This window comes from Podarcis cretensis (genome assembly GCF_951804945.1).
Source record: "Podarcis cretensis genome assembly, chromosome: 1".
Taxonomy (NCBI): domain Eukaryota; kingdom Metazoa; phylum Chordata; class Lepidosauria; order Squamata; family Lacertidae; genus Podarcis; species Podarcis cretensis.
The window spans coordinates 22,130,424-22,201,595 of NC_137170.1; the positions used below are offsets into that span (position 1 = coordinate 22,130,424).

Sequence of the window (71,172 nt, forward strand, 5' to 3'; positions counted from 1 at the left end):
CGGTAGAGCGCAACCAAGCGTAAGGCTAGGAATTAGCTTTTCCCCCGGAAAGGCACACAAACCAAACAGTTTCTTCTTTAAAATTTATTTTAAAAGAACATAAGAAAACATGCTAAAATAGCAGGCACTTCTTTAGTAAGTTACAAGCAAGAAACTAAGAACATTGTGAAATCTAACTGACTTACATACTCACGACTAAGACACAGATAGTATAGTTAAAGTCCTTTCAATGTTCCGCATTCAGAGGCTTTCACAATTCTCCATCACAAAGGACGAAAGGACGGCTACTTAGTTGGAACATCAGCAGCTGGGCGATTTGCAGATTGCAGAGCGCGCCTTCTCAGTCATTCCCAAGATCTTTTATCCCCAATTTGCACGTAGCGTCGGAACCCCTGACCCAATCATAACTCCTGATTATTTTTAAATTCTCCAATGACCGACTTGTGGGCTAATCAATCTAACTTCTGGCAGCTGGACCCATTAAGAACCCAGAGCCTAAATCAAAGGAGTTTCCTCCCTTCCGTGGAGCTTATGCAGATGCACATTCCCAGGCAATCAAGGCAGATAACATCACTGAGGGGATGTACATAACTTCAAACCCAGGTGTCAAAGCTTTCATTAAATCAGGGATTTCCTTTCCCATAGTAAACCTCTCACACCCGGGAAACCTATTAGTCTGAGGTTAAAGGGACAAGACTTATTTCCCATGGTCCTTGTGGCTTGTTGGTTACCCACAAAGCCTCACTCTCGTTGCTTGACCAAGGAACAGCTTCTAAACAAACACTAACTTTACTACAGTGTCCAATTCAATACCCAAAATAGGTTATGGTTGAAACTGGACCCTCGGTTTTGTCTGCCACCAAAGGTACCCCAAGCTCCTCAGCCAAAGAGGGGGAAGCCTCTAAAAGAGAAGCGCAATCAGGGTTATTACTAGTGATGAGTGAAACGTTATTGAGGTAATGGTTCACCCCTTCAGAACCAGTTCTAAAGCAAAGGGCCCAGTCCAAAATTGTACTAAATGATTCAAAAGCTGCACAAGCTACTGAGCACCCTATCGGCATAGATTTGCCTATGAAATAGGCCCCCTCAACCTAAAACCTAGCCACAGAAAGTCCTCTGGGTGAATTGGCAGGAGGCGGGAGGCCGAATCAATGTTGCACTTAGCCAAGAGCGCACCCCTGCTGAACCTGCGAATAAGCTCATAGCCTGTTCAAAGGAGGCATATTTCACAGAACATGGTTCCTGTGGTATCATTGACTGAGGATAGGTTATGGATCATATGATACTCTCCTGGAGTCTTTTTAGGGACGATGCCTAAAGGTGAAATGTGTAAAGCCGCTATAGGTGGCTCCCTGAAGGGGCCGGCCACCCTCCCAGCCAGAATTTATTTCTTTATTTTCTTTTTTGCAATAGCTGGCATTTCCCTAACTGTTTTTGTTTTGTTTTGTTTTGGGGGTCCCCTGAGTTAGGAGGGAATGAAACAGGGATCTTGAAGCCATATGAAAAACCCTTCCCAAGGGTACTTTGCTGCCTCTTTATTAGGGTATTTATTGAGAAGGGTTCTAAGAGGTGAGAGCTTAACAGAAGAGAACACCAAAACCAAGGGCCAAATTAATACCAGTTTGTGGCTGAATTAATACAGGTTTGCAACAGCTCTTTGGGCGGGTTTGTGAGCATTTCAAGACCCCGGGTGGAAATGCCCCCTACCACCCTGAAAGGGCTGTTTACCTTTAAAACATGAGGACGGACTTCCGGAGGCGGCGCGTCCGGCAACGGCTGCTCTCTCCTAACCGGGAAGAGGGAGCTCAGCAGGAACGGGTCGTCCGCTACGGCGCAGCGGAGACCCACACCGGGAAACCACAGGTAGCGTAAGCCTGTGGCCGTGGGACTCGGCGGGCACCAGGAGCGCCCCCCGAAACGCAGAAGGGACCCCGTAAGGGGTCTCGGAACGTGGAAGGGTTAGCGCGGTGCTGTGAGTCAATCGCTCTTTCTGCGGAGTGAAGCCGCGTAGCTGCTGTCGGCGAGCGCTGTCCTCTTTTCCTGGAATCATTCGGCTTGAAACCAACAACTCGTAAGATAAGAAAAGACAAGGTTTGGGACCAAAATTTTTGCTAATTCGGCTAAAAACGAGAGACGTAACCAGGAAGTCCGTCTCTTGCCACTGCCTAAGATCTAAAGCAAAGGCTTTGATGTCTGGAGCCTTTGAAGAGGTGTCAAAAGACAATCAACTCTTACATCTATTTAAGCTACTTTAGGACTTAACTTTTGAAAGCTTTATTTTAATTCATGAACTGTGTGATACCTCCACTGTTGGATTTACAAATTGACAAAGAATCCCAGGCAGTCGGACAGGCAGCCTAGACACCAGAACTGTCAGATTGCAAGACTTTGATATTTTGTTGCTGGAGCCAGTATTAGCTGAGCCTAAATGGAACTGTTGCTTTGAACTGTTACATTCTGCACTTATTGAGACATTGTTATATATTGAGACCAACTCTGCTAAATACAACTGCTGAAGGGTTTTCAAGAAATTAAAGGCTGTTTGGACATTCTTTTTAAAGTATTGAAGTTTGGAAAATTTTAATAACTGATATTAATTAATTTGACTTCTTCCCTACAATACAAGTGGACTCCCCCTAGAGGATTTTTGGATTTACAACTATACGTGACTTTCCTTTTGGTTTCCTTTCCTCCTATTTGGTTGTTTATCTTATGGGCTTGTGGATTCCCATGAGAACATACTCAGTTTGACCTTGACTCGTAGACAGAAGTGGAATGAGCGGCACTGGGAGACAAACAAGAGTGGGTAAAGGAAAAAAGCAAACAACTTTGAATTTACTTTCCCAGCCGCGCAGATCATCGGTCCCTGATGTTTTGGAACTAGAAGAAAGTGAGCAGCTGTTGGGTGAAGATATGGCAGCAGGTGGAACTGCTTCAGTATTAGACAAAATACTTGAAAAATTGGAAGGCCTAGATAAAAAGGTGGATGAACAAACGGCAAAAATTGATCAGACCAGAGACTCTGTTAACAAGTTAACTGAACAAGTTATTTCGAATGCTCAAGCAATTAGCAATTTATCTGAATCCACTGTAGAAAATCGGAAACTGGCAGAGGAAGCCATTCAGAAAACTGCAGTACTGGAGCAAAAGGTGAGACCACTCCATAAGCAGGTTGGGGAACAACAGGCCTACCTGTCTATGATTGAACTTCGGGCCAGGGAAAATAACCTAAAATTGAGGTTTATACCAGAACTTGAACATGAACAAGGGAACTTAACTGAGTTTTTAACAAAAGAATTTTCCAAGTGGTGGCCTTTGGAGGAGGAAAAGGACTTTAAAATTGTGACTGCTTTCAGGCTTGGGAAACTTACAAGGAAGGACAAGCCCAGAGACTGTTTGATTACCCTGAGATCCAAGGAGGAAAGGAATAAAATACTAGGACTACATTACGGAAAGTCACTTGAAATTTTGGACAAAAGAGCAGAGATTTACAAGGACATTCCTAAACAACTTTTGGTTCTTAGATCTACCTACCTTGAATTAGTCAAGCTGTTGAGGAGCAACTTGATTATCTTTAGGTGGGAATTTCCACGAGGACTATCTTTTACGTTCAGGGGGAAGAAGGTCAAAATTAAAACAGCTGAAGACAGAGATAAATTTTTGAATACTTACGGAGAGGACCTTCAGAAAGGGATTGAAAGACCCTCAGGGGCTGGACCACAGCCTGTACCCACACCTACACCTCTGGGGTCTGTAGACCAGGATAAAAACATACCACCACCAGAACAATAACAGATTTGACCAGGATGTCTCTGCAACTTCTGAGTTGGAACATAAATGGCGCCAACATTCCGGAGAAAAGGAGAAGGATATTTCATATTTTGAAAAAAGAACAATTGGACGTTATTTGCTTGCAAGAAACACATGTGACTAGGCTACATAGAAAAGTGTTAATAAATAAAAGATTAGGCCAAGAATTTATCTCATCGGATCGAGTAAAGAAAAGAGGTGTGGTGATATATGCAAAAGAGAGCCTGTCACCAAAATTTTTATTTAAAGATGAACAAGGACGAATTTTGGCAATTGAGATCCAGACCCAAGGAGAAAAGTTTTTGTTATTAGGAATTTATGCGCCAAACGAGGGAAATTCGGAATTCTACAAGAAGCTGCACGAGATTATGCTGGACTATCTGGACTATGATAACATCATCATGATGGGAGATATGAATGGAGTGGTATCAACCAATATGGACAAGTCACATAGCCAAAACGTGACAAAAGACGGCAGACTACCGAAAACATTCTTTGAAATGACTGACAACATGGACTTGATTGACATTTGGAGAACAAAGAACCCTCTAGGAAGAGAAGGAACATTCTTTTCTGAAGCCCAACTGACATGGACAAGAATCGACCAAATTTGGATAACCAGAGGCCTGGCACCCAAGATAAAAAAAGGGGAAATCTGCCTAAAGACTTGCTCCGACCATAATGCGGTGAAGATGGATATGAGATTAATTCCAACCAGCTCCTTTAGATGGAGAATGAATGACAATTTGTTTAGAGATCAGGACATTATTAAAAAGGCCCAAAAAGCTTTGAAGGACTATTTTGAGATAAACCTGAACACTACGGTGGAAAAAAGAACTGTCTGGGACGCAAGTAAGGCGGTCATGAGGGGGTTTCTGATACAACAGAATACTATTAAGAAAAAAGTACAGAACGATAAGAAAGATAAGATCTTGGAGAAAATTAAAGAAGGCGAGAAGAAGTTAAGATCGAGACCGAAATCAAAGGAGATATTAAGAGAAATCAAACATTATCAAGCACAATATTCAAAACTGATAAACCAGGAAGTGGAATGGAAAGTTAAGTTAATGAAACAAAGATCCTTTGAATCGGCAAATAAATGTGGAAAGCTGCTAGCATGGCAGCTGAAAAAGAGACAAAAGCTGAACACAGTAACAAATTTAGAAATTGAGGGAAGAAATATTCAGAACCCAGTGGAAATCAGAAAGTGCTTCCAGAGATATTTCAAACAACTATATACTCAAGGGCCGCAAAATGAATCAGAGATAGAACAGTTTCTAAAGAAGAATGGTTTACCAAAGTTGTCTCTGCGGAATAGAACAATCCTGAATTATAAAATAACACAATTAGAGATTGAGGAGGCCATTCAGAACATGCAACTGGGCAAGTCTCCAGGGCCAGATGGGCTTACCTCCAAATATTATAAGACATTGAAAGACTATTTGATACATCCATTAATGGAGGTTTGCAATGAAATTATGGAGGGGAAGAAGGCACCGGAGTCGTGGAAAGAAGCTTTCATCACATTGATACCCAAACTAGAAACTGAAAAGACACAACTTAAGAATTACCGCCCCATCTCCCTCCTAAATGTGGATTACAAAATATTTGCAGACATTTTAGCAAGTAGATTTTAAAAAGTTTTAAATGAAGTAATTCACAAGGACCAGGCAGGCTTTCTCCCAGGTAGACATTTGTTTGCAAACACAAGGAACATTATTGATATTTTGGAACTCTTGCAAACAAACATTAATACAAAAGCAGTCTTGATATTTATAGACGCGGAGAAGGCCTTTGACAATATCTCCTGGAAGTTTATGAAGAAAAATTTGGAAGGAATGGGAGTGGGGCGGGGGTTTTACAATGGGATAGAGGCAATTTATTCAGAGCAAAAGGCAAAACTGATAGTTAACAATGTGGTGACAGAAGAGTTTAGAATTGAAAAAGGAACACGACAAGGTTGCCCTATATCCCCTTTGTTATTTATATCGGTCCTAGAAGTGCTCTTGAATATGATCAGAGGAGACCGGTTGGTGGAAGGTATCCAGGTCGGAGCGAAACAATATAAACTGAAAGCATTTGCAGATGACCTAGTTTTAACCCTATAGGAGCCAGAGCCTAGTACTAAAAGGGTGTTGCAACTGATTTATGAGTTTGGTCGAGTGCCGGGATTTAAACTTAATAAGCAAAAAACCAAGGTCTTAGAAAAAAATTTGACTTCTTCAGAATCAGAAAGGTTTCAGAAAGAGACAGAATTAAATGTGGTTAAAAAAGTAAGATACCTAGGGGTAAACATAACAGCGAAGAACAGGAATTTATTTAAAGACAATTATGAAAAATGTTGGTCTGAAATTAAAAGGGATCTAGATGTTTGGTCAAGATTGAAACTTTCCTTGACAGGACGTATTGCTGCTATTAAGATGAATGTATTGCCAAAAATGTTGTTTTTGTTTCAAACTTTGCAGATTGTGGACAAAATGGAGTGTTTTGGGAGGTGGCAGAGAGATATTTCAAAATTTGTCTGGCAGGGCAAAAAGCCCAGAATTAAGTTTAAGATATTAACTGATGCTAAAGAAAGAGGGGGCTTTGCCCTGCCAGACCTAAAGTTATATTATGAATCAGCAGCTTTCTGCTGGTTGAAAGACTGGCTACTTCTTGAGAACACTGATGTTTTAGATTTGGAAGGATTCAACAATGCGTTTGGTTGGCATGCATATCTGTGGTATGACAAGGCTAAAATACATAAGACTTTCAAGAACCATGTTGTCAGAAAAGCAGTATTTAATGTCTGGTTGAAATATAAAGACTTATTGGAAAACAAGACCCCAAGGTGGTTATCACCAATGGAGGCTAAGGCCCTGAAAAAACTCAATATGGAGGCCAAATGGCTGAAATATTGGGAAATAATAGAAAAAGATGGAGATAACTGGAGGTTGCAGAGTATGGAGAAAATAAAAGACAAAGTGCGAGATTGGCTACATTATGCTCAGATTAAAGAAGTTTTTAAGTTGGACAAAAAGATAGGATTCCAGGTGGAAAAATCAAAGTTAGAAACAGAACTGTTAGAACCCAGCTCTAAGATACTTTCAAGAATGTATAACTTGCTGTTAAAATGGAATACACAGGATGAAACGGTTAAATCAGCCATGATAAAATGGGCACAGGACATAGGGTATAACATCATGTTTGCTGACTGGGAAAAGTTATGGACCACAGGTTTGAGATTTACGGCATGTAATGCCTTGAAAGAAAACATTATGAAAATGATATATAGGTGGTACATGACTCCAGTCAAGCTTGCAAAGATATACCATGTGTTTGATAATAAATGTTGGAAGTGTAAAGAAGCTGAAGGAACATTCTTTCACCTCTGGTGGACTTGCCCTAGAGTGAAGGTTTTCTGGGAAATGATTTATAATGAACTGAAAAAGGTATTTAAGTATACCTTCCTTAAGAAACCAGAGGCCTTTCTCTTAGGCATTGTTGCTCAGAGCGTGCAAAAGAAGGATCGAATCTTTTTTATGTATGCTACAACAGCAGCAAGGATACTCATCGCTAAAAGCTGGAAAACTCAAGAATTACCCACACTGGAAGAATGGCAGATGCAACTGATAGACTATATGGAATTGGCGGAGATGACTGGCAGAATCCGAGACCTGGGAGAAGAACTGGTGGAGGAAGACTGGAAGAAATTTAAGGACTATCTACAAAAATATTGTAAATTGTATGAATGTTAAGAAAGATGTAAGATTAGCAAAAACATGGCTTCAACAAACTAGTTATAAAGAATATAAATTTAAATTTAATTGGAAGACGAAAAGATAAATTTTGGATAAGTAACATTTTATGATTAAGTTTCAATAAGAGTATGTTAAATCCCAAAATTTGAGATATTAATATTGGAAGATTATATTATATGAATTAAACCAAGTTAATAATTTGCTGGTAAAATTTATGAGTTTAGAAAGCAGGAACAAGGGTTGTGAGGAAGTCCAAAGATGAATATGAAATGCGGAATTGGAAAAGATTGTGAGAGGCAGAAAGGTTATAACTGGAAGCATGAGCCCTACCACCTGAGGATCTGGCGCTGGCAGCCCAGGGACGTGTAGACTGTGATCGCGTGTGAGGACGCATAGATGGATTGCTACCTGATTGTGGAACACTAAATAAAGAGGCCGAAGTGCAAGGGAGCTCCTCCTTGCTTGGTGCAGTAATGGGTATGCAATCAGGAGTACTCACTATTTGGGAAGAGGACGCAGTGACCATGGGCCTGAATTGTTGGTAAAAGGTTTCAAAAGCAGAGAAAAAACTGCAACAAAGCCTGTGGGTTGCAGGGCACAGGAGGCTTTCCTGACCCATCTTGAACACAGGACCGACTTATATTGGGGAGTTCTTGGGGAGAAACAGAAGATTGTGCTGTTGGGTTCTCTTGGAAGCCATTATATCACCCGCAACAGTAACCCTTGTACTCCCAGCTTTAATTCTGCAAATTGGTCAAGCAGACCGAGCACTGTTTAGAACCGCAAGCCTGTGCCTTTTCCTTTTTAAATTAAGACTTTGTTACAAGAGGAAACTGTTGCCCAGCCGGCCTAGATTCAAAAACCAGTAATCCCCAATGGCCAATGAAACTAGGTTAAGACCAGGTGCACAGGTTAAAGACCACAGGCCTTTTTGTTTCAATTTAATCAATTTGTTTATTATTTACGTTTTTTAAAAGGGTCATCTAGTCCAGCCCCCTGCAAGGCAGGAATCTTTTGCAAAATATGGGGCTCAAACTCACAACTCTTAGATTAAGAGCCTCATGCTCTACTGACTGAGCTAACCCAGCTGCTTCAAGTTTATAACAACTCAATACTGAACAGAGTTGTATTACCTCCCCCCCCCCCAAAGGGGACGTGAAAGATACTAAAACAAACACCGGCCTTTATGAACAAATAACTCCAAATCACTTATAATAAATTAATGTATTCAAGTAAACTGTGCCAGGCGTAAAGGCAATAAAACTGCAATGATATAATTAAATTTTATTATTACTATTCTTGTTAAAATTATTTTATTTTATTTTTATGCTGTGTAGTCAGCTGCGTTCGTTTCTCCCTATTAACTTTAATGAAAAGCACTGTAGTTTATTTTATAAACTACAGAACAACCCCTTTTTCCCGCTTGCCTCACCCCCCCCAAACAAGAATAATGTACACAAAAGCAATCCCAGTGCTCCCTGACCGTGTTTTACAGTCACCAATTTAAAAGCTCCACATGCCGCGCTGCCCTTTGCAACAGCAAACAGGCTTTTGCCGGCACAACCCCGAGCCCTCGGGCGGCCCTGCCACCAATAGCTTAAGCTGCTGCAACAAATTGCTCCCCAACTCCTTCTGCAGTCCCTCCTGGTCAGCCCCACACCGACTCCAAACCTTAGGAAGCGTTGGCTCCAAAGCACACAGGGTCGAGGTGAAGGCTCCTGAAACGAGGGGAAGGCTCCAAAGCCGGGAAAAGAGACTTGCAGCAGAGGGCTGCAGGACAAAGCACTACTTACAGGAAAAGAAACGACTCCTGCTGGCAAACTGCAGCTCTTAAGGGGGAAAGCAGCAGCCGGAAAAGGCAGGCAGCAGCAGGCACAGCAACTAAAAGCAAAGGGGGAAAGAATAAGCAGACACAAAGGGGGAAAGAATAAGCAGATACCCTCAATCGCGCGGAGGCTGAGAGCCAGCCCCCGCGCCCATGGTGAGAAGGTGAAGCCCGCAACCCCACCTCCTTTCTACGTCGGAAGTGGCTTTGTGGTTCAAGTACCCCAAATTATGTTCATTTGAACATAATTCAGACAAGAGGGTACCTCTGGAGAAAAATGGAGGATACAAGAAAATATAGATCAACCTGTAGCATTTTGAGAAGCCTACCTTGGAAATCTTCAGCTCAGGCTTCCCAGTAATTCCAGAGAGGTCTGCTTCATCTGTGAGTAACAGATCTATTCTCCTGTTGAAAGAGGAACCAGAGGCTAGTGAGGTATTGCTTTGAAAAAAAAATGTGCCAGGAGGATTTTTGGTGTCATATGGCAGGAGGAGGAAGGAAAAGGATGGAACTCATGTTTGTAGTAAAAAAAAAACTTCCAGGGCTTAAGGGAAGGTCTTGGTTTTGGGGAGAAGTGTCTCCCTCTGTGTGTGAGTGACAGCTTTAGTTCTCTGATGACAGAAAGAAGCAAGAGATGGAACTGGCTGATGGGTGGATGTGGGTCAGAAAAATGCCGGTCACACAACTAAAGTTGAATCCTGAAAAGAAAGAGGTGCTTTGTATTCTGGGCAGTGTTGCACATCCTTGGAAGGAGCAGCTCTGTAGTTTGGCGGTACTCCTGGAAACAAAATTGTCACTATCCAAATACTCCCTTGAATATCAACTGAATTGCATGAAGACCATGGCAGTTATCTGCCCTCTTTGAAGATAGTCCCAGGAAATACTGGGTTTGCCTCTAGATTACACCACCAACTTGCTTCCAGGCTTGCTTATAAGAAGATTTTCTTTTAATGTGAAGAGTGTCTGGTTCACACACACACACAAAAACCATCCAATCTCAGGGGCTGGTCTGAATTGGATGCCAGAGACTGGTCTGACCCTGAAGATGGGGGAAACCAGTCGCAGACAGTTCAGCCTGTATCAGGGAAAGAAGGGGAGGATTCATCCCCCATCTTCCTTCAACATTCCCAGAAGCAGTTATAGAGGTCACACAGTCGGGGGAAGAGTTAGACAGCTTTGAGATTGCAGCTAGGCAACCAGGAGGGAGAGAGTGTTTGGGAGATTCTTCAATCGAAAGTGGTGAGGAATTCCCTCCCTCCCCTCGAACTCAGAGGACTGAAAAGGCCACACAGTCGGGGCCGCTAGGGGCGCCTTGGAAGATGGCGGATAATACCATCCATCCAGCCCGCACGAGGTAATTTGAGGCTGATTATGGGGAGTAAATCAGTCTCCCTTGTCTCTCCAGGGAATGGAAAGACACAGTTTTCACCTGCGGTTGCCATAAATCACCCCCGAGTTCGGAAGAAGGAGGGGGTGCGAGGCACTGGGTGCATAACCCTCGGCGGGTTTCGGCACTCCTCCGAAGCTGCTTCCAGGAGCGAAACTAGTTGCATTACTTAAAAGGAAAAAATTGGAGAGCTAACGCACATGCTTCAAAAGAGGCAGGAGGTTTTATCTGCTAATAATTTTGCCACTGAGAGGAAGAAGATTGAGACGGAAGATTACATCAAAGTACTACAGACATGCTGGTATGTGGAAGGCAACAAAATGGAAAAGAGGGGGGAAACGACTTTTTTTTTTGTTTCATGTGATTACCTAATAACCCTCCCCCTCAGAAGATCTGTCACAATAACTAATTGGCAAATGGGGTTAAAAATGAGCTGTGTGGGGGAAAATAATATGAATTTAAAGGTTTTATTCTGTGAAGGATTTGGAAAAACAAAGGCTCTCTTTGTGACACAGCAAGAACTGAGATTTAATAGAGAAGGACAGACATCTGTTGCAGGGAATTTGGTCTTAGGGAGGGTGAGCCGAAGATTTGTTATCTGGATGGGATTGTGAACTGGAAGGGGCAGCCCTCCTGGAAGACTAATTTACGATGCAACAGGTCTGGAAAGTTAATGAGCGGGCTTTTAGACTGTATTTCATCGGAATGCCAAGATGGCGATTGCCCGCTCGAGTGGAAACGCCTGGACTATTGGATGAGAATGATTCACGAGAGAGCAATACAGAATTCACACAGAAATATAAATAATTTATTTTTTTAACGCACTTGCGGAGATAATTCATAGGTGAATGAAAAGGAAAATGAGTAACAACAAGGACTAAGAAGAGGGACTGAAAATATCATTGTAAATATGAAAGCAGCAGAAATATTCAAGGATTGGACTCCTGCCGATCAAGAAGCATGGGTACCCCCCACACAAAAAAATTACAATTGGGAAATAATTGGAATATATGATATGTATTGTTACAATTTGGATTAATTGGTTTGATATGTTTAATTTGGTAAATGGAAACTTAATAAAAATTATTTTAAAAGAAAAGAAAAGAAAAGAAAAGAAAAGAAAAGAAAAGAAAAGAAAAGAAAAGAAAAGAAAAGGCCACACAACTGGGGTAAGAGTTAGACAGCTTTGAGATTGCAGCTAGGCATGAGAGAGAATAATAAAATAATGTTAACCTAATCTTTCAAATGGCACAGGTGTCTACACCGCCCCCCCCAAATGATCCTGGAGTGAATGCTAAAGAGCACACTTAAAATAAACAACATATTTTTTAAGATTGTGAGAAAAGAAAGAAAAACGCCAAGTGATTTTGCAGACAATTCAATCAGTGTTTTATTTGTTCAGTTTGGGAACATGGGACAGTAATCACTCTGTTACCTAAAAGCATCTTATCAATCATGCTTCATATTGGAAATCCCGTTTTCTGTGCTGCAACACAAGTTGAGCAATCATGCCTCAGTAGGATTCATGACTTTTATCATAAAGATGGCTGAATCAGTTTTCTCGTCAACACCCACCAACATATAGGGGGCATTGAATACCAGTACAAGAGGAGGGGAGGTAGGACCAATTTCAATAGCAGTAGTAGCTGCAGCTTCAGTGTCATTCTCGTCAACATTTAAATAAGCTTTGTGAATAGCCTGCAAAGACATACAACAAAAATTAGTGCAAGATTGTGTCTGACTCAGGATTTTATCATGAGAAAATCTAGGCCTTCAAAACAAACAAATCCACTGAATGTCTTAAGAAACATCATGTGGTTGTTTCTCACACTGATTACCTATTGATCTGGTTCCTCTAACCAGTTCTAAGCATCATATTTGTGTATCAGTCAGCCTCAAGGAACTGATGGAATTTTCTGAAAATCTTGATGTCAATCTTCTCCATAATTATTTTTTCCTAGTTCTTGTCTCTCTCCCTTACTGTTGATGAGAAGCAAGATCCCAATCCCAGGCTCATTATGCTAAAAATACGAACACTTCTTTCATATATACATCATATATAATATTACCCTATTACTCCTATAATATTATAAACACTAGGTTTCCAAAAGTAGCCAGCACATAAACAGATAAATACAAAAGTTTATATAACTGGATAAAAGACATATTTAGTAATACACTTTAAAATTATGCTGCGTAATACATGCAGCATATAGTATATTGTATTTTAAAATGGGGTTTTAGAATTTTTTGGGGTTTTTTGAATGTTTTATGTAGATTATCAATTTCATTATTCTGTGTGGCACAATGACAATAAAGATATTGTATATATCGTAAAAAAAATTACAGTGCCTGAGCAGGTCAGTCTAAAGCAGGTATGTGATAAATGATACTGTCTGCACAAAGCTTGCAAATATATCAGATTTCTCCTCCTTCTCCAATGCTAACTGCAGTGTTTGCAAATCAATTGATACCGAATCATCTGCTCTTGAAAATTCTGTATCAGAGGTGGGGAAACTGTGGCCCTCCTGATGTTTTTGGATCCCATCAGCCCCAGATAGCATGACCAAGGGAAGAGGGAGAGCTGGGGCTTAAGAGTTTCTCCATCAGTTCTGTTGGGAGACCAGCTCCATTGGGGCTCCCCCCTCAACTGTCATCAAGCCCAACTCATGCAGAGGGAGAGATGGGGTTTTGGTGCCTCTTATCCTAGCTGGAGGGATGCAGGTGGCGCTGTGGGTTAAAGCCTCAGCGCCTAGGGCTTGCCGATCGAAAGGTCGGCGGTTCGAATCCCTGCGGCGGGGTGCGCTCCCGCTGCTCGGTCCCAGCGCCTGCCAACCTAGCAGTTCGAAAGCACCTCCGGGTGCAAGTAGATAAATAGGGACCGCTTACCAGCGGGAAGGTAAACGGCGTTTCCGTGTGCGGCTCTGGCTCGCCAGAGCAGCGATGTCACGCTGGCCACGTGACCCGGAAGTGTCTCCGGACAGCGCTGGCCCCTGGCCTCTTAAGTGAGATGGGCGCACAACCCCAGAGTCTGTCAAGACTGGCCCGTACGGGCAGGGGTACCTTTACCTTTACCTTTTATCCTAGCTGGAATAGCAAATATTTTTGGCTCCTCCTCTCTATGAGAGATGCTATTGTGGTTCAAGTTCCCCAAATTATGTTCATTTGAACATAATTCAGACAAGAGGCTGAATTATGGGGGAATGGTGGGAAATGGAGGATGCAAGAAAATATAGATCAACCTGTAGAATTTTGAGAAGCCTACCTTGGAAATCTTCAGCTCAGGCTTCCCAGTAATTCCAGAGAGGTCTGCTTGATCTGTGAATACCTCCGTAATATTCATTCTGCTTAAGATCCCTTCGATAACATAGTTGCCAGAAATTGTAAACTTTGGAAGGAATAGATCTATTCTCCTGTTGAAAGAGGAACCAGAGGCTAGTGAGGTATTGCTTTGAAAAAAAATGTGCCAGGAGGATTTTGGGTGTCATATGGAGGACAGAATTCTAATCAAAGATGTGCTCTCCCAAGCCCACATTCCTAGCATGTTTGCACTCCTGTCTCAGCGATGTCTGTGCTCAATTGATCCTGTTCTGGAATTACAAGGGACTTGGTCGTTACACACCTATCACTACCCCTCAAACTCACAACAATATATTTACACCTACAAATATGTACTACACCCTTTCCACTACAGCATGCACACTTACTGTGATTTTGTTGAATTCCTCCATTTTAACAAAACGTCTTTGCTAAGAGCATTTTCCAACTGCTTCATTTTCCCTTGGTCAGGAAGAATAAATAATGCTGAAACGTTGCTCTTGTAAGGGAGCTTCACAACCTTGCAGGACAGGATCTTATCATGGTAAGTCTCAAACCAGCTGACTTTGTTCATCATAGGGACTTTCACCGTTGTTTCCTCATCCACATAGAAGTCTCCTTCTCTTGTATTCAGAGAATCGAAAGGTTTTTCCCAATTGGCTTATGGAAAGAACAATAACAGCATACATGGCATTTAATTCTTCAATATATTGTCATACTCAGAGCTTTTAATAAAAGCTCCTGTTTTAGTGGCATCTTACTGTGCTGAGATATCTGCCTTTGCAGCTCTGTGCTTAATCTAGTTCCCAATTACTTAATCTCATTTCCAGGAAAAGGTACTGACAATATATTTGATTTGTTTCAATAATGGTGGAGGTCAATATTCTGATTGATTAAAGGTACTTCTTTGTGATGAGAAGTCTGAGAAGATTCTTCTCACACAATGGGCAGATAATGACTCTAGACTAAAGGACCAACAAATCTCAACCACAGCTTAAAGTTTAAACCTTAAACTGAGAAGATCCAAGAAGCAAAACCTGTATAAAACAAGTCCATCTGACTTACCTCTCATGTAAATATAGTTCACAATAACCATTAGATCCTCTGGGTCAAGACCTTTGACAGCATCAACTATTTTCCCATTTGTTTTTTTCCCTATATAGCTATTGATTTGACTTTCAGCTACTGCAGGATTCTTGAAGTTAGTCGGAAGAACATCCGTCTCATAAAAATGTTTGGCATCATTCAGGAACTTCTTCAGGGGTTTCACTTGGTCATCTGTGAATAGGGCGTTCCCAATGCTCAGGTGGAGTTCAGCATTGGGGCGGTTCAGTATACGTAAGAGATGATGGAAACCCTCATGTATTTCCTGTTCAGTGATATCTGACCGGTTAAAGCCAAGTCCTGACAAAAGCTGACGCAACGTGGTTGTTCTAGCTCCCAGTGACACCATGGCCAAGGCAGTGGAAATGCTCAGAGGGGAAAAGAAAATGTTCTTCTCAGTGCTCTCTGAAGCAACGTGGTGGTAGAATCGAAAGGCGAAGTCAGCATTTCCTGGGGCTATCTTCAAAGAGGGCAGATCTCTTTCACCTTCAGCAGGAGCAGAACGGCCATGGTCTTGATTCTCTTTTTGGTCAGGGGTATAGTGACATTGGGCAAAAGCACAGAGACCAGCAAGAAGCAAACACAGGCAGAGGTGAGACATTGTCTTCCCTTGGAAGTCGTCTGTGAAGACAAATCACATTCAAAATTAATCGTTGCAATGGCTTGCCTTTGAGTCATTCAACTCTTATATGCTTTTCTGGCAGGATTTTTAAAAAAACTCACTTTCTTTTCTTTTGGCAGAATATTAGAAGCATAGTGATCTTTGTTAAAGCCTTTAATAAGGTTGGAGTGAGGTAAAATAAAGCAAGATTGTTTGTGTGCGCACATTTGTGTTTCTTTGTGATAAGAAAGCAGTATACCAAACCTCTTTCACCTAACAAGCAGCTCTTTCCCTGTCTCTTGGAGCAAAAAGAGTTTTGTGGCAGCCTAAGAACTCAGAGCACAATTCTATCCATGTATAATTGAATGAAGTGGGGCTCACTCCCAGCTAGGCCCCAGGCTATCTAGGCGACAAGCAACATCTGCAATCCTCACACCAGGCAGGCAATTCCTCCTGCAGTCTGTATGCCCATTGCATACATATATTCCTAACTACCACAATTCCCCACCCACCCACTGGAGAGGTACCCTTGGCATGAGAGGCTACATTAACACCCCCAAGGAATAGGTCCCTTCTATGCGAATGCCTTCCTCTTCCTCAAAGTGAAGTTCTCCTTCCTTGAGAACTTAATTCTCCCTGACAGACAGCAGTGGGGTTGTTGTTGTGGGAGCGGGACCTAGCTACCGCCTCCCCGAAGGTCTTCTCCACCACTGTCTTGGCTTCTCGTACACTTTCCAATTCTGCCACCTTGGCCTCAAAGGAATGAACTTGATCCCAGGGGACCAGGAACTCATTGCACCTCTGACATAACCCATGACTTCTGCCCCATGGGGAGATAATCATACATACGGCCGAGGGTGCAAAACCCTGGAAATCCCCCCAAGTCCCTACTGACTTTCTACATGCATGGTTGGTTATGTTGACGTTGACGCTGTTGTTGTTTTTCTGCTGCTCCAAAGCCAATGTGTTCAAATGACAAAAAAAAAAAGGAGATTCAGACTAAACGTTAGGAATAACGGTCTGACGTAAGAGCTGTCCAACAGTGGAATGGACTCCCTCATAGGTTTTTACCACAGCTGCAACGGGTGAGCTCCGATCGCAGTAAGCAAGTACACTGGTACCGTGAGGGGCAACGTTTGGCAAAACGACCCCTGAAAAGGCTTGGAAGGAAGCTCAAGCCAAAGGAACTTCGGCACTGTCTTTTTGGTGTCCCTCGCCGAAAGAAAAATGGCAGAGTTGGGGGGGGGGGGTAATCCAGGCACAGAGAAGAAGATCAAACAGACCAGTGAAAAGCCTCACATCACTGAAGCAGCGACAAGAGGGTAAAAATCTCTATTTCTATATTAAAATAAATGTAAAGTGGTAGCAGCAGCAACAAAACCTAAAAGGAAATAAGACAAGAAGAAGAAAAGGGGAACTCGGGGTGGGGGGGAGCCCTCGCTGAGTGAGTAAACCCAAAACAAAATAAAGAGTAAAAATAGAAGAGGGGATACAATGCTACCACAAAAGTAAAAGGAAGACAGAAGAACAGAAAAAATAGAGAGAGAGTGGAAAGAAATCACTCAGATTGCAATGCAACTATTTGAAAAGCACACCATCTGAAACAGACTTACTTACTAGAAAACGCAGAGTGGTGCAGGCTGCCTGTTATTGGAGCTGGGTAGAGTAGAGCAGCCACTTTGAAGTTGAAGGAAGGGAATTTAACAAATAAGATGATGACGAGGGTTTGAAGACGCTGAGTAATCACTGAGAAGGAGGAAGTGACAAAGACAAAATTGTGAAAGTGAGGTTTAAATGAGGATAGAAGCTGGCGAGTTGAATAAATAAGAACACAGTGACACCCAACGGACAAAGGAGGAAAAGCAGTGGTAAAGGAAAATTGGATGAAAGATAAGATCCTCTCCAAACAAAGAGTAAGAACAAGTTAACCATAGATGGAAAAGAAATAATAATTTTACGAGAAGTCCTACCCAGGTTGATAAAAAAGAGACAGCAATTCCAATTTCTAACAAAAACATTAAAGGCCAAATCATCTGCTCTTGAAAATCCTGTGTCAGTATATCTTTTGCCCGATAATAAATGTTGGAAATTGTCAGGGAACTGACAAAAGAGAGAGAAGCGGAGGCAGGGCTCCAGAGTGATGCCGGAGAGGGGACCAGCAGGGGGGAAGGAATGCAGCGTAACACCAATAGAGAAGAGAGGGAGATGGAGGAATTGGAGACAGGGCTCCAAGACCCTTCACCCGAAACTAGTGGAGAGAGCGCTGGCACGCCCCTGCCTTCCCCTTACTTGCGCAGACGCGTTCCACGCAGGGAACATAGGAGGAGACTTGGCGTCAAACAGCTTTTATGCTGGAAGAGGTTCAAGAAACGCCCACTGACGGATTCTGCAAATGACTAACAGGTCACGGAGGGCGAGCTGTGAGCCTAAGCATGGTTGGGCAAGCAATCTAACTAGACCGAAGGCAATTTACACACAAGTAACCCCCTCACAACCATTACAGCAATCCGTCAGTCACTGCTGTTACTTGTGCGTAAGCAGGGGAAACATGAGCCAGACTGGAGGCGCCGTGGCAGCGGAGCAAGCTGCGGGGGTGCAGGACCTGGTGAAGAGGAACCAGGAGCTGGAACGGCATGTAGCACTGCTGACGGCGTGGCTGGATGAGAGGCGCACCTGGGACGCGCAGGTTAGACCCACCCCAGTGGCAAAGAAGGTACCCGGACTGGTACACAAATTTGGGGGGAAGCCCCAGGAATATAATGGATTCCGAACAGAAATAGATAATAATAATAATAATAATTTATTATTTGTACCCCGCCCATCTGGCTGGGTTTCCCCAGCCACTCTGGGCGGCTTCCAACCGAGATGAAAAATACACTAAAATGTCACATATTAAAAACTTCCCTGAACAGGGCTGCCTTCAGATGTTTTCTGAATGTCAGGTAGTTGTCCATCGCCTTGACATCCGATGGGAGGGCATTCCACAGGGCGGGCGCCACCACCGAGAAGGCCCTCTGCCTGGTTCCCTGCAACTTGGCCTCTCGCAGTGAGGGAACCGCCAGAAGGCCCTCGGAGCTGGACCTCAGTGTCCGGGCAGACCGATGGGGGAGGAGACGCTCCTTCAGATATACTGGACCGAGGCCATTTAGGGCTTTAAAGGTCAGCACCAACACTTTGAATTGTGCTCGGAAACGTACTGGGAGCCAATGTAGGTCTTTCAAGACCGGTGTTATATGGTCTCGGCGGCCGCTCCCAGTCACCAGTCTAGCTGCCGCATTCTGGATTAGTTGTAGTTTCCGGGTCACCTTCAAAGGTAGCCCCACGTAGAGCGCATTGCAGTAGTCCAAGCGGGAGATAACCAGAGCATGTACCACTCTGGCGAGACAGTCTGCAGGCAGATAGGGTCTCAGCCTACGTACCAGATGGAGCTGGTAAACAGCTGCCCTGGATACAGATTTGACCTGTGCCTCCATGGACAGCTGTGAGTCCAAAATGACTCCCAGGCTGCGCACCTGGTCCTTCAGGGGCACAGTTACCCCATTCAGGACCAGGGAATCCTCCACACCTGCCCGCCTCCTGTCCCCCAAAAACAGTACTTCTGTCTTGTCAGGATTCAACCTCAATCTGTTAGCCGCCATCCATCCTCCAACCGCTTCCAGACACTCACACAGGACCTTTACCGCCTTCACTGGTTCTGATTTAAAAGAGAGGTAGAGCTGGGTATCATCTGCATACTGATGAACACCCAGCCCAAACCTCCTGATGATCCCTCCCAGCGGCTGCATGTAGATGTTGAAAAGCATGGGGGAGAGGACAGAACCCTGAGGCACCCCACAAGTGAGAGCCCAGGGGTCTGAACACTCATCCCCCACCACCACTTTCTGAACACGGCCCAGGAGGAAGGAGCGGAACCACTGTATGACAGTGCCCCCAGCTCCCAGCCCCTCAAGACGGTCCAGAAGGATGTCATGGTCGATGGTATCAAACGCCGCTGAGAGATCCAGCAGAACTAGGAAAGAGCTCTCACCTTTGTCCCTAGCCCGCCGGAGATCATCAACCAGTGCGACCAAGGCAGTTTCAGTCCCATGATGAGGCCTGAATCCCGACTGGAAGGGATCCAAATGGTCCGCTTCTTCCAGGCGTGCCTGGAGTTGTTCAGCAACCACTCGCTCAATCACCTTGCCCAAGAATGGAAGGTTTGAGACTGGGCGATAATTGGCCATCGTGGCCGCATCTAGAGATGGTTTTTTAAGAAGCGGTTTAATAACCGCCTCTTACAGCGGGTCTGGGAAGGCTCCCTCACGGAGGGAAGCATTCACCACCCCACGAAGCCCATCGCCCAGTCCTTCCCGGCTAGCTTTTATAAGCCAGGATGGGCAAGGATCCAGGAGACAGGTGGTTGGCTTCACTCGTCCAAGCAGCCTGTCCACATCCTCGGAGGTAACAGATTGGAATTGATCCCACACAACTTGACCAGACAGGACTCTAGCACTCTCCCGCCCCGGCCCTGCTCCCACGGTGGAGTCTACTTCTTCCCGAATCTGAGCGATTTTATCTGCAAAAAAATTTGCAAAATCATTGCAGGAGAACATGTGGCCCGTACTGGGCCCCGATGTTACAGGTGGTTCCGCTAAATTGTGAACCACCTGAAAGAGTCTCCTGCTGCTGTTTTCTGCAGATGCAATAGAGGCGGTGAAGAAAGTCTTCTTCGCCGTCGCTATCGCCACTTGGTAGGCTCGACGTTGAGCTCTAACCTGTGTCCGGTCAGATTCAGAATGGGTTATCCGCCACCGGCGCTCTAGCCGTCTCAACAATTGTTTCATTGCCCTCAGATCCGTGGAAAACCACGGGGCTCTCCGGGCTCCATGCAATCGGAGAGGGCGCTTCGGAGCCAAACAGTCAATAGCCCTGGTTAACTCCACATTCCAGCGGGCCACCAGGGAATCGACTGAAAGGCCATCAACATGGGATAAAGCATCCCCTACCACTCTCTGGAAACCATTTGGATCCATTAAGTGGCGGGGGCGGACCATCCGAATCGGTCCCACCTCCCTGCAGAGGGGATGGGTCGCAGAGAAGTCCAGTTGCACCAGGAAGTGATCTGACCATGGCACTTCTTTCGTTTCACTTTTACTTAGTGTCAGATCACCAACATCCGTAGAGGTAAACACCAGGTCCAAGGCATGTCCGCGGCTATGGGTTGGGCCAGACTTATTCAGGGACAGCCCCATGGAGGCCATGCTTTCCACGAAGTCCCGAGCGGCCCCTTGTAAGGTCGTGTCGGCATGGATGTTAAAATCCCCTAGGACGACCAAGCTAGGTGTCTCCAGGAGAACATCCGCCACAACCTGAAGCAGCTCGGGCAGGGAATCCTTGGTGCAGCGGGGAGGTCGGTACACCAAAAGGAATCCTGTACTGCCCCTATTGTCCAACTTCCAGAACATGCACTCAGAAAACTGGGTCTTCCCAATAGGACGCCTGGTGCAAACTAATGACTTCCTAAAAATCACTGCAACCCCCCCTCCCCGCCCACATGACCTGGGTTGCTGTGCGTAAGAGAAACCTGGTGGACAAGCAGCGGCAAGGACAGGCCCATCTGCTTCATCCAACCAAGTCTCTGTTACACATGCCAGGTCAAGTCCTCCATCCATGATCAAGTCATGGATGGCAGTGGTCTTATGAATCATTGACCTGGCATTGCACAGCAACACTTTCAGGTCAGGTGGGTATCCCTTGCTGATTCTAGTATTCATCCGGTCAGGGCCAGACCCGGAGGCAGGAATAGTCCTCAGACAACGACTAAACCTGCCTCCTCTGTAATGACATGGTCTGGTCTTAGCGTAACTCCTCCTCCTACCCGTGATCACTGAGATCGGTTGTCCCAGTGCATTCCCCCCCGTGAAACATATCCCAGCCATTTTGTGGGCTGGGGCCCATTCCCCGGCAGCCCTGACCCCTCCCCTTAAGAACAAAATAACCCCTTTAAAAAACAAACAAAAAAAAAACACAAATAAAACAATACAAACAAAAAACAATAAAAATTATAAAAATTACAAAAACATAAAATCAAACAAATTCCCAGGCCCAATAAACATCCACCCCACCCCACCCCACCCCACATACAAAAAATTCAAAATAAAAATTTTAAAACATTTTCAAAGCACTCTGCACCCCTCCAGCAGTAACAGCAACTGTCCTAGTGAGGCCCGTCAGGCCCTGCCCTGGGCCAGGTGGTAAGTGGCAGGAAGGAGCAGGGCCCCCAGACACTCACACAGGAGAGTCCTCCTGGGCAACAGAGTGCAGCAGTCCTTTATGAGGCTTCAGGCCCCGCCCCAGGCCAGGTGGTAAGTGGCAGGAAGGAGCAGGGCCCTCAGACACTCACATACAGGAGAGTCCTCCTGGGCAGCAGAGTCCAGCAGTCCTTTATGAGGCTTCAGGCCCCGCCCCAGGCCAGATGGTGAGTGGCAGGAAGGAGCAGGGCCCTCAGACACTCACATACAGGAGAGTCCTCCTGGGCAGCAGAGTCCAGCAGTCCTTTATGAGGCTTCAGGCCCCGCCCCAGGCCAGATGGTGAGTGGCAAGAAGGAGCAGGGCCCTCAGACACTCACATACAGGAGAGTCCTCCTGGGCAGCAGAGTCCAGCAGTCCTTTATGAGGCTTCAGGCCCCGCCCCAGGCCAGATGGTGAGTGGCAAGAAGGAGCAGGGCCCTCAGACACTCACATACAGGAGAGTCCTCCTGGGCAGCAGAGTCCAGCAGTCCCTGTGAGGCTTCAGGCCCCACCCCAGGCCAGATGGTGAGTGGCAGGAAGGAGCAGGGCCCTCAGACACTCACATACAGGAGAGTCCTCCTGTAGAGTACACTTTGGAGCTGCAGCATGATGACTTTGCTGACGAGGCAGCAAGGGTGGCGTATATCGTGGGGCACCTTGAGGGCAGCGTGAGGGAATGGGTCAGACCCCTAATGGCCGCGCAGAATCCCGCCATGAGGGACGTCCGGAAGTTTTTTCAGGCAATGGACGCAATGTATACAAGCCAATTGGGGGAGACTTTAACCCAGAGGGAGCTGATGAGATGCAAGCAGGGGCATCTTTCCGTTAGAGACTACTGGTCCCGCTTTGCGTTGCTAATACACCGGCTCGAATGGGATCTAGATAGCCCGCCCATATGGATGCTGTTTGAGGAGGGGTTGTCCCCAACCATTAAAGACGAGCTCTCCCACGCGCCCCGCCCGCAGTCTATGGATGAACTGACCAAAGCTGCGCTTGCGATAGGCGCTCGGCAGGAAGCGCGCGCTTTGGAAAGGAGGGAAGGGAGAGGAGAGCGTTGCCCTGACTACCACATTCCTGAGATGCCAAAGAAGCCTTCCGATGACGTGGTGCCAATGAAAATCGATGGAGCGTGCGTGCGCGAGGTTTCGAGCGCCAACCAAGGAGTCAAAAGGGAGGGAAAGGCTGGGAAAAGCACCAAGAAGTGTTTCCTCTGCCAAAGGGCCAGGACACTTTGCCAGGGTCTGTCCACAAAGAAAGGCTCGGCAAGGGATGGTGGGAGCCGCTGGAAGCGAGGAGGAGGGGGCAGAGGAAAAGGTGCAGGGAAACACCAGCGCTTGACTGCCCACAGGGGGGCACAGCAGCCAAGCGAACAGCTAACAGAAGTGCCCCAACCAGACCCACCCAAGGCTTCTATAGCAATAGAGGTGGTGCTAGAACTCCCAAATGGACACCCAGTCAAGGTGAAGGCAATTCTGGACTCAGGCAGCTCCTGTAATTTTTTTAGCAAGGAGTTTGCACTAGAGCACCAACTCCACCTGCTGCCACTTGATTTCCCACTCCAAGTGACCACAATAGATGGCAGGGAGCTGCTGGGAGGGGAAGTGACACATCAAACCCCACCAATGAGAATGAGGGTGTCCAGACACACAGAAACCATTGCCTTTCATGTGGCCACACTGGCGGGACCCCCGATAATACTGGGCCTGAGCTGGCTAGTGCTACATGATCCAGTGGTGGCTTGGCATCAACGGACAGTCACCTTCGGGTCAGCGCACTGTTTGGAACACTGTCTGGGGGGGGGAGAAGCCTAGGGTGAGGTTGGCCAGAGTGGCAGCAACGACACTGAAGCAGAGAGTAGAGGTGCCGCCACAGTACGCGGACTTACAGGAGGTCTTCAGCGAGAGGGAGGCGGACAGGCTGCCACCACATAGGCCCTTTGACTGCCAAATCAACCTACTCCCTGGGGCGCAGCTGCCAGTGGGTAAGCTGTATGCCATGTCGGACCGGGAGATGCAGGAGTTGCAGAACTTTATTGACAAGAACCTGAAAAGGGGGTTCATAAGAGAATCTAAGGCAGTGGGGGGCAGCCCTGTGTTCTTTGTGGACAAGAAAAACACGGATCAGCCCAGGCTGGTCGTAGACTATCGGAGGTTAAACCTCGTATCAGAACCCGTGACCTTCCCCATGCCCAGAATTGATGACATGAGGGAGGGGGACGAATGGAAAACCACCATGTTCACCCCCTAGGGGTCTTTGAGTACCTAGTGATGCCATTTGGATTACAGTCGGGCTCAGCCTGTTTTCAAGGCTTCATGCACCATGTGCTGGGCCTCCTGATGTACAAAAACTGCGTAGCATTTCTGGACGACGTCCTGATCTACTCGGACAATGAAAAACAGCATGTCCAGGACATCAGGGAAGTGCTGAAGAGGCTACAAGAGCATCAGTTGTGGGTCAAGCTGGATAAGTGCCAATTTCACGCCAGAGAAGTGGAATTTCTGGGATACAGGTTGTCGGACAGAGGCCTAGCCATGGACCCCAGCAAGGTGCAGGTGGTGCTGGAATGGAAGGCCCCCAAAACCCGGAAGGATGTGCAGAGGTTCCTCGGGTTCAGCAACTTCTATTGGAAGTTCATCAAGAACTTCGCCCACTTGACCACACCCATCACGGATTGTCTCAGTAGCAAAAAGAAGTTCGTCTGGACGGAAAGTGCTCAACGATCCTTCGAAAGGCTAAAGAAGGTGTTCGCCTCGGAGGAACAGCTCCTGCACGTGGATCTGCAGAAACCAATGAGGCTAGAGACCGACGCATCAGACCGCGCGGTAGGAGCGGTGTTGCTGCAGCTGGGGCGGAGCCAACACACCTGGAGGCCGTGCGCCTTCTTCTCACGCAAACTGAACAAATCGGAACAGAACTACACGGTGTATGATCGCGAACTGCTAGCTATTCACGAAGCATTTCGGCAGTGGAGACATCTCCTAATAGGGGCTCAGCACAAGATTCAGGTGTGTACTGATCACAAGAACTTGGAATATTGGAGAACAGCTCGAGTCCTCAACCAGAGACAGATTCGATGGGCACAGGAGTTCTCCAAGTTCTTCTTTGAGATCAAGTACGTGCCGGGAGAAGAGAACGTGAGGGCAGACGCGCTTTCCCGGAAGCCGGAGTACACGGAAGGAGAAGGACCGCCGGAAGCTCGACACCTTTTCCCTGAGGAACGATGGGTGTGTGGGGGAGCGTTGGTTGGGAAACGAGAACTAACCAAGCTGATTCGCCATGACGAATTCGCCCAAACCAGAATCAGGGAACTCAGGGGAACTGGGGGAGACCGGGGAGGCTTTGAGGAAAGGGAAGGACTGCTGTATTACAAGGGAGCAATGTATGTGCCCGGGGAGGCCTTGCGGGAAAGGGTGCTCAAACAGCTTCATGACAACCCAACAGCGGGGCACTTTGGGCAACACAAAACTATGTTACTGGTCACTAGGGAGTTTTGGTGGCCAAGGGTGAGGGAAGATGTACGAGAGTATGTACGGGGGTGTGACCGCTGCCAAAGGGCCAAGGGGGAGAGGGCGGCCCTGGCAGGGCTACTAGAACCCTTGCCCATGCCGGGAAGACCCTGGGAGGTGGTGTCTATCGATTTCATGACAGATCTACCCAAATCCAGAGGGAAGACAGCAGTCATGGTAGTAGTAGATCTGCTAACCAAAATGTGCCATTTTATAGCGTGCTCACATGCAGTGACAGCAGAGGAAACCGCCCAGTTGTTCGTGAATCACATCTTCAGGTTGCATGGAGCTCCTTCAAAGGTTATCTCTGACCGAGGGAAACAATTTACCTCGAGGTTTTGGAGGAGGCTTATGAACTTATTGCAGGTGGAGGTGGGATTCTCGACGGCGAGACACCCGGAGACTAACGGGTAAGCAGAGAGGGCGAACAGCATTTTACAGCAATATCTACGCTGTTACGTCAACGAGAGACAGAACGATTGGGTAGAAAAGCTAGCACTGGCAGAGTTTGCGTATAACAATGCGGAGCATGTGTCCATGGGGATGAGCCCGTTCATGGCTAATTATGAGTGTCACCCCAGGGCCTTTCCCGGGAGGGGGGAGGAAGGGGGAGCGTGCCCGCCGCAGAGCAGTTCGTGGAAGAAATGGAAGCCCTGCACCAGCAGCTTAAGATGAATCTGGAAAGGGCCAAGGAGGCGTACAAGAGACAAGCAGACAAACGTTGCCGGGAAGGGGAGACCATAAGGGTGGGGGACCGGGTGTGGTTATCCACACAAGGCTTACCCTTCAAGGGCGGGTGTAAGAAACTGAGGCCAAAACGGCTGGGACCATTTGAGGTGACACACCAAGTCAACCCGGTGGCATTCCGGCTCAAGTTGCCAGACAGCATGAAAATCCACCCGGTATTTCATAATCCCTGCTCTCACCGTACAGAGGGGAGCGGAGGGTCCGGGGGGCAGGAGGGGAAGGGCTCACACACCCACAACTGGAAGAGATGAAACACCACCACCAGGTAATGGAGATCCTGGATTCGCGCTGACGGGTGCGGCAGGTGGAGTATCTAGTAGCTTGGGAGGGGGAACCCGAGTCAGAAAACACGTGGGTGCCCGCGGGGGAAATAGATGATGGATATCTGGTGGAAGAGTTCCACAACAGGTATCCGAGGAAGCCCAAACCCCTGGAGAGATTCTGGGAGGAGCAATTTGCCACCACCGATGAGGAGGAGGAGGATTTTGGGGGTTTTCCAGCTTCCGAAGAGGAAGGAGGAGAATCGTCAGGAGAGGAGGAATCAGTTTTGGAAGCCCATCCTGTGCGAAGAAATCGGAGCGGATGGGAAGCGGGGTTTGAGTCCTTGGACGACGACAGCAGCTCCTTTCGGGGGTTCCCTGCATCGTTGGCTGAAGAAGGGGACAAGGTCACGTCACCGGGTCGGGCCGGGGGTGGAGGGGGTCCTGGGAGGGAGGTGGATGTCAGGGAACTGACATCAGAGAGAGAAGCGGAGGCAGGGCTCCAGAGCGATGCCGGAGAGGGGACCAGCAGGGGGGAAGGAATGCAGCATAACACCAATAGAGAAGAGAGGGAGATGGAGGAATTGTAGACAGGGCTCCAAGACCCTTCACCCGAAACTAGTGGAGAGAGCGCTGGCACTCCCCTGCCTTCCCCTTACTTGCGCAGACGCGTTCCACACAGGGAACATAGGAGGAGACTTGGCGTCAAACAGCTTTTATGCTGGAAGAGGTTCAAGAAACGCCCACTGACGGATTCTGCAAGTGACTAACAGGTCACGGAGGGCGAGCTGTGAGCCTAAGCATGGTTGGGCAAGCAATCTAACTAGACCGAAGGCAATTTACGCACAAGTAACCCCCTCACAACCATTACAGAAATGTAAAGAGAATGAAGGTACATTCTTTCACCTTTGGTGGACGTGCCCAAAGATTAAGGCTTTCTGGGAGATGATCTATAATGAAATGAAAAAGGCATTTAAATATACCTTTCTGAAGAAACCAGAGGCCTTTCTCCTGGGCATAGTCAGCCAATTGGTGCCAAAGAAAGATAGAACTTTTTTTATGTCACTCTAAGGTAAAGGTAAAGGTACCCCTGCCCGTACGGGCCAGTCTTGACAGACTCTGGGGTTGTGCGCCCATCTCACTTAAGAGGCCAGAGGCCAGCGCTGTCCGGAGACACTTCCGGGTCACGTGGCCAGCGTGACATCGCTGCTCTGGCGAGCCAGAGTCGCACACGGAAACGCCGTTTACCTTCCCGCTGGTAAGCGGTCCCTATTTATCTACTTGCACCCGGAGGTGCTTTCGAACTGCTAGGTTGGCAGGCGCTGGGACCGAGCAGCGGGAGCGCACCCCGCCGCAGGGATTCGAACCGCCGACCTTTCGATCGGCAAGTCCTAGGCGCTGAGGCTTTAACCCACAGCGCCACCTGCGTCCCAGTTTATGTCACTCTATGCGCCACCAAATGTTCCAAAAGCTCCCTGGCTTTGTTTATCGCAATAGGGCACCCATAGTCCCTCCATACACGCCTCTCCAGCAGTGGTGACCAAATTTTGGTTTTTTTATCATGTAATTTTTTATTAATTTTCCAGTAAAGATAAGTACACAGCAAAACACCAAATTCTCTTCACATATCTAATTTTCTTTTAGACTTCCATCAACCTGTCTGATAATTTTCCATATTTATTATTTGTCCTCACATTTCTTACTTTTATGTTGCATTATATATATATTATCTTACCTTATTGTTTAAACAATATTTCTACCATCCCTTCTTACAGAGCTTCCTGAAAACTTACAAACGTTATGTCGTTATCACAAAAGTTCTTAATGTATCCTAAGAATTTATTCCAGTCCTCAGTGAATCTTTGGTCTCGTCGGTTCTGAATCTTCCCTGTTAATCTGTCCATTTCTGCGTATTCCATTAATTTCGCTCTCCATTCTTCTAATGTAGGCATTTCTTCTTGCTTCCACTTTGGGGCCATCAAGATTCTCACTGCTGTTATTGCGTATAAAAATAATTTCTCATCCCTCTTATTGATTTCACCACCTACTATTCCTAATAGAAATGTTTCTGGTTTTTTAACAAATGTATATTTCAACATTTTCTTCAACTCATTATATATCATTTCCCAGAAACACTTCACTTTTTTACACTCCCACCACATATGGTAAAAGGTCCTTTCATTATCTTTACATTTCCAACATTTATTACATCCTTTATACATCTTACTTAATTTCACTGGTGTTAAATACCATCTATATATCATTTTCATGACATTTTCTTTTATTGTGGTACATGCCGTAAATCTCATCCCATCCTTCCACAATTTAATCCACTTATCAAATTGAGTATTATATCCAAAATCTTGGGCCCATTGCCTCATAACCGATTTAACCTCTTCATCTTTTGTATGCCACTCTAGTAACAGTTTATACATCATTGATAGGTTTTTAATTTCATTGTTCAATATTTCTCTTTGAAACCTAGATTCTTTTTCATAATAACCTCTTTCCGCAACTTCTTTCCTAAACATTTTGTTAATCTGAAAGTAGTGCAACCAATCATTTACATATTCTTTCACTTCTTCATATGGTTTCATTTTCCACTTACCTCCCTCTTTCTCTATTAAACTCCCATATGTTATCCACCTCCCAGTCATATTGATCGTTTTAATACTCATCACTTCCAATGGTGACAACCAATGTGGTATTTTTGGTTCTAACAGGTTTTTATACCTGTCCCATACCTCAATTAGAGATCTTCAGATAATGTGGTTTTCAAAACCTTTATGCACTCGTTTTTTCCCATGCCATAAATATGCATGCCAACCGAATCTATTATCATATCCTTCCAAATCTAACAAACCCGTGTTTTCTAATTTTATCCACTCCTTCAACCAACAAAGACATGATGCTTCATAATATAATTTCGAATCTGGCCGGGCAAAGCCTCCTCTTTCTTTTGCATCTGTTAACAACTTAAATTTTATTCTCGGCTTTTTGCCCTGCCAGATATATCTTGAAACCACTCTTTGCCATTCCCAAAATATTGTAGTTCCTTTAATTATTGGAATTTCTTGAAACAAAAACAACATTTTCGGTAGTACAGTCATCTTTATCATTGCAATCCTTATCCAAAATGATAATTTCATCCTCCCCCACACCTCCAGATCTCCTTTAACTTTATTCCATAATGGTACATAATTATTTTGAAATAGATCAATACTTCTGGGAGTCAATATAATCTCTAAATATTTCAGTTTCTTAACCGCTTCTATCTCAATCTGTTGCTGTATTCTTTCAATAGTTTCTTGCTCAATGTTTTTCATCATTATTTTAAAACAAAATAAAAAAATTCCTTCCAGTAGCACCTTAAAGACCAACTAAGTTAGTTCTTGGTATGAGCTTTCGTGTGCATGCACACTTCTTCAGATATTATTCATTATTTTAGTTTTCATCTTATTTAACTTGAAACCTGCCACTTGTCCAAATACTTCTATTTCTTCTAATACCGTTTTTACACTCTTTAAGGGATCTTCAATCGTTATAACCAAGTCATCCGCAAATGCTTTTACTTTATACTCCTTGCGACCAACTGACACACCTTTTATTAATTCATTATTTCTTATTGAACTTAGCAAGACTTCCAGGACCGAGATGAATAACAGTGGCGATAAAGGACACCCTTGCCTTGTACCCTTAGTAATGGCAATGTTCTCTGTTGTTACATTATTTACAATTAACTTAGCTCTTTGTTCAGAATATATACCATTTAGGAAAGACTCACCCATATCCATAGCTTCTAAGTTTTTTAACATAAATTCCCAAGAAATATTATCAAAAGCTTTCTCAGCGTCTACAAAAATCAACATTGCCTGTTTATCCTTCCTGTTAGATATTCTATAATATTGATTATGTTTCTTATGTTATCTTTCATCTGTCTACCAGGAAGGAAGCCTACTTGATCCTTATTGTAATGGTTGTAAGGGGTTACTTGTGTGTGTGTTGAGGAGCACGTTCTATCGGTTCATTCAATTTATTTTTATCACAGTTCGAAATTTTCTGCACCTTGTTCTTCTCTAAAAGAGAAGAGTTCTAAAGCAAAGGACCCAGTCCAAAGTTGTACTAAATGATTCAAAAGCTGCACAAGCTACTGAGCACCGTATCGGCATAGATTTGCCTATGAAATAGGCCCCCTCAACCTAAAACCTAGCCACAGAAAGTCCTCTGGGTGAATTGGCAGGAGGCGGGAGGCCGACTCAATGTTGCACTTAGCCAAGAGCGCACCCCTGCTGAACCTGCGAATAAGCTTAATAGCCTGTTCAAAGGAGGCATATTTCACAGAACAAGGTTCCTGTGGTATCATTGACTGAGGATAGGTTGTGGATCATACAATACTCTCCTGGAGTCTTTTTAGGGACGATGCCTAAAGGTGAAATGTGTAAACCCACTATAGGTGGCTCCCTGAAGGGGCCGGCCACCCTCCCAGCCAGAATTTATTTCTTTATTTTCTTTTTTGCAATAGCTGGCATTTCCCTAACTGTTTTTGTTTTATTTTGGGGGTCCCCTGAGTTAGGAGGGAATGAAACAGGGATCTTGAAGCCATATGAAAAACCCTTCCCAAGGGTACGTTGCTGCCTCTTTATTAGGGTATTTATCGAGAAGGGTTCTAAGAGGTGAGAGCTTAACAGAAGAGAACGCCAAAACCAAGGGCCAAATTAATACCAGTTTGTGGCTGAATTAATACAGGTTTGCAACTGCTCTTTGCGCGGGTTTGTGAGCATTTCAAGACCCCAGGTGGAAATGCCCCCTTACCACCCTGAAAGGGCTGTTTACCTTTAAAACATGAGGACGCTGGGTGGTTACCTAGGCACTTCTCACATTCATGCTCATACTTAGAATTCGGCCCCTGGCACACACCCCTTTTGTACTCCCCGAAAACCTCACGGTGAAGGACTCGCTTAGCTTCAAATTTCTAAACTTAGAGGGATCTGGCTGCTTCTTTTCCACATAGGGACCCACGTGCTCCATCCAGTAATTCTGGTCGCTCAGGTCCCAGTGGGTGGTGGGCAGCAGGGAAACATTTCTGAATTGTCCTCGGAATCAGAAGGATTACTTCTCTTGCTTCTTCTTAGACTTCTTTCTCCCTTGCCCATCATTGGTGACCAGGTGTTGTTCTGCAGCTGCTGACACTTCCTTTTGCCCCAGCATCTCTTCCTCCGATGATGTTTCGGAGCCCCCTTCTGCGGTAAAGGCTGAGGTTGTAAATCCTATAGAATACTGGGAAAGTCTGGGATAGACTGAGAGGCAGAAAGGTTATAACTGGAAGCATGAGCCCTACCACCTGAGGATCTGGCACTGGAAGCCCAGGGATGCGTAGACAGGGGACACAGAAAGGGCTGAACTCCTCAATGCCTTCTTTGCCCCGTCTTCTCCAATAAAGAAAACAATGCCCGACCTGAAGAATTTGGAGCAAATGATTCAGCAGAGGAAACACAGCCCAGAATAACTAAGGAGATAGTACAAGAATACTTGGCTAGTTTAGATGTATTCAAGTCTCCAGGGCCAGATGAACTGCATCCAAGAGTATTAAAAGAACTGGCAGATGTGATCTCAGAACCACTGGCAGTCATCTTTGAGAATTCCTGGAGAACAGGTGAAGTCCCGGCAGACTGGAGGAGGGCAAATGTTGTCCCTATTTTCAAAAAGGGGGAAAGAGAGGACCCAAATAATTACCGCCCAGTCAGTCTGACATCAATACCAGGGAAGATTCTGGAGCAGATCATTAAGCAAAGTCTGTGAGCACCTAGAAAGGAATACTGCGATCACCAATAGTCAGCATGGATTTCTGAAAATTAAGTCATGTCAGACTAACCTGATCTCGTTTTTTGACAGAATTACAAGCCTGGTAGATGAAGGGAACACAGTGGATGTAGCCTACCTTGATTTCAGCAAGGCATTTGACAAGGTGCCCCATGATATTCTTGTAAAGAAGCTGGTAAAATGCGGACTTGACTACGCTACCACTCAGTGGATTTGTAAGTGGCTGTCTGACCGAACCCAAAGGGTGCTCATCAATGGTTCCTCCTCATCCTGGAGAAGAGTGACTAGTGGGGTGCCACAGGGTTCTGTCTTGGGCCCTGTCTTATTCAACATCTTTATCAACGACTTGGATGATGGACTCAAGGGCATCCTGATCAAATTTGCAGATGACATCAAACTGGGAGGGGTGGCTAACACCCCAGAGGACAGGATCACACTTCAAAACGACCTTGACAGATTAGAGAACTGGGCCAAAACAAACAAGATGAATTTTAACAGGGAGAAATGTAAAGTATTGCACTTGGGCAAAAAAAATGAGAGGCACAAATACAAGATGGGTGACACCTGGCTTGAGAGCAGTACATGTGAAAAGGATCTAGGAGTCTTGGTTGACCACAAACTTGACATGAGCCAACAGTGTGACGTGGCAACTAAAAAAGCCAATGCAATTCTGGGCTGCATCAATAGGAGTATAGCATCTAGATCAAGGGAAGTAATAGTGCCACTGTATTCTGCTCTGGTCAGACCTCACCTGGAGTACTGTGTCCAGTTCTGGGCACCACAGTTCAAGAAAGACACTGACAAACTGGAACGTGTCCAGAGGAGGGCAACCAAAATGGTCAAAGGCCTGGAAACGATGCTTTATGAGGAACGGCTAAGGGAGCTGGGCATGTTTAGCCTGGAGAAGAGGAGGTTAAGGGGTGATATGATAGCCATGTTCAAATATATAAAAGGATGTCACATAGAGGAGGGAGAAAGGTTGTTTTCTGCTGCTCCAGAGAAGCGGACATGGAGCAATGGTTCCAAACTACAAGAAAGAAGATTCCACCTAAACATTAGGAAGAACTTCCTGATAGTAAGAGCTGTTCGACAGTGGAATTTGCTGCCAAGGAGTGTGGTGGAGTCTCCTTCTTTGGAGGTCTTTAAGCAGAGGCTTGCCAACCATATGTCAGGAGTGCTCTGATGGTGTTTCCTGCTTGGCAGGGGGTTGGACTCAATGGCCCTTGTGGTCTCTTTCAACTCTATGATTCTTTGATTCTATGATTCCAGGTGGAGCCTACCTGTTTATAACTAACTCCCTAAACCTTGGGCTTAGCCCAAGGTTTAGGGAGTTAGTTGGCTGGTTAGTTGGGAAAAGGCAGTTGGGAAAGCAGTTAGCAGGCAGATGGAAATAGAGAGACAGTGCAGTTGGTTCTTGTGTGAGGGGAGGTAGAAGAATCAGAGACAGAATAAAATAAGACTAAGAGGGTAAAGGGTAACAGCATTTCGAATGCATTTAAAGTTTATTTGTGTTTGCAGTAACCAACAATCTTCATTGTTAACTTAAGAACCTGACTGAGACTAAGTGATTTACTGGGGAGACCTGGTTGGTGGCAGCAGATTAGTGGTGTACAGGTCAATAGTCTGTGAAATGACCGGGGGCTCCATATGAACGCCACAGTAAAGGACCCCTGGATGGTTAAGTCCAGTCAAAGATGACTATGGGGTTGCGGCGCTCATCTTGCTTTCAGGCCGAGGGAGCTGGCGTTTGTCCACAGACAGCTTTCTGGGTCATGTGGCCAGCATGACTAAGCCGCTTCTGGCGCAACGGAACCCTGTGACAGAAACTAGAGCACACGGAAACGCTGTTTACCTTTCCGCTGCAGCGGTACCTATTTATCTACTTGCACTGGTGTGCTTTCGAACTGCTAGGTTGGCAGGAGCTGGGATGGAGCTGGGACAGATTCAAACCACTGACCTTCTGACTGGCAAGCCCAAGAGGCTCAGTGGTTTAGACCACAGTGCCACCCACGTCCTTGTGCTAAGAAGCAAGGCTTAGACATAGTCCAGGGGTGGAGGACTTCAGGCCAAATGGCCTCTACCTTTACCTTTTTACCTATCAGGCTCTCCCTAGGACAGACTTCTCACTGGTGCTACACCATCAAGTGCATTTGCTTCTCTAGAATGTGTCCTTGAATGGTGATAAATGCGGAATAACCAGCTTCATATAACTAGAATATGCTTAAGTCTACTTAATGCATTAAGGAGTTAAGCTGTCTTGCCAGGCTTAGCTATGTCCACTTCCCTTATCTTGAGAGGAAATGGACAGTCAAGCCTATTGTTCCCCCCAGTCTACCTGTGTAGCTCAGCATGTGAAGAGGTCTGAGCTGGTTGCTCCACACGGCTCTCAGAAGCCACTCTTGAATTCCTATACCAATAATTTAGGAAATTTTGCCACTTTGTAACTAAGCTAAGTTACCTGTGCAGGTGTATGGGAAAGCACACAAATCAGACTTTTGAAGAGTTTGTATGGAAACTAATTTGTAACTTACCAAACGTGTTATTTTCCTATGCTGAGGGAAGTGGGAAATTTTGTAAGGAACTTGGAATGGCATTGATAACAACAACAACAACAACAACAACAATAACAATAAATTATTTATATCCCGCCCTCCCCAGCCGAAGCCGGGCTCAGAGCAGCTAACAACAGTAAAAGTAGTACAGCATTCTAAAATCAATTCATTCTAAAATCAATTCAGAATCAAATTAATGGCAACCATTGGGCTAGAGTTCTATGAGGATTACCAAAGGAGGGGGTCAGACTGTGCCTTGGCCAAAGGCCTGGTGGAACAGCTCTGTCTTGCAGGCCCTGCGGAAATATGTCAAGTCCCGCAGGGCCCTAGTCTCTTGTGACAGAGCGTTCCACCAGATTGGGGCCACAGCCGAAAAAGCCATGGCTCTGGTTGAGGCCAGCCTAACCTCCCTGTGGCCCGGGACCTCCAAGATGTTTTTGCTTGAAGACCGTAAGGTCCTCCGTGGGACATACCAGGAGAGGCAGTCCCATAGGTACGAGGGTCCTAGGCTGTATAGGGCTTTAAAGGTTAAAACTAGCACCTTAAACCTGATCCTGTACTCCACCAGGAGCCAGTGCAGTAGGTATAGCACCGGGTGAATGTGATCCCGCGGCGAGGACCCCGTAAGGAATCTTGTCGCGGCATTCTGCACCCGCTGCATAATTTAAAGGTATAACAGCCGATATTCTGGGTAGAGATCTGCTTTGTAAGTACTCTGCTATCTCCTCCTCCTTTTCATTACCCTTTTCGTATATTTTTTTGAAATATTTAACAAACCTCTTGGTGATTTCTTTTGTTTTATCTATGATCTTCCCTTCATCCATTATTCTATTAGTAGATCTTTCTGCCTTTTCTTCAGTTGCCATGCCAGTAATTTCCCAGTTTTATTTGCTGACTCAAAATACCTCTGTTTCATCCACCTTAAGTTATTTTCTATCTCCTGATTAACTAATGCTGACAAATGATTTTGTAATAGCTTACAATTTTTCCTTGCTTTCTCATTTTTAGGATGTTTGGCTAGTACTTTTTCATTTTCTTCAATTTCCTTTTTAATTTTATCCATCTTCGTTTAGCTTCCCTATTCTTTTTTTGAATTGCATGTTGTTGAATATAAAAGCCTCTTATAAATGCTTTATTCACATCCCATATTACCCTAATATCTGTATCCTGCACCTTGTTATTTTGGAAGAATTCCATGAGTAATTCTTGTGCTTTGGCTAAAAAAAATTTGTTTAGGATTTTTTCATTCATTCTCCATCTTTTCTTTACCCTTCTATTTCTTAGTTCTACTGTAACCAAGTTGTGATCAGTTATCGATCTAGGTAGAATATCTGATTTTTTTTATCTTCGGTAGTAGATTCTTAGTTATCTATATTCCATCAATTCTGCCCTCTGCCTTTTTTGCTTGGGAATGATGGGTAAATTTTTTCTCTATAGGGTGCTTGTAACGCTGCACATCCTTCAGATTCAAACTCTCCACCATACTAAAAAAAGTAGGGGAGAGTCTTCCTCTCGGTCTACCTCCTGAGTCTGTATGATCAAATTCCAAAGAGGTAACTCCATTTAAGTCTCCTAGCAATATAATCTTCTCATTTATAAATTCTAACAACTTATCTTCCACTACCTTGAAGAACTCTGTCTTATTCCCATTTGGAGCATGAATTCCTGTTATCACAAATTTTTCGTTACCTTTCCCCACTTGTATACCCAGAATTCTACCTTCATTGCCCTTAAAAAATTGTTTTGTTTCAAATTTTGGGTTAACACATATTACAATGCCTCTCTTAACACATATTACAATGCCTCTCTTTTTCTTTAAATCTGGAGATATAAATTCTAGACCTAAAGATATAAATTCTAGGCATCTAGGAATTCTCATTTGCTTTTCTTTCTTCCCTAGGTGGAGGATGGAGAGATGCAGACATGCACATAGAGAAACCTCTTGACTGAATGTAAAGACTCTCCTCCCTGAAAGAGAGGGGAGTGGTTGTGGGCGGGAGCCCGAGCACCGCCCCTAGCAGGGGGCGTTAGCCCCCTGCCTCCACCTCACCTGGCTGGCTGGCGCCCACGCCCCCCGGTAAGCATCCAACCAGGTGCCACAGAGGGGGCGTGTTCAGCAGCCTTTTGCTGCAGTGCCAGCCTCTCCCCGGCCTCATTCTTCGCCATCGTCTCATCGTGAGTCACCCACCCTCCACTCCCTTTGAGTTAGGGCTTAGGTCATTGGCCTTGCTATGGACCTTAGGTTGGTCGCCCTGGTTGCCCAGGGGGCCTGGTAGGAGTTTTTCCATTTGGCATTAGGCTTTTTGGTTTTTTCGCCTACCTCGTAGCAATCGTCACAACTTTTGTGGTATTGGTGGGTAGGTTAGGCATTGGAATAATGTGTTGTGGTGTGTCGAAGTGCTAGGTGTGGCCATCGCCTATGCCTTCAATTTCTAGGGGTATTCCATTAAAGGAATCTGGCAGTCGTGTATTCCGTCCGAAGCCTGCTTGGCGGGAGGCCATGGCACGACCCTCGGTGACATCAGGGGTGAGCCTATAGTTGGATTAGCATCAACAGGTGATGAACCCCTGGTGAATAAACCCACTTGTTTCGCGATCCAATGCCTAAGCCAATACCTTTGCATTGCTGTAATCAATAAAGTTGTGGCCTTTTCTAGCCCATTAACCTTATATCACGTGTCCCTGTGTCTTCATTTCACTTTGCGGGGGTCGGGTCCTCGAACCACAACCTACTGTAGAAAGATCAGAGGCATGTTTGTTACTCCACCCACTTTTGTCCATGTGATCCCTGTAGGTTGCCCATAAGGAAATGTGACCCATGAGCTGAGAAAGGTCTTCCCCTACCTGCCATAGCCCATGGGCTCTCCCCTGCTTCCTCCCTCTCAATGTTTATTCCCATCTTCCCCTTTCCTGTTTCTCACTTTGTCACCTTCTCTACAGAGTCTTTGCACATCTCTCTCTCTCCCCCTTAGTTCATTATTCCAGATACCCCTGCTCTCTTTAACCCTTTCATTTTCTGCTCCCATACCATTATCATTTAGTTAGTTGCTCTGTCAAGGAAGAGGAGGAGTGGGAATCTGCCTTTCCTGAGGCTTTGTTATAAGTGGAGGAGATTCAGACTGGTGCAATATGGTATTCATGGTATTCCTTATTTATAGTATTTTTAGATCACCCAATAACTGAGGCTCTGCACATAGAATTGTAGAGTTGGAAGGAACCATGAGGCCCATCTAGTCCAGGAATATAGTCAGGTATCTGCCTCTGAGCAAGCAGTGGTGGGTGCCTCAATAAATGGCCACAGTATGAGCTTGGACTACTCAGAAATGAGTGGCTTGAGATCCCTTTGGTCAGGGAAGTTCATGCTTATTTATTTAAAATCCAGCTCTTTATCAACCTGTAGTACCATTGCACAAAGGTCGGGCGGAAGCTACAAATCCCTTGCATCACATTTTGTACCCGACTCCCTTTGGCAACCCATATTTGCTCTGCTTAATGGTTAATAATGAAAACTGTGTACAAGCCTGGTATATAAATCACAGGTTTAAGAGGATCGTAGTGCAGAAGGGTGCTGCGATATTCTTTTGGTGAACTGTAAGTAAGCTATACATTCTTTTTCACTCCTCTCTCTAGCTTGTTTTGGCATAGCTTATGATATCCAGTGTTTATTTCCTTTCCTTTTCTAGGTTAACATCCATGCAGAACTAAATCAATCTCTGTTTAATGTTCAGACAGATTGGGATTTATAGGCTAGATCAATGGCTATATTCTAAGTGGGGCTTAATCTCAGATGCAGCAACTTGTTATGGTAGCATCAAATCTCACCCACTCCCATTACATGACTGGTTCATTGAACCGAAAGCTCAGAAGTTCCACTACAGGTGGTACAGAGCAGCCCAGTAGAGTCACTTCTGCACCATTAAGCACATGGACATGGCAGATGCCAGAATCTTCCTCTGCTATGTAAAAGGAAAGGGTACCACTGCACACTTCTTAAACAAGTGCCTGCATGTTTGGGCCAGCATCTAAGAATATGAATCATTTCTTTGTTTCTGTGTGTGGCTGGGTGCATAAATGACTGGAACTACTGGCACAGTTCTATTCCCATTCAAGTTGATGGCAGAATTTCATTAATTTTATGACAAAGCAGGGATAAACCAAAGTTGCCTAAAGGGGGTCAGTTAGGATTCTCAGGTAAGCTTCAGAATGAAAATGAAATAGTCTTTGCTATTCAAAAGTTGATTTCAAAATGATATGTGAAAATAACTATATACATAGATACAGGCATATATAGGTATAGATACATAGTTGTAAAAATTAATATTACTATGTTAAATTCCGAAAAGTGTGAAAACTTGAGAGTATCACAAAGAAATATTCCATGGTTAAAATGTGCCAGTTTTATTTTTAAATAATAAACTTATTTAAAAAACAAACCATTGAAACACTGAAAAACACAAATGTGGAAACCATTTTCTATCAAAACTCTATTCTGTATGTAATTTAGTGAAACTAACAACATTCTTTCTTACGCCACTCACAGGAAAGGTGAATTATTTCTGTTGTATAAATGTATAGGTCTAGGGCAGAATTCGCCTTTGTTGCAGAGTACACATGCATTTTTGGATTGATCCTTTAACATATTGTGTGGGAATTATCAGCAGAAGAATTGCAAATCCCAAATGAAGCTGGTCATCACCCTCTCCTTGTTACTGATTAGTCTTGAAGTCCAGTGCCATCAACTCCCAGGACACAACGATGACCAGGCTAGCCAAGGAGACAAGACATTACTGGAACATCCACATCTTTCTTCAGAAGAACAGAGACAGGATTCCTCCAGCTATCTTAAGATAGGTCCCAGTAACTCTGACTTTGCATTCACATTCTACAGGAACATAGCTTCAGGCGTGGGTTCAAGGAACATTTTCTTCTCCCCAATCAGCATCTCTGCAGCTTTTGCACTGCTGACCCTGGGTGCCAAGTCGGAAACCCAAAGTCAGATTCACAAAGGACTCGCATTTAACCTGTCAGTGACTGAGGAGAATGAGATACACAAAGGATTCCGCCACCTCATCCATGCCCTTCACCGCCCGGATAACAAAGCACAGGTGAAGATGGGAAATGCCTTGTTCATTGAGCAGTCGTTGAAGTTTCTGCCTAAGTTTTTGGAGGATGTCAAAACCTTCTATGAAGCAGAAGGCTTCCTCACCAACTTCACCATTCCCAGAGCGGCCAAAAGGCAGATAAATGATTATGTGCAGAACAAAACTCAGGGGAAAATAGCCCATGCGCTCGAGGACCTCGATCCAAGCACTATACTGGTTCTTGTGAACTACATCTTCTTCAAAGGTAAGTTGGAAGAGTAATTAACTGAAGGGACTGGCAACACAAATTTCCTTTAAGAGGAGTGCTCTAGTTCAGGGCTCCCGTCAGCCCCGAATTAGGAGCCTTGGAACTCACTCCCACTAGAGGCAGTAATGACCACCATCTTGGATGGCTTTAAAAGATGGTGGGACAAATTCATGGAGGAGAAGGCTTTCAATGGCTCCTATCTATTGGCTATGAATCCCAGTTGCTGGAAACCTCAAGAGTGGAGATTGCTTATGAACTCATGCCCTGCTTGCAGGTTTCCCCACAAGCATCTGGGTGGCCACTGTGAGAACAGAATGCTGCAGTAGATGGGCCATTGGCCTCATCCAGTAGACTCCTATGTTCTTACGCTTGCAGTGCTGTTCAGGGAATTTCAGTACTGGGGAAGGGAAAAGAGACACATTTTCTCTCTGCCCCCCTCCTACACTTCCCCTGCTGTGCTGGGTAGCATTAGAAGTTTGCCAGTCCCAAACCTAAGTGCTTTATAGTTATATGGCAGAAATGGGCATTCCATGCTGGAAATTGAGAAAAGAGAAAAGATGTGCCTCTTTTCTTATTTGAGAGACGAAATGGTTCCATTTTCCTTTCTTCCTCCTGAAACTTCCCTATAATAACTCAAGGGGTGAGTGGGAGCTATTATAATTAGCATTAGCATTCATTGTGTTAATAATGTTATTATTACCATTCTGAAGAAATTTTAAAATATCCCTGTTCACCCAGACATTTGATTGCTAACAGATACTGCTCCTGGCAACCTTGAAATTATGAGCTGTAAGGATAGGCCACTGTAAATGTTTTTAGATGTTCTAAATGTGTTCTTAATTATCTTGATGTGCTTATTCATTATTATTTTTTGAATTGTATTGTCATCCTGCTTTGCTCTTTGCCATCCTGGGCTTCTTTGGCAGGACAGGCAGCACAGAAAATTAATATCTTCATAAATTAGGGCATGCAAATTCCAGCCCTAATCCCAGTTCCCCACCCAAGATGCTTAGTTATAAGCATACCTACCCAAATACTGCATACCTGCTGTTCTCATTCCTGAGCACTATGCGTATAAAGTACGATCATACCACTTTAAACAGTCCTGGCTTCCCCCAAAGCTTCCTGAGAACTGTAGTTTAAGGGTGCTATTCCTCTCACAGAGCTACAATTCCCAGAGTGCTTTTACAGTCAATCTCTTTTCCCAGGGAACTCTGTGAGGGGAATAGGGGCCTCTTAAACTCCAACTCCCAGGATGTCTTGGAGGAAGCTAGAACTGTTTAAAGTGGCATGATATTGCTTTAAATTTACAGTGTGGATGGGGCCCTAGGCACATTGCAGTCATGAGGGGAAACTTGAGTAGAAAAGTGCTGAATGGCTGCATCTTGAGACTTACTTTTGTCATCCAGTGGACTCTCTCACTGTGATTAAACTGATCTTCCAAGATCCTTAATCATGCAAGGAGCCTTTCTGCTCCACAAGTTACACTAGAAGACAAGGAAACAGAAAGCACCCACATGACAGTAGGGACAGGGCTAAAGCTCTGGCCCTACAGCTCTTTTCTACTTTTTTTGCCCTTCCACCATTATAATATCTGAAGAGGGCTAGAATCTGCCTGGCTCCTGCTTTCATTAGACTGTTTCTCTCTCCCTTTCTCTGTGGGCTGGAGTACCATTGATCTTCTGAAAGAAACCTTCTGTCACAAGTTCTTCTCAGGCAATTTATGTAGCTTTAATTTTTTAAAAAAGACAATGTTTTATTTTTATTTTTTTTAAAAAAATAACTGCATTTCTGTATACCTAGGAGGTCCTCCCCAAATATTTAAAAACCACCTTTCCTGTTGCTTCCATTTTGTGATCATTTTTTTTTCCAAGCTGATAGGCATTCAACCAGCTGACATCACTGTTAAAGGGAATAAGTGGGACCTGAAACGCAATGTTGCAGATATATATCCCTGTTAGGTGGGCATACAAACATGTAACGATGGCAACTTTTTAAGGCTCTGATAAATACTCATTCTTCTAAAACTCTCAAGAGCTGTTGTGCCCACATCTTTCTTGTGTGTTTCCCATAAGCACTGTGAGAACAGGATGATGGACTAGATAGAAAAGCCAGTTGGATCAGACCAATGGCCTGTCCTCTTATGCCTTTTTGAAAAAAAATGTTGTTCCTGAAACAACAGAGAAGGGTAGTGGAGATCTCAAATTTTTGTGTTTGTAGTTGGGTTTTAGAGCAGAGTATAGCGCCAATGAAATTGCAGCCTGCCATGATATGTCAAATTTTAATTTGTTAAGAAGAGCAAACTTCCAGTAAACATGAGCAGTTGAAAAGAAAAAAAACAAAACATGCTAAAAGGTTCAACATAATGATTAGCTCAAAGTGAGAGAGGAGGACAAGAGACTCTTTTGGTAGAAGCTTCATCCCTTTGCATGGCAAGGCCCCATGACCACCCTGTTCCCTAAGGTGCAAATAACTAGACAACACACAGCTTACTGGGTTTGGGGGATCAAGTAAGGCCACAACTTTATTGGTTACAGATACGAAAGGTTTGGCCATAGGCATTGAGGTAAGCAATGGAGCATGACACTCCCGCCCATCCGCCAAGAGGGTGAAGCCAGTGGTCTGCATTGGAAAAGTGGGATGGCCCTAGCTCCCATCTGGGCATCGTACAGGAGCTGCTTTTTAACAGGATCTCCTTACTCATGGAGGGGGAGACAGAGGCTATAACCTCCCCTCCAACAAAGTTGTGACAATTGCTATGAGGCAGCCCAAAACCCAAATGATGGAGCCAGTTTGCCAGGTGGAAATAAATTCCTGACCGGGCCCTGAATCTAGCGACCGACATTGTCCATAGCAAGGTCACACCACTGGTAAAAAAACACCAACCCTAATCTGAGGGAGGGTGGGCGGGAGAACCGGCACAGAGAGAGAGGCCAAAAGACCCTGCTGGCTTGATAGTTATCCTTCTCCTGGGCATAGTACCAAGTGCTACTACTGGTCATTGGCACCGTGACCAGGTGATGCCCCATGCATCACTGCCACCATTGGCCAATTTGGTGGCAGGAGTACAATCTGGCTGGCAATAGGCCAGTTCATAGGGGAGACACAGTGCCCGCCCACCCCAGGAGGGCCACCTGCCCCAGGAGGGCAAACGAACTTACTCTGTGAGTATTCTACTGTGTCCCATTGACATTTTCACTATTTTGTGTACTGTTTTGCAAGCAGCCACTACAGTTACATATTTTTCACTCTATAAGATGCACCAGACCACAAGACGCACCTAAGTTTTGGAGGAGGAAAACAAGAAAAAAAATATTCTGAATCTCAGAAGCCAGAACAGCAAGAGGGATTGCTGCTCAGTGAAAGCAGCAATCCCTCTTGCTGTTCTGGCTTCTGGGATAGCTGTGCAGCCTGCATTCGCTCCATAAGACGCACACACATTTCCCCTTACTTTTAGGAGGGAAAAAGTGAGTCTTATAGAGCAAAAAATACGGTATTTTGTCTAGGTTTTAGGATATATATTTTTAATCACTCACTTCTATGCCTCTTGCATTTCCTGTACTTACATAATGAAATACTTACCTGTTGCACACAAAGTTGCCTTTGGAGGGAATTAAAAATCATGCAACTCTTTTGCCTAATCTTTTTCTTCCAAGCTTACTGGCAACACCCTTTTGACACTCACATGATCCGGGGGAAAGACTTCTTTGTGGATGCAAACACTACGGTGAAAGCCAGCCTGATGTATCGAAAAGGCTACTACAAATACCTCCATGATGAAGACTTGTCTTGCTGGGTGGTGGAGATTCCATACAAAGGAGATGCCACGTCTTTCTTCATTCTGCCTGACGAAGGAAAACTGGAGCATGTGGAAGGTGCATTGGTAAAAGAAAGTCTGTCTAAATGGATAGCATCTTTTAAAACAGAGTAAGTCTTTTCTCTGCACCGTTTCTTCAAATGCTGCTAATTCGAAGAGTTGAAGCTTTTTGTTTTAAAAGGATACCAGATATATATCTATATATACCAGTTTCAGGGGGCCACTGGTAAAGACACCCCATAGACCTAACCTCGGCTACTGCTGTCAGCCCCCTAACCTCAGGTTTATCTAGATGTGGGTTCAGGCTGGCCGATATCTGGTTTTCAACATTGTGACATATCACCAGCTAAACATTGTGATGTACCGATAGATCACAATGTCTGAAATAAGGATGGAACTATGCAGAGGCAAACAGTAGGGCTCATGTCAGGATGCTGCCAGTGGCTCCTGGCTGTTTGCCCAGGAAAGTATAAAGACAAGAAAAGGTTTCTTGCCATCCTTTTTCATTTCAATACTTACAGTGAGAGGCTATAGAACCCAGCCTCTTGGATAAGGGCATTGTTCCGAGTGAATCTCCACCCCACCCCCCGGCTCTCCCACTTCCTCCTTCATCACTTCTATGGGTGCTGCTACATGCCCTCTGCCTTTGAGCTCTTTGTTCTCCTACTTTTATGGCCAGGTTCTGGGAGATGGAGGGTCTGGGATGCTTTCTGATGGCACTGTGTCAACCAGCTGACTTTCCGCTTCTGCCTCCTCCTTCTCCTCTCCCATTATTTCCCAACTTTCTCCCTCATCTGCCTCTGAGCTGTGACCCCCAGCAAACCCCTGTTGTAAATCTATACTGTCTTCCTCTTCCTCTTCCCTAGAAGGGTCAGGATGGGGACGCAGTCTCCATCATTCCTTCTCTACCCAGTCCCTGACACTGATGGTTCCAATCTGCCTGATGAGCTACCTGTTTTCGAGCCATAGGCTCCCAAGGTGTGAGGCAATGGGAGCTTCCCTGGGAGTGAGTCCTCTGAATCTGAGGAGCCCATTAAAAAAGCAGTGAGAAATCTCCATCCCATGGGCCTAATGGAGCCCAGTAGGGGTCCTAATTTGTCCTATTAGTTCATCTCTCCCTAAACCACATTCACCTGCCCACACAAGGCATTATATATGATGTTAGTTGTGGGGCAGGTTATGACACAGCACCTTGGCATAATAACTGGTTTGCAGGTGCTGCCAATCAGCTGATCACCAGCACTTGCAAACCCCTGAGAATTTGCCGCCGTGATTTGATTTCAGCGGACATTATGGCAATATCAGTCCCACACACCTGTCAAAATGGCACATGGCAGTTGCTGGAGGTCAGGATCTGGCCTGCAAGGTAGATCCAGTTCCTAACTCCCTCTACTAAAGCAATGTATTCTGGCCTGGGAGGACTTGGAGTGGAGAAACAGTGACCCTTTAAGAGGCTTCAAGAGACCCTTCCTATGCACTGGGGCCCTTTTCCAAGCTTGAATGTGCATCAAGGCCAGGGAATGTCACTGTGTGGGTCATGACTCAACAGCTGAACACCAATGAAATAACATATGGATTCTTTTTCTTTTTCTTCATCAGCAATGTACGTCTTTTCATCCCCAAATTTTCCATTTCTGCATCCTATGATGTCAAAGACTTATTACAGAAGTTGGGTGTGCAAGACGTCTTTAATGACGCTGCTGATCTGTCTGGCATTACCGGAGAACGTGACCTGATGGTTTCCAAAGTAAGTGCTTTCTCTCTTTGATCAAGTGCTTCTTTAAACCTTCATGCTCTGTCATTTGGTCCTCGATTAAAAGAGGACAACATTACCTCCAATAATTTCTCAGAAGCACGTGAAGAACATCTGAGAAGGAACTCTTTTTGTTGATATTTTTCTCATTTGCAGGAAGCCATGAAAACGTTGCAAAATGTGAATCACAGATCCATACCATACACTTAAAGTGAATTCAGTGCACATTTATCTTTTAAATAATATTTATTACTTTCCCAATTTAAACACTACAAAAAAGAACAATACAATACAACACAAAAACACCACACAACACCAACACATTTAAACTAACAAAACCAAACCAAAAAGAAAACCATTTTAAAACACATCAAATAATTTCAATATCTTATCTTTCATTCACTTATTTCCGCGACCTCCTCACACCTCCCTTTTTGTATTCCATTTCTGTTAACTGTTTCAGCAATTCCTTTCCATCTTTCTATGTTTTCTATCCTATAATTATCTTAACACATTCTAACCTTATTTTTCCCTTTAATACTCTATTAATCTATTTATACTTAATGCCTTATAACATTTCTACTAAAGCCATATAACTTCATTCCAACATTTTCCTAGCATTCATTAATTTTACAGTATTTCCGTAAATAATCTTTAAACTTTTTCCAGTCTTCTTCCACCGACTCTTCTCCCTGGTCTCGGATTCTGCCAGTCATTTCCGCCAGTTCCATGTAGTCCATCAACTTCATCTGCCATTCTTCCCGGGTGGGTAAATCTTGTGTCTTCCCAAACTTCGCGATAAGTATTCTTGCTGCTGTTGTTGCATACATAAAAAATGCTCTATCCTTCTTTAGCACCAATTGGCCGACCATGCCCAGGAGAAAAGCCTCTGGTTTCTTCAGGAAGGTATATTTAAATACCTTTTTCATTTCATTATAAATCATCTCCCAGAATGTCTTAATCCTTGGGCATGTCCACCAAAGGTGAAAGAATGTACCTTCAATCTCATTACATTTCCAACATTTATTATCGGGCAGATGGTAAATTTTTGCAAGCTTGACTGGTGTCATGGACCACCTATAAATCATTTTCATTAAGTTTTCTCTTAGGGCATTACATGCCGTAAATTTCATACCTGTGGTCCATAACTGTTCCCAGTCAGCCATCATTATATTATGTCCAACATCTTGTGCCCATTTAATCATAACTGATTTCACCATTTCATCCTGAGTGTTCCATTTCAACCGCAAGTTATACATTCTTGACAAATTCTTGATATTTGAGTCTAACAATTCTGTTTCCAATTTTGATTTTTCCACCTGGAAGCCAACTTTTTTGTCCAGATTGAATGCCTCCATTATTTGGTAATAATGGAGCCAGTCTCGCACTTTATTTTTCAATTTCTCAAAACTCTGCAATTTTATTCTGTCTCCATTTTGTTCCAAAATTTCCCAATATTTCAGCCATTTGGCCTCCATATTGAGTTTTTTCTGTGCCTTTGCTTCCATTGGTGACAACCATCTTGGGCTTTTCCTTTCTAACAAATCCTTATATCTTATCCAAACATTAAACAATGCTTTCCTAACAATATGATTTTTAAAAGCTTTATGTGCTTTGACCTTATCATACCACAAATATGCATGCCAACCAAATACATTATTAAAACCTTCTAAATCCAACACGTCAGTGTTTTCAAGAAGCAGCCATTCTTTCAGCCAGCAAAAAGCAGCTGATTCATAATAAAGTTTAAAGTCTGGCAGGGCAAATCCACCTCTTTCTTTAGTATCAGTTAATATCTTTAATTTTATTTGAGACTTCTTGCCCTGCCAAACAAATCTGGAAATATCTTTCTGCCACTTCTTGAAGCAATCCATCTTATCCAAAATTTGAAATGTTTGAAACAAAAACAACATCCTTGGCAACACATTCATTTTTATCACAGCAATTCGGCCTAACAATGATAACTTCAAATTTGTCCATATTTCTAAATCCTTTTTCACTTCAGTCCAACATTTTTCATAATTATCCTTAAATAAATTCACATTTTTAGCAGTCATGTTAACCCCTAAATATTTCACTTTCTTAACCAGTGTTAGTCCTGTCACCTCCTGAAACTTCTCACTCTCATTCACAGTTAAGTTTTTCTCTAGAACCTTAGTTTTCAACTTGTTCAACTTAAAACCTGTAACCTGTCCGAATTCTTGAATCAGTTCCAATACCCTTTTAGTACTAGATTCTGGCTCCTGTAAAGTCAGTACTAAGTCATCAGCAAATGCTTTCAGTTTGTACTGTTTAGCTCCCACTTGTATACCTTTAAACTCTTGGTCCTTTCTAATCATATTTAACAATACCTCAAGGACCGATATGAAGAGCAATGGAGAAATTGGGCAACCTTGTCGTGTCCCTTTCTCAATCTTAAACTCTTCTGTCACTACATTGTTCACAATTAATTTTGCCTTTTGTTCTGAGTAAATTGCACCTGTACCATTTTCAAAACCTTGACCTACCCCCATCCCCTGGAGATTCTTCTTCATAAAACTCCAAGAGATGTTGTCAAAGGCTTTCTCTGCGTCCACAAATTTCAAAACTGCCTTAGTACTGATATTCACTTGTAATTTTTCTAGGATATTAATTATATTCCTCGTGTTGTCAGACAAGTGTCTGCCCGGGAGAAAGCCCACTTGGTCTTTATGAATTTCTTCTACTAAACCTTTTTTAATCTTTTAGCCAAAATATCTGCAAAAATTTTGTAATCCACATTAAGCAGCGATATGGGGCGGTAATTCTTAAACTGTGTCTTTTCAGTCTCTGTTTTCAGTATAAGTGTAATATAAGCTTCCTTCCACGACTCTGGTGCCTTTCTCCCTTCTAATATTTCATTGCAGACTTCCTACAATGGTTGTATTAACAATTCTTTCAGAGATCTGTAATATCTTGAAGTCAAGATATTATAATTCAACATTAGCTGTTTTTCCTGAGAGATTTTGTGTAGTCCATTTATTTTCAAAAATCGATCAATGTCCATTTCTTTCTGCTTCTCCTGTGTATAAAGTTGTTTGAAATATCTCTGAAAACACTTCCTGATCTCCACTGGGTTCTGTATATTCTTGCCTTCCACTTCCAAATTCGTAATAGTATTAAGTTTTTGTCTTTTTTTCATTTGTCAGGCCAACAATTTTCCACACTTATTTGCCGATTCAAATGTCTTTTGCCTCATCTGTTTAATCTTCCATTCTATTTCCTGATTCATCAACTTCATATATTGTACTTGGTATAACTTTATCTCTTTCAGGATCTCCTGAGACTTTGGTTTTGCTCTCAGTTTCTTCTCTCCTTCCTTTATTTTTTCCAAGATTTTATCCTTTTTTTCATTCTGAGTTCTTTTCTTAATTGCTTTCTGTTGTATTAGGAATCCTCTCATAACTGCTTTGCTTGCGTCCCAAATTACTCTTTTTTCCATTGTAGTATTCATATTTATCTCGAAGTAGTCTCTTAGAGTTTTTTGGGTGGGAGTTTCCCCAAGGCCTATCTTTCAGTTTCAAAGGAAGAAAAATAAAAATAAGATCAGTAGAAGATAAAGTAAAGTTTTTGTATAAATACGAAGAAGATCTCCAGAAGGGACTTGGAAAAGAGCCAAGAGCATCGGATAGAAGATCACCAAACAGGGGAATATTGGATATATCAGCATTATCCTTTGGACTGGATCTTCCAGTGAACGTGTTACCACCACCACCAACAGAAGAAGAGCAAGCATTGGGTGCAGTTGGATGAATACAAATATGGACAAGGCACTGAGACAGGTGGTCACCAAAGATGGTAGACTACCAAAAACCTTTTTTGACATGACTGAAAATATGGACTTAGTTGACATTTGGAGAGTGAAGAACCCTCTGGGAAGAGAGGGAACTTTCTTCTCTGAGGCTAAAATGACATGGACAAGAATTGACCAAATTTGGGTAACCAGGGGATTGGCTCCAAAGACCAGCAAAGTGGAGATCTGCCCCAAAACTTGCTCTGATCATAATGCTGTGAAGATGGAAATGAAATTGATGCCAACAGGTTCCTTTAGATGGAGGGTGAACAATACTTTGTTTAGGAATGAAGAGGTGATCAGGCACATTTAAAGCACATGCTTCCCTCAAAGAATCCTGGAAGCTGGAATTTCGCCTCCACAGACTTACAATTCCCAGAAACCTTTACAAACTACAGTTCCCAGAATGCCCTGGGGAAAGTCATGTGCTTTAAATTTGCATTGAATGTGCCTTAAATCTAGACTCAGCCACACTTCCTTTTGTGCTGCATTTCTAGGCATAGGTCTTGGCTTTCCAGGTCTGAGCAGAGATGTATTATTATTATTATTATTATTATTATTATTATTATTCCCTGTGCTTTCTCCAGGAGAACCCTTGTTTTACTGCTGAATTTGAGCAAATGACAATCAGGTTTTCAAGCATTGTCATTTGCTCTGATTCAGCAGTAAAAGGTGGGTTTTCCTGGGGGAAATGCTGGGACCAAAAAAAAACCACCCACAAAAACAAATCTGGGAAACCCAAACCTGTGCGTAGAAAGCATGGAGTGACGGGAAATGTGGGTGAGCCTTCAGTGACGTTGGTTTGTCTTTAGACTGACACCTGAAGAATGTATTCTTCCAGGAGTCTCATGGTTAACTGTCGATTGGATGGTACATCAAGGTTATCTGGGCACTGAACAAAAGATAACACTGAAACAATTCAAACTGCAATTCAAATAAAACCAGTGAATACAGCAAAAAAATGCATAGGCAAAAGTGCTACACTCCCCCTTGAAGGATCAGGTCCACCACTGGGGGTACAAATTGATCCACACAGTCCCTGAAAGTTCATTGGCCTCAGTGGTTAGGAGTGCCTGTTTCCTGCTATATACTCCCTTTTGGACAGAGATGAATCAGCCATGGTACTCCCTGCTCTGGTAACTTCCAGAATGCATTATTGCAATCTCTGCTTTGTGAGGCAGCCCCTGAAAATGACTTGGAAACTTCAGCTGATCCAACATGCAGAGGCCAGATTATGAGCTGGGGTTCCAACTCGAACCTACATAAACCCACATTTTAAACCACCTACCTGGTTGCCAGATTGCTTCCAGACCAAATTCAAGGTGCTTGCATTAATGTTCAAAGCCCTAAATGACTTAAATCCCAAAGGTCTGAAATACCTTCTCCTTCTCTACAGCCCCCCCTTGGGTGCTAAGACTAGCAAGGGAGATCCTCCTGGTAGTAGTAGTAGTAGTAGTAGTAATAATAATAATAATAATAATAATAATAATAATAATAATAATTTATTTATATCCCGCCCTCCCCAGCTGAAGCCAGGCTCAGAGCGGCTAACAACAGTAAAATAATACAACATTCTAAAATCATTTCATTATAAAATCAGTTCAAATCAAATGCCCTCAGAATTCAGGGAATGAGGGCCTGGGAGACAGCATTCTCTGCAGCAGCCCCTAAGTTGTGGAATTCCCTCTCCACAAAGGTGTGACTTTGTTTTGTATTCCCCATCATGTGCTGAAGACACACTTCTTTACCCTGACTTTTGACAGTGCAGTATATTTTGGGACGTACCATATTCTTGTGGACTGTGGAGACATTTAGAAGACCCCATTTCTCCTCAAAGAGCTACAACAGCCAGAGCAGTTTAACATTCAATCCCCCTTCCCGGGGAACTCTGTGAATTGTAGCTCTGTGAACAGAAAAGGGGTCTCCTAAGAACTCTTAGCACCCTGGACAAGCTACCCCCAGGATTCCTTGGGGGAAGCCATGATTGCTTAAAGTGGTACAGCACCACTTTCAATGTACAGTGCAGAAGGGACCTAGGTTGCAGTATGTGCTTGTTTGTAGTGTTGGCATAGTGCCCAGGACATTTTCTCCTGTTTGTGAATGTGTTCACGCTGCCCTCGCCCGCCCCTCCAGGTTGGTAACCCCTGCTTTAGCTAAAAGAGCAAACAGCCTCTTGGATTTGAAGGTCATTGTGGACAAGCTATCACAGAGAAAGAATTATAGTAGATAGAACAGCTGCTTCAGGGAGGTCTAATGGAAAGATCCTCAGTATGAGAACAATGATCATCACAAGGGTGTCCATATTCATCTGTGAACTACTGGAGAATGTGACTTGCAGACAATGATATGTTGTTCTTTCCTCACAGGCCATTCACAAGACTGTGCTGGATGTTAACGAGAGTGGCACTGAGGCAGCGGCAGTCACCACGATAGAGTTTATGTTCCGTTCCGCTCCATTTCAACCTGTACTTACTATCAGCTTCAACAGACCCTTCCTGATTATTATTTTAGATAAGGCAACATGGAGCATCCTCTTCCTGGGGAAGATCATCAACCCTACCGTGCAATGACTATTAGAAGACCCAGAGTATTACAAGTACAGCCTTTTTAGGAGATTAAAAAACTGGATTTCCCGCTTTGCATTTTCTTAGCCCAGTCCTGGTGGTGCCCATAACCAGTTGTCTCTGGGATGAATAAGAAGACGACTGACTTCAAAGCCATTTTATAATAAAAATGATTTTAAAACATTGTGATATTGTGGGTTAACTTCATGCTCCACCCTTTTGAATCTGCAATATGTTTCTGTCCTTGAAAGGGGCCCACAAATCCCTAGGTGACCTCCTAAATCCCATTTTAGAAAATCAAGTCCCTAAATGAAGGCTGAGCAGATGGTAGATCACAATCAGCCAGTAGATTTGCAGGAGAGTTTCTGCCTCCCAGTTCTTTGAACGGCAACAACAAAATGAGTTTGCCCAGGTAAAGTAGGCTGCTGAAATGAGGGGAAAAGCTAACCAGAAGTGGACTTGTGTATGAAACGATAATAACCTCAGTTCAGTTCTGGTTCTGAAAATAAATTCAAACCAACTCAGAAGGTGCTCAGAGGCATACTGTGTCCTTTAATTCTAACTGTATCTCTTTTACATATGGTATTTTACATCTGATTGGTAGATATTGGGGTTCTGCAGGGGGAAACAAACTAAAACTGAGAAGCCTTCCATGCCCCTATCATAAGGAAGAATTTCTCTGTGGAGATAAATGGCTGGCACTAGGCCAGGAGAATCAGGCATGATTCTTAGTGACTCTCATTTTTCTTCCATTGGACAAAGTATGCAGAATACAATCAGGACATGTTAGTTAGTAAATGTGTGATAAGAAGGCAACAACCACAAAATGTGGAAAGTAGAATAGCACCCCAAAAGAAGCCATCATCTTCTGTGCCCTGCCTGGGGGCTCATGGGCAGATGGCTCCCAACACTCTTCCTCATCCAGCCAGTCCCTGACATCAGGAGACCCCATTCCGCTCACAGAGTTACAATTCCCAAAATGCCCTGGGGAGACGGATTGATTGTTAAACTACTCCGAAGCCTTTCTTTCCCTCTGATAACATTTCTGAGGTTTTTCTGAGAAGACGACTTTGCAGAACTTTCCCCTAATATTATCTACCACTATGTTGGGGAACCAGCTTCTGTGGGCCTTGACATACCTGTTTGGCCCAGGTGCTGATGCTAGGCCTGTTCACTACTGTACTCGGGTGGGGGGGGTCATTTGGGACCTCAGGCCCAAGGTCCAGCTCTAGTTGCACTGCTGGGGTGTGCAAGCCACCAAGAGAACTGAGCAGTCCCAGCAACCACAATTTACTCGTTAATGTTGCGTCTAAAAGAGAAAGCCTAAAGCAGAAAAGTCAAATTTGGAAAGCAATACAGCATAGAAACAAGATGCAGCTCTGGAAAACTATTGGGTGGATAACAGTCAAATATTTTGCTGCCGATTTCACTCTCACAAGTCCGCTCACCTTCTCTGGTGGGTGCCATTGAGGGCTGGCATCCCCAGAAGCATAGGAAGGGGGTACAGTGGGGGCAGGCCGCCCTGGGTGTCATCGCTGAGGGAGGTGACATTTGGCGTGCTGCCCGCCCGCGACTCCCAAGCCTACCTGCAGCTGTTGGGGGAAAGGAGAGCTGCACCACTTTGTTGGCAGCCTTCCCCCTTTCTCCCTTCGTTTTGACAACTCAGGGGAGACTTGGGAGTCGCGGGTGGGTGGCACACCCAGGGGTGACATTTGGTGCACTGCCCACCCGTGACTCCCAAGCCTACCCCGAGCTGACAATGTGGGGGGGGGGGAGTGACAAAAAAAAAAAGCAGTACCGGGTACCACCTGACCTTGCTATGCCTCTGGGCTGAACTTGCTGCCTGGGTAATTGGTCCTGCCAACTCGCCTAATCAGCGAATCATGAGTGGGCATAGACCAGCGGGGGTGGGCCTAGCCTGCCTCTTTGGTATATTACAAAGGCACATGGTGTGCTCTGCAGACACTTTCTGTTGGCATTCCCACCCTCTATATATTGCTGTTGCGTGTTGTTCTGCCTGACCTTGGTATGGCATAACTGGTCGCCGTATTCAGGGCCAAGTTACAGACCTCTTACATCTGTTGTGGCCTGCTTTCACCCAAATATTTTGCTGGTGATTTTGCTCTCACAAGAAGTAGTGACAACCACTAACTTGATGGCTTTGAAAGAGGAATACACAAATTTGTGGAAGATGAAGATAGCAGCCATGATGTCTAGGTTCTACCATCAGAGTTGGAGGCCGCATGATTCTGAATGCCAGTTGCTTTGAATCACAATGGGGGCGAGTGCTGTTATGTCCTGCTTGGAGCTCCCACAAGCATCTGGTTGGCCACTGCTAGTAGATTGGCCATTGAACTGATTCAACAGACTTTCTTATGTTAGTATTTTATTTGAAAAATTATCTACAAAGAGACAACCTTTTAAACAGGGTACAGGAGCCTTTTTCACCTTCCAGTAGTGGGTAAGAGCAGAGGCAAAAGTGAATAAAAGTAATTACCTTTATATACTGGCTAGGTTCTACACCCCGCTCTGACCTCCATCTAGAAAAACAGGATGAATTATCAGAGTTCATTGACACATTCTAGCTAAGCAAAAACACTCAAGGGGAAGAAAACAGCCAGTGAGAGGCGCATACACTGGGGAGAAAAGTATGGAGAGAGTTTGGGGGCCCAGGTAGAAGGGCCTGAGGTTCCCGACACCCTCACCTGAGACCTAAAGAGATGAGGAAATGTGACTATTTCCATCTGTGAAAATCTGGGAGAATATGAGAGAAGACATGGGGCCACAAAATGACTTGAAGCTATAATGTTTGGGGCCATTCATATGACCCCTTACCTTGGCTGCTGATACCATTGTGCAAAGTCTAGAGACCACTTGAAAACCCATTGCTTCACATTCTGCTCTCTGTCCCTTTGATAATCCATGTTTGTTCTGCTTAATGGTTAATGCTGAAGACTAAGTATTATATAAGTCTGATGCATAACTAAGCAAGGAATCACATAGCCCCTAGAGTCAGTTGGAGATTCTGTAAGTATGATATATATTTTTCTTTTTCTCTTTATGTTTTATTGAATTCTATGCATGGGAACAGGACAGTACAAGAGTCTTCATCCATTTTCTCTCTTCCCCCACCTTCCTATCCCTTCTCACTGACTTTGGTTTATCACAAAATCAGGGATGCAAAACATGACCGTCAGAATCACCAATTATCTCAAGCACACACATAACAAAAATATTAACCAACAACATTTTTTGTTGATTGGACTGGATACTTTTTTATTCTGCAGAGATCAGCATTTGGGATGCAATATCTCAGAATGCATGTTTTCATGGGAATTTGTCCCACCCTGAGTTGGGCACATTTAACCCCAAACTGGAAGCTCAAAAGTTCTGCAAAATGTGGCCCATTGCCAACACTGGACATTAATGAATATGTATCTAAAGCACAAACTCCCTTAAGGAGTCTCAAAGTGGCTAACAATCTCCATTCCCTTCCTCCCCCACAACAAACACTCTGTGAGGTGAGTGAGGTTGAGAGACTTCAGAGAAGTGTGACTAGCCCAAGGTTGCCCAGCAGCTGCATGTGGAGGAGTGGGGAAGCAAACCCGGTTCACCAGATTGCAAGTCCACCGCTCTTAACCACTACACCACACTGGCGGTTTCCTGGTTGGCGAGGGGAGTCAAACCCTTCACCCAATTCTCTAAAATAAAATGAAATAGTTTTTGCCTTCAGGAAGATGATCTTCCTGAAGCGGACACGGAGCAATGGTTCCAAACTACAAGAAAGAAGATTCCACCTAAACATTAGGAAGAACTTCCTGACAGTAAGAGCTGTTCGACAGTGGAATTTGTTGCCAAGGAGTGTGGTGGAGTCTCCTTCTTTGGAGGTCTTTAAGCAGAGGCTTGACAACCATATGTCAGGAGTGCTCTGATGGTGTTTTCTGCTTGGCAGGGGGTTGGACTCGATAGCACTTGTGGTCTCTTCCAGCTCTATGATTCTATGATTCTATGATGCAAACATATATTTTGAATGAATATTTTATTAAATGCTTTATGATCAGTCTAGAATGCAAGTAAGGAAGCTTGCAAACTGAAACACAAAAACAAAGACATTTGATATATGGAATAATTTAATAGTAGCTTCTTTTAAAAAATGGAAACAATATTTTATCAAAATGTCATTGTTCTATACAAAACCTATACAAACCTGTGCAGCTAACTTTTGAAATGTCTTGTTATGCTATTCACAAGCTCCATGGATGAATCATGTTGTGTGATTTACAAGCCTAATCCACCGTTTTGACAGTCCCAGTCATTTCCAGTGGAATCAATTCTTTAACAAAACCCTGTGCTTTAAACAGAGTTGAACAGGATAATTTGATTAAAAATAAATGCCTTACTGTCTGCAGGCTATTTTCTTTTTGGAAAAATAGTTACTGATCCCATTGAAGGTCTTAATCTACCTCTCCTTACTATTGAGTGATCTCCAAGTTCACTGTCACCACGTCCCAGGACATCATAAGGACTCTGAGGGTCATGGAGATATGCTATTGCAATAACTTGTGAAATAGCTCTCTCCCTAAACAACAGGAAAATGATAGGGCAAACAATGCGTAACTCCAGCAAATCATTGGGGTGGAAATAATGGTGGCTTTATGAAACGTTAAGGCAAGGAAGATATAGCACCAATGAAGCTTCCCTCCATCCGGAAAACAGATTATTTCCTTTCCAAAGGGCACAGACCAGAAATAGTATGTCAAAATGGGAGGGGGCATTTCAGCTAGCTCTTCATGGTAGCTGGACTGGATTTCTGAAGCAAATGACTGCCAAAACTCATATAATTGAAATTGAAATCGAAATACTTTATTGTCACTTGTACAACTTGTATACAGTGAGATTAAACAAGCACCCCCCACTCAGCTCTCTTAGTCTTAATTCCCCTTGTTTACTGATGCATACCCACCAAACCCAAAAGTCAGTCGCCCTGTTGTTATCTTTTCATTCAGCAGCCTAACAGCCCACAGATAGAAGCTGTTCTTTACCCTGTTGGTGTGACTAATCATGCTTCTGTATCTTCTGCCTGAGGGCAGGAGATCAAGAAAGTGCCAGCCAGGGTGTGAATCATCCCTGAGAATTTTCCTCACTCTCCTGAGGCAACGTTCTTCCGCTATTTCATCCAGTGGATTCACGGGACAGCCCATAATACCTTGTGCTGTATTCACCACCCTCTGTAGGCACTTCCTATCAGATTATGTCAAACCAGCGTACAACACCAAAGCAATATTTTGTGGCCTAAACTTTCATCTGTACTAATATTACGTCTTAAGAGTACGGTAAGCTAAAAGTCTCCAGGCACTGCAGTTGCCCACTAGGGAATCTCACTTGGTGAGGTTGATGTTGCCAGCCTTCATGTCACATTTGCCTAAGACATCAGTATGGGGAAACCTTCCTGATGCTATTGGATCCCAGCATCCCTCAGCTCCAGACAGCACAGTTCATGGTCAGGGATGGTGGGAGTTGTACTCCCACAACATCTAGAGCATGGGTAGGCAAACTAAGGCCCAAGGGCCAGATCCGGCCCAATCTCCTTATAAATCCGGCCCATGGACGGTCCGAGAATCAGCGTGTTTTTATATGAGTAGAAAGTGTCCTTTTATTTAAAATACATCCCTTGGTTATTTGTGGGGCATAGGAATTGGTTCATTTTTTATTTCCCCCCCCCCCAAAAAAAATATAGTCCAGCATCCCACAAGGTCTGAGGGACAGTGGACCGGCCCCCTGCTGAAAAAGTTTGCTGACCCCTGATCTTGAGGAACAGGTTCACTGTCCCTTGCTCAAAGCTTTTAAATCTGCCATTACCTCATGGCCTCAATGGGCAAAATGAAGGGACACACTAGCAGGCGAAAAACAAATTGCATCACATTTTGGTTCTCTGCCTTCCTTGGAAAATCCTTGTTTGTTCTGATTAATGGTTAATTATGAAAATGGGAATTTGGGGCATATCAATGATTAAGAAATAGTGGCAGAGGCCTGCTTAATATTTATAAGAGCAGGTTAAAATATCAGAAAACAAAAGCAGGAAACTAAATTTGTAAATTAGGATAGTGGGAAAAGCTAAAGAGGATAATTTGACGGGCTTTTGGGGTGATTCACTTGCAACTTTGGCAGGTGCTAGTTTTTATGATATCTAAGTAAGGAATGCACATAAATCCAGCATATGTTAAAAGAAAGGACTTGAATAGAGAGGTGCTAATGACTTTCTTGAATAATTCAAAAGATTTCGTATTAAGAACAGCTAGAGATAAACCAGAATTTGCAAAACTGGGAGTGAAAATCAAATACTTTTTTTCATAGATCTCTCATCAGTGTCCCTGCAAAAAATAATCATGAATTATGTTTTCTGACTGGGAGACTAAAGAAATGATATAAGTGGGGTATATCTTTTAGTATATTTTTTGATATGGGCATAGGTGCTATACAATTAAAATTAAAGAGGAAACATTGCCTTACATAAATATGTTGGATGAAGGGGAAATTGAAGCTACTGCTTCATTGAATAATTCCAAGTTAGCCTAATAAAGGGGGGAATCATTCGTTGAGTGACAGAATGGGGGAATAATGTTTTAAGGATGAATGGAAATTGCTTGTAGAATTTATAAAATATACATATAATGTAAATATGGACAAATATAATAGTTTTTCTATGTAGTAAAATGTAAAGTGTATGTGTATCTTTAATACAGTTTCTTTATTTGAAAAAACAACAACCTTGAGTTTTGGATTTCCAAAGGTGCTTGTTTATGCAGCTCTTTGCCAAACAGCTCTGGTCCAAACTGGAAGGACCATCAGCATTTAGCAGTTGGTTGAGCTTCTAATGTTGCCAGAGTGTTATGTCTTGTGTGAGAGAAGTGCTAAACCTGACAAATGTCATCTATGTGATTTATTTTATCTTTGGCAGAAGAATTACAAGTTCCAGGAAAGTCTATCATTTACTTCTTCTTAGTGATTGCTCTTCAAGTTTATTGTCATCACGACCCAGGGCAGCCCAAAGACCATGCTGAGCATGGGAATAAAAATCAATCTAAAAAGCAACGCCTAGCTTTGACACTATTCAAAGCAAAAAGTGACTGGCATAAGATTGTGCATTTTGATTCTACAAGGAATCAATGGTGCATGTTGATTCTACAAGGAAATTGCTTCTGAGGCAGCTGCCCAAAATATTTTCTCCACTAAGCATTTCCACACCCTTTGTAACGCTCAGCCTTGGGGCTAAATCTCAGACCCCTAGACTGATTTACATGGGACTTGCATTTAACCTGTCACAGATCATGGAGGCTAAGAGCCACAGAGGATTCGGGGGGCCACCAGGTGGCGCATTGGAAGATGGCCGACAATAACATCTCTCCAACCCACACGAGGTAATTAAGAGGCTGCTATGGGAAGTATGCAGTCTTCCCGCCCCCCCCCCAAGGATATGGGGGGGACTGCCTTGCCAGCGGTGGCCATAATGCACCCCCGGATTCGAGAGAAGGGGGTGCCACCCGGTCACTTGGCACCAGCCCTCGGTGAAGTTGGCTCTTCCCAGACGCTGTCTCCAATCTGCGTGTGCTGGTTCACTTTAGCTTGAAAATACAATTGGAAATATATAATTGGAAGATGCTAAAGCACATACGTCAAGCAAAGGTCGAGAGATAAGACTGCTGATTAATGGGTCTCTGGAATCGGAGCGGCGGGCGAGGACAAATAAAGCAAGCGATGAAGCGCCATTAAGAGATTGGTATGTCTGGAGCGAAGAAGGGGGGTGGAGGAAAAAACTTTTCTTTTCTTTGCCTTATGTGAGTATTAATAACCCTCCACCCCAAAGAAAGAAGAATCGCCGTATTTTATTACACAAGCAGGAATTTAAAAACTGTGTGGGATGAATTAATGATGAATGAAGAGAGGATTGGTAAATATCGGAGAATGGAAAAATTCTATGACGCAGTTTTAAAATGGCGTCTCGCAAGACAGGCTCGTTTAAGAAAGACGGGGGGAGGAGAACCAGGACCATTGGAATGTGAATGATGATTGGAATTTGATCTTAATCCTGGCAGAGTCCTCCATGAGATATTTTACAAGCCTGGGAAAACTAAAGGGCAGACCGAAGATAAACTTTTGAAGGAGGAGGGGAATGGCGGCTGTCCCTATGAGATATGACTTGTGGAGTGTGTAAAACCCACACAGACAATGTTTGCTTTCAACCTGCCTGTGAAGATTATCAGAGATCACAAAGAAAGGAATATATGACAACAAGAAGAAGATGAAGAAAGTAATAAAGAGACTATCTGGATAGAACTGGATAGAACTGTTTAATTAAAGCAGTAATAGAAGTGATGTTTGGATTCTCGTTCGGAGCTTGATGTATGGGTACCCCCAACAAAACTGAAAAATTTGGCTGTATAATTTGGAATTAATGTGATTTGAAATAATGTGATATGATTGGCCTGTTAATAAAAATTATTATTATTTTTTTAAAAAAAAAAAAAGAGCCACAGAGGATTCCGCCAGCTCTTCTTTAAGCTTCACCATCCAGGCAACAAAGCCTGGGTGAACATAGGGAATGCCTTGTTCATAACGTGTTCAAGGAAAATCCTCCCTCAGTTTTTGGAAAATGTCAGAACCATGTATAAAGCTGAAGGCTTTTTGAATAACTTTTCCAATTTCACAGAGGCAGCAAAACAGATTAATGATTATATAGGGAGATAAAGTCGTGAGGAAATAGCCCATGCCATTGATTGCTTCAATCAAAAGGATGCACTGGTGCTTGTGAACTATATTATCTTTAGTCAGTTCCTCTCTGTTTATGAGGACCAGGTTCAAGACTTTGTCATGTCTTCCACCGTAAGGGAAATGAAATTGTCAGCAAGGCAATGGAGGAATTTGTTGGACTTTACATGTTTGGCAGAGTCCTGACAGGTATTGGAGTAGCTGAAGTCTCCCATAACAACAATATCTTTCCTTTTGTAATGTTTGGTAATCTGCTTTAGGAAGGAATCATCCAAGTCTTCAGTCTAGTTTGGCAGTCTATAGCAGACACCCACAGTGAGGCCGTTGACCTACTATTTTTACTCATATACTCTAGTTTCCATGCTCTGGGTCATGGATTTATTCACATGAAACACATCCTTTATATATCATTATTATTCATCTTGCTTACTTCCCATACTCTGTGCATTGGTATAGAGACAACTGAAACCGTGTCATTCCCTCCAGCTACTTCCTTCTTGTCATTTCCTGCCCTTTATCAGGTTTCTGGAGCACCATCATTATCCCCTGTCCCAGGTATTCCTCTGTCTTCTGTATTGTTGTCTACCTCCTGCTCAGGATCTAGTTTAAATCTTTCCTGATCAGATTTGTGAGACTCTTAGCAAACACATTCTTGCCAGCTGCTGTGGAATGCTGCCCATCTCCTCCAAAAGTCCTTCTTCAAGTAAGCAGAGACCATGATCCAAGAAGCCAAACCTTTCCTGATGACACCACCTGCGCAGCCAATGATTTACTTCCAGTATTTTATTCTCTCTTCCTGTACCACGAACTTCAACAGGGTGGAGTGATGGAAAAACAACCTGTGCCCTACGGCTCTTCAGCTTCCTGCCTCATAGCCCCTTGCTGTATGTTGAAGCTGTATGTGGCAGTATTGTTTGTACCCACATGAATCAGAAGGAAAGGGTAGTGGTCCATGGGATTTACAGTGGTACCTCAGGTTACATATGCTTCAGGTTACATACGCTTCAGGTTACAGACTCGGCTAACCCAGAAATAGTGCTTCAGGTTAAGAACTTTGCTTCAGGTTGAGAACAGAAATCGTGCTCCAGCGGCTTGGTGGCAGCAGGAGGCCCCATTAGCTAAAGTGGTGCTTCATGTTAAGAACAGTTTCAGGTTAAGTACGGCTCTCCGGAACGAATTAAGTACTTAACCTGAGGTACCACTGTATAAGACTTGGCAATTTCTCTGTCACATCTTTGCATTTGGAAGAAAGCACACCTCTCAGGGCATCCTGTTACCTCTGCACACTGGGACAGCTTGTGGGCTTCCCATAAGTATCTGGTTGGCCACTGTGAGTCATTGAGCCATTGAACTGATCCAGCAGGCTTAATGATAATAATAATAATAATAATAATAATAATAATAATAATACCCCACCCACCTGGCTGGGTTTCCTCAGCCACTCTGGGTGGCTTACAGAATATATAAAACACCATAAAGCATCAAACATAAAAACCTCCTTCAGGTGTCTTCTAAAAGTTAGGTAGGTCATAATCTCCTTGACATCTGAAGGGAGGGCATTCTCATGTTCTTACGTTTTTGAAAAATTATCTAAAAAGAGGTAACTTTCTAAAACAGGGTATGGGAACCTTGGTCAGCCAGAGGGTGACATTGGCTGCTATGCAAGTTTCTGAGGGCCACCTTCCAGTAATGGGAAAGAGCACGGGCAGAAGCAGTGCTTTTTGGGGGGGCTACTCAAGGGCACACAGTACTGGCACAATTTTTGTCAAATGTTAAAAGTGTGGCACCTACTATAAGAACTTTATGGTGAGTACCGACACCTTTTTTCTATAAAAAAAAGCACCAAGGAAAAGTGAATAGACAGACAAATGTAAATTTTACCTTTGTACAGTAGGCTAGTTTCTACATCCCGCTCTGACCTCCACTTAGATAAACAGGATGCATTATCAGAGTTCATGGACACATTCTAGCCAAGCAAAAACTTTCAAGAAAACAGGTGGTGAGAGGGAAGAATACAGCCTGTCGGGAGAGAAGTATGGAGAGCAGCATGGAGAGAGTTTGGGGGCCCAGACAGAGAGGCCTGAGGATCCCCACACCCTGACCTGAAACTGAAAGAGTTAAGGAAATGTAGCTATTTCCATCTGTGAAAACTTGAGAGAGTATGAGTGGAGACTCAGGGCCACAAGATGGCTTGGTGCCATCAGGTTTGTAGGCCATTCAAAGGACCCCTTATCTTGGCTGCTGATACCATTGTGCAAAGTCTAGAGACCACTTGAAAATCCATTGCTTCACATTGTGCTCTATGTACCCTTTGATAATCCATGTTTGTTCTGCTTAATGGTTAATGCTGAAGACTAAGTATTATATAAGTCTGGTGCGTAACTAACAAAGGAGTCACATAGACCAATATAGTGTCGTTTCGAGAATTCTGTAAGTATGATATGCATTTTTCTTTTCTTTTTCTGTTTATGTTTTATTGAATTCTGTGCATGGGAACAGGGCAGTACAAGAGTCTTCATCCATTTTCTCTCTTCCCCCACCTTCTGTGAAAAAGAAAAGTCAGCCCCTTCGCACAAGTCTCCAAAAGAAAATCAAATGGTTTTTACTTGGCGGAAGATGATTTGATAATGATGCAAACATATATTTTAAATGAAAACATTAAATGCATTATGATCATTCTAGAATGCATGTTAGGAAACAGAAACATAAAGATGTTTTATATGAATAAGACATCTCAAAAGTTACATATGTTGTTTTGGTAGGACAATGACATTTTAATCAAATGTTATTTCCATTTTTCTTTTAAAAAATGGAAATAACATTTTATTAAAATGTCATTGTCCTACCAAAACAAAATATCTAACTTTTGAAATGTCTTATTCTATTCAAATGCTTCATGGATGAAATATGTTGTGTGAATTACTAGCACAACCCACTATTTCATGTCCAGTGGGTTGAATTCTTGAACAAAACCCTGTCCTTTAAACAGAGTTGAACAGAATAATTTGATTAAAAATGGCTCTTTTACTGTTTGTAGGATATTTTCATTGCCGAAGAATACTTACCAATCCTAATGAAGGCCTTAATCTCCCTCTCCTTACTACTGAGTGTTCTCCAAGTTCACTGTCACCACGTCCCAGGACAGCCTAAGGACTCGGAGGGTCATGGAGATAAAATGATATTTGAACACCCACATCCTTCTGTGGAAGAAGAACAGGGTCAGAACTTGACGTACGCTCATGAGATTGCTCCCAGTAATGTCAACTTTGCATTTAGATTCCACAAACAAATAGCTTTAGGTGAAGCTGCCAAAAATATTTTCTTCTCTCCAGTCAGCATCTCCAGCACTTTTGCAGCACTGACGCTGGGTGCCAAATCTGAAACACAAAGCCAAATTTACAAAGGACTTGCTTTTAACCTTTCGGAGACTGAAGAGCACAAAATACACAAAGGATTCCATCAGCTCATCAGTGCCCTGAATGATCCAAACAACAAGGCCCTGATTAACACAGGGAATGCCTTATTCATAGATGAGCCACTGAAAATACTTCCGAAATTCCTGGAAGATGTCAAAACCTTGTATGGAGCTGAAGCCTTTTCATCCAACTTCCGGAATTCATCGGCAGCTAAAACCCAAATAAATGATTATGTGCAGGCCAAAACTCATGGGAAAATACCCCATGCGGTTGATGAGCTTGATCCAAGTACTGTGATGGTTTTACTGAACTACATCTTCTTCAAAGGTAAGTTGAAAGAAAGATAAATAAATTGTGAGTTTGTAAAAAAAAAAAATCTCCAGGCATCTTCTAATCTGCTTGGCTCTGCCACTGGCTTTTGTAATTGCAATACTGGAATAAAATAAAAATTAAAAATCATCTTCAGGCATCCTCAGAATAAAAAGGGTTTTGTAGATGCAAATTAACAGCCATACAGGCACACAGGCAGGTGTAATAAAATTATCAGTAATTAAGGGGAGTTTTGGTTCTGAGGTAGAATGAAAGCATTGAATCATAGGAGGTTTTTTAATTAAAGAAATGGGGGGTAGAGAGACTTCCCCATTCTTTTATGTTGGGTTATGTGTTGGGTCTTTCAGCTTGTTCAACATCACAAAGGGTCAATATGGAAGCAGGGATACTTCTAATGGACAATAAAATGTGATCTGTGCTTACCTTTGCTTTACTAGTGTAGGGGTAGAAAACCTCTTCTCCACAAGTTAGATGCATCCGTCCAGACTTCCTTATCCATTCCTCGGGACTCTTCCCAGACCATAATCCCTTCCTCAGGGTCATGTCTCCCACTGACCCTGCTCTGTATTTTCTTCAACACAGAGAATTGTATTCCCCAGGCTGCACCCCTCAGCCTTCCTGTTCCACATCCTCCATGCATTTGCATGGCAGGAATGTGTCCTTGAGGTGTGGCGATACCTCCTGATTCCCTGGATAGAGAGATCGGTGGGGAAGTCTTTCTCTGAGCATTTATACCTCTCGCCCCAACTCACCATTGGCATGTTGCCCTTGGAAGATTTCCCAGGAGAAAATGAAGCCCTTAGGCTTAAAAAAATTGTCCTCCATTGCCGTGGTGAATTTCACGATCCATTTACTCGATTCTTGGAACTTTTCTTTTCTCCCTTCAAAGCCCATTGGAAATACCCTTTCAACACTCACTTTACAAAGGAAGAAGATTTTTTTGTAGATGCAAACACAACTGTGAAAGTCAACCTAATGTATCGAAATGGCTATTACAACTTCCTCCATGATGAAGAGCTGTCTTGTTCAGTGGTGGAAATTCCATACAAAGGAGATGCCAGCGCATGGTTCATTCTGCCAGATGAAGGGAAAATGCAGCAGGTGGAGGATAGCTTGAGCATGGAATTTCTGGATAGATGTAAAAGATCCTTCATATATGAGTAAGTCTCCTATGTGTTGTTATTAAAATGTTGCTGCTGTTGAGCTGATATTCCATGGCATTTCTCCTTTGGCCATTTTGGGGAGAGAGGGCAAAACAAAACTACCACCACCACCGCAAGAAAAAGAGCGGCGGAGAAGGTGGGAGGAGACATTATGCGACATTTCATGAGGATGGAAGTGTGGAGATTTGTGCCCATTTTCTTACTATCATTTACAACGGGGGGGAAACCCTATAGCCCTCAAGATATTGTTGGACTACAACTCCCATCAGCCCCAGCCAGCACAGTCAATGGTCAGGGAGGATGGGAGTTGTCGTCCAAAACATATGGTCAACCAGAGGTTCCTCACTCCTGTTTTACAAGCAGACCATGAGAAATAATCAGAAAGAAACACCCTCACTTTCTCTTTTTTTTTTTATAAATGTTTATTAAAAAATTTTAAATACAAATGCAAAGATAATCAACAATATAGCATATATCATGACATATTTTCAAAACCTCTTTGGACTCCCTCGCATCTCCCGCTCCCACTTACATCGTCTTAAATTTTAACCAGCAAATTATCATCTTATTTATATTCCTAGGTCCCATTCTTTTAAACATAATCTAATCGTTCTCCAAATGGTTTATATTTTCCTCGATCTACTTATTGTCCTAATTCCATCTAATTTGGTGGTGGTCAATTATTTATGATCTAGCATCCTTCTTAACATTCAAGCAAATTACAATGCTTTTTAAAATAAGTCTTAAATTTCTTCCAGTCTTCTTCAACCTTGTCTTCTCCCAGGTCTCGGATTCTGCCAGTCATCTCGGCTAATTCCATATAGTCTATCAGCTGCATCTGCCACTCTTCCAGTGTGGGTAGATCTTGGGTTTTCCAGTGCTTAGCAATAAGTATCCTTGCTGCTGTTGTTGCATACATAAAAAATGTTTGGTCCTTCCTTAACACCTTCTGGCCGACAATACCCAAAAGGAAGGCCTCTGGTTTCTTAGTGAAGGTATACTTAAATACCTTTTTCAGCTCATTATATATCATTTCCCAGAAAGCCTTCACTCTAGGGCAAGTCCACCAGAGGTGAAAGAATGTTCCTTCATTTTCTTTACATTTCCAACATTTATTATCAGACAAATGGTATATTTTGGCAAGTTTAACTGGGGTCATGTACCATCTATATATCATTTTCATTACATTTTCCTTCAAAGCATTACATGCAGTGAAGTTCAGCCCGTTGGTCCACAACCTTTCCCAGTCCTCAAACATAATGTTGTGCCCAATGTCCTGTGCCCACTTTATCATAACCGATTTAACCATTTCATCTTGTGTATTCCATTTTAACAGCAAGTTGTACATTCTTGAGAGTATCTTAGTCTTAGGTTCTAACAGTTCTGTTTCCAATTTCAATTTCTCCACCCGGAACCCTAACTTTTTGTCATTTTTAAAAACTTCGTTAATCTGAGCGTAATGTAACCAGTCTCGTACTTTATCTTTAATTTTCTCCAAACTCTGCAATTTCCAATTGTCTCCATCTTTTTCTAATATTTCCCAATATTTTGGCCATTTGGCCTCCATATTGGGTCTTTTTCGGGCCTTAGCTTCCAGCGGTGAAAGCCACCTTGGAGTTTTATTTTCCAGTAAGTCTTTGTATTTTGTCCAGACATTAAACACTGCTTTTCTGACAATATGGTTCTTAAAGGCCTGACTCTGTATCTGTCAAGTTTTTCCCCAACACTTTAGTTTTCTGTTTGTTTAATTTAAATCCCGCCACCCGACCAAAGTCTTGAATCAATTGTAACACTCTTTTCGTACTAGATTCTGGCTCCTGCAGGGTCAAAACTAGGTCATCTGCAAAAGCTTTAAGTTTGTATTGTTTCGCTCCGACCTGTATTCCTTCCACCAACCGGTCCCCTCTAATCATGTTCAAGAGCACCTCCAGAACCGAAATAAATAACAGAGGGGAAATGGGGCAGCCTTGTCGTGTTCCTTTTTCAATTTTAAACTCTTCTGTAACCACATTGTTAACTATCAATTTAGCTTTTTGTTCTGAATATATAGCATCAATCCCATTCTCAAAACCCCGTCCCACTCCCATTTCTTTTAAATTTCCCTTCATAAATTTCCAAGAGATATTGTCAAAGGCCTTCTCCGCATCTATAAAAATTAACACTGCTTTTGTATTAATGTCTGTTTGCAGAAGTTCCAAAATGTCAATGATATTCCTTGTGTTAGCAAACAAATGTCTGCCTGGGAGAAAGCCTGCCTGGTCTTTATGAATTACTTCATTTAATACTTTTTTGAGTCTACTTGCCAAAACGTCTGCGAATATTTTGTAATCCACATTTAGAAGGGAGATGGGACGATAGTTCTTAAGTTGTGTCTTTTCAGCTTCCGATTTTGGTATCAATGTGATAAAAGCTTCTTTCCACGATTCCAGCGCCTTCTTCCCCTCCATAATTTCATTGCTGACCTCCATCAGTGGTTGTATCAAATAGTCTTTTAATGTCTTGTAGTACTTGGAGGTCAGCCCGTCTGGCCCTCGGGATTTGCCCAATTGCATGTTCTGAATGGCTTGTTCAATCTCTTGTCTTGTTATTTTGCAATTCAGGATTGATCTATTTTCTTGTGACAATTTTGTTAGTCCATTTTTTTCCAAAAATTGTTTAATCTCAGAAACACCCTCACTTTCTCAAAGGATGAGGAATTTTGGGGAATGTGGGTGGGGTTTGGCACAGCACTACCATTATTATAGATAATGCCTTTACAGTACAGGACAAGAGTCATCAGGTTTGAAACCTAACTTGGATACATAGGAAGCTGCTTATCCCAAGTCAGACCATTGACCCATCTAGTAAGCATAGTCGTAGGCAGCATTCATGTGACAGCTTATTCCATTTTCAAAATATTCTCTTAATCATTAAGTTTCTTGTTATATGTGAGCTTTCACGTGATATAAAAGACACCTCTGGAACTATAGGAATAAAAGGAGAGGGATGCAGGGATTGTAGAGTCCCATCTACAAATGTCTGCAGTTGTCTGGCCTCAACCCTCTTGATCATCTTCTCCAGAAGTTGCAGTAAGCCACCGATATATACAGTAAACATGCACACACAACCAATTCGTTTATATTTTAAACTTAATATAAATGTATTGTTTTGGAACAAAGTAAAAATCCATTGTATGGAGGTCAGTTCTTCATAACCACCATTTCTCCTCCAGTTATGGTCCACCTTGATGCTAAAGTGCAGCCTCCCCCAACCTGGTGCCTTCCAGATTGGACTGCCCATCACGAGCGAACTAAAGTTGATGGCAATTTCAGTCTCAAACATCTGGATGGCACTAGGTTAGGAAAGGCTCCTCCATTGGAAACGAATAACAGAAGCAGGTGAGCAAAGAAACCACCCTGCTATTGATATACCAGCATACAAATCCACTATTTGTCCCTGTTTAATTGTACATATCAATGTTATGTGCACTTCTGGAGGTAATCTAAACAAAATTATTTGCACTCATAATTTAATGTTTGGATTTTGCTGTCCATGTGTTAATCAGAGAAATGGACCTGTACCTTCCAAAAATTTCCATTTCTGGATCCTATGATGTCAAAAACACATTGCAGAGAATGGGTGTGACTGATGTCTTTAGCGACAAGAATGCTGACCTGTCTGGAATTACCGGGGAACCCAATCTGAAAGTTTCCAAAGTAAGTATGTGACGGGGTCTGCTCCTGAATATTGCTGTCATATACCAGCACTTTAGAAAGGCATTTCAGGAGAGATGATCTGGTTGTGGGCATTATTATTGCTACTATTATTATTTGTGCCCTTTCACTCGGCATGTGCATTAGGATGAACGCCAAGGTGGAGGTTGCTTGTCAAATTCGTGTACCCAAGGTGTTCAGAGCGAAGGGGGATGATTGTTTCCAATCTTTGTCTCCACCGCCTCAGGCAATGCATGCAAGCATGCCCAGGAATAAGGAGAGCTTTCATCCCTCCTGCACTAGGTAGCTTCCATGCCCAGACCATACTTTGTTTTGGTTAATGTGGATTCCTTATTCTGCAGGTCTTCAGAATCATTATATTTTTAAAAATAAATATAACCTTTCTTCCATACGTTTGTGTCTTGAGTCATGTTGTGGGTGTGATGGCAATGCATTTTTCTTAATCTATGTTGCCAAGACATTTGGAATACAACATACAATTCAAATCACCACACCTTAAACAGAACACTGTAGAGTAGGAAATAGTTCAGAAAAGGCCATCTGAAACAATTATAGGGTAAAGCAACGGCCTATAGAATTGTAGAACTGTAGAGTTGGAAGGGACCGTCAGGATCATCTAGTCCAACCAACTGCAATGCAGCTGTCGCATGTGGGGATCGAACCTGCAAGCTTGGCATCATCAGCACCAGGCTCTAACCAACTGAGCCATAGGAGACCTTACAATGTAGAAGTAGGAACAATGAAAGTAGATAAATAAGAGGTGACATGATAGTTCAGAAAAGGGCATCTAAAAGGATTATGGGGGTAGAGGAACTCCCTGTTTCTTTGCAGGGGCAGGGAGAGTGGAGGTAAATAAGGGGCATGATAGAGGTGGAGAAGGGGGAAAGAGGGAAGATCTTACCATTCATAATCCTAGAACCCAGAGTCACCTGGAGCTTTTGGACATTTACATGGAAGACAGAGGTAGTTACCCATCCAGCACACATGTTATGGTAGGCTTTCCTCCATCACATATGAAGACAAGTAATATGTCACTATTTCCCTCCAGGCCATTCACAAGGCTGTCGTGGACATTCATGAGGGTGGCACTGAAGCCGCCGGAGTCACAGTTATAGAGCTTTCACCAAGGTTTGGAGGTCTTGCTCCTAATCCTATCTTTAAGATCAACAGACCCTACCTGTTTCTAATTATGGAAAAGAAAACACACAGTGCCCTCTTCTTAGGGAAAATTGTGAACCCAACTGAAAAATGAGTACGTGATCAGATCGAAATTTCCCATTGCAATTTCCCCTGATCTTTAATACATGGATTTCCTCACTTTGTACTAGCCTAACCCTAATAGTGTTATCCGATTTGCTTTGAAATTAAATACGGCACAAATCACTGCTGGAATAAAATGATTTGAAAATATTGTAATCTTGTAGACTGTATTTCTTACACCATTTGTTGCCTACAGCATGTTTCTGGCTATGGAAAGAGATCTCTGTTTCAGTGGTTAATGCTGAATCCTGCAACAAATGCCTGCTTCTAAAAAAAATAAAAGCTCCACA

General features: G+C 43.5%; 3 protein-coding genes across 6 annotated transcripts; 2 read left to right on the top strand and 1 right to left on the bottom strand.

Annotated features, from left to right (window-relative positions):
- Positions 1–12,127: 12,127 nt before the first annotated feature.
- Positions 12,128–31,941, bottom strand: LOC307200490 (alpha-1-antiproteinase-like). Its single transcript, XM_079949028.1, has 5 exons — positions 31,682–31,941; positions 15,146–15,805; positions 14,470–14,740; positions 14,028–14,175; positions 12,128–12,460 (listed from the first exon to the last, which is right to left on the bottom strand). The coding sequence occupies exons 1-5, from the start codon at positions 31,722–31,724 to the stop codon at positions 12,269–12,271; spliced, it is 1,314 nt and encodes a 437-aa protein (XP_079805154.1). The 5' UTR covers positions 31,725–31,941; the 3' UTR covers positions 12,128–12,268.
- A 6,493-nt stretch (positions 31,942–38,434) lies between these two features.
- On the top strand, positions 38,435–52,420 carry LOC307200566 (alpha-1-antitrypsin-like). Of its 3 annotated transcripts, none has more exons than XM_079949103.1 (5): positions 38,435–38,531; positions 39,599–40,286; positions 43,946–44,216; positions 45,706–45,853; positions 52,037–52,420. In XM_079949103.1, the coding sequence occupies exons 2-5, from the start codon at positions 39,620–39,622 to the stop codon at positions 52,238–52,240; spliced, it is 1,290 nt and encodes a 429-aa protein (XP_079805229.1). In that variant the 5' UTR covers positions 38,435–38,531; positions 39,599–39,619; the 3' UTR covers positions 52,241–52,420. The 3 variants fall into 3 exon arrangements, with proteins under 3 accessions (XP_079805229.1, XP_079805228.1, XP_079805227.1); XM_079949102.1 differs by having other exon boundaries at positions 38,482–38,531; positions 39,516–40,286; XM_079949101.1 differs by having other exon boundaries at positions 38,513–38,531; positions 39,481–40,286.
- A 10,887-nt stretch (positions 52,421–63,307) lies between these two features.
- LOC307200547 (alpha-1-antitrypsin-like) lies at positions 63,308–71,032 on the top strand. Of its 2 annotated transcripts, none has more exons than XM_079949083.1 (5): positions 63,308–63,430; positions 64,038–64,743; positions 65,636–65,906; positions 69,454–69,604; positions 70,671–71,032. In XM_079949083.1, exons 2-5 carry the CDS (start codon positions 64,074–64,076, stop codon positions 70,872–70,874), a joined length of 1,296 nt encoding a protein of 431 aa, XP_079805209.1. In that variant the 5' UTR covers positions 63,308–63,430; positions 64,038–64,073; the 3' UTR covers positions 70,875–71,032. The 2 variants fall into 2 exon arrangements, with proteins under 2 accessions (XP_079805209.1, XP_079805210.1); XM_079949084.1 differs by lacking the exon at positions 70,671–71,032 and adding an exon at positions 69,653–69,939 and having other exon boundaries at positions 69,454–69,620.
- The last annotated feature ends 140 nt before the right edge of the window (positions 71,033–71,172 follow it).

Coding starts and splice junctions, on each gene's coding strand:
- LOC307200490 (XM_079949028.1), bottom strand. CDS start 31,724: ATGATGGGCAAGGGAGAAAGAAGTCTAAGAAGAAGCAAGAGAA. Junction 14,741..15,145: donor GAACTATATTTACATGAGAG/GTAAGTCAGATG, acceptor TCTTTCCATAAG/CCAATTGGGAAAAACCTTTC. Junction 12,461..14,027: donor CTGAGCTGAAGATTTCCAAG/GTAGGCTTCTCA, acceptor ATGTCTTTGCAG/GCTATTCACAAAGCTTATTT.
- LOC307200566 (XM_079949103.1), top strand. CDS start 39,620: ATGAAGCTGGTCATCACCCTCTCCTTGTTACTGATTAGTCTTGAAGTC. Junction 40,287..43,945: donor GAACTACATCTTCTTCAAAG/GTAAGTTGGAAG, acceptor TTTTCTTCCAAG/CTTACTGGCAACACCCTTTT. Junction 45,854..52,036: donor GTGACCTGATGGTTTCCAAA/GTAAGTGCTTTC, acceptor CTTTCCTCACAG/GCCATTCACAAGACTGTGCT.
- LOC307200547 (XM_079949083.1), top strand. CDS start 64,074: ATGAAGGCCTTAATCTCCCTCTCCTTACTACTGAGTGTTCTCCAAGTT. Junction 65,907..69,453: donor AAAAGATCCTTCATATATGA/GTAAGTCTCCTA, acceptor TGTGTTAATCAG/AGAAATGGACCTGTACCTTC. Junction 69,605..70,670: donor CCAATCTGAAAGTTTCCAAA/GTAAGTATGTGA, acceptor ATTTCCCTCCAG/GCCATTCACAAGGCTGTCGT.